Genomic DNA, 72,089 nt, shown 5'->3' with positions numbered 1-72,089 from the left:
TGATCTAATTATAGTAAATTATTAAATTATATCATTATAATTAATATAATTATTTATATTAATATACTATTTTATAATTAATATTATTAATTATTAATTAATTAATTAATAATATTAATTATATTTATTATATCCAAATATAATAATATTTAATATTAATTTACATTTTATTATATAATTAATAATATAATAACCTATTTTAAGCTAAAAACATAAGTAGCTGTAATCCTAGGTAAATAAATGTATTAAAATAATCATTTAATAATAATAAAATAACAATATAGGTATTTAAATTTAATTAAATGTAATATATTAATATAAATTATTTATTATATATAATATATATTCAAATTATCCGAACCGAGATAAATTAATTAGAAATAACCAAAATAATACATAAAGAAATTTAAAAAAAATTTTAATTTATATATTAATTTATATATTGAATATTAATGAAGTGCCTGATTAAAGGGTTACCTTGATAGGGTAAATCAAGTAAATGAAAATTACCTTCATTAAAAATTACATAAGACGGAATTAAACTACCTCCATTAGTATCAAAAACTAACGTGCATCATACACCTTAATGTAAAAAGGTAAGCTATACAAGCTAATGGGTTCATACCCCATTTATAGAGGTATCAATCCTCTCCTTTTTAATGACCAACAACTCTACAAAACTTCTCTTCCTATCAACATTAATGATAGGAACGATCCTGTCCATTTCATCAAACTCCTGATTTGGAGTTTGAATAGGACTTGAGATCAACTTACTTTCATTTATTCCACTCCTAACAAGAAATAAAAATATAATAATAAATGAGTCACCAATTAAATATTTTATTGTCCAAGCAATAGCATCGACAATACTATTATTTTCAATTTTGCTTATTCAAATAAAGTATCCATTAGGATGAGAAACAGAATTTATTCCATCAATAATAATTAGATCTAGATTATTATTAAAGATTGGGGCTGCACCCTTTCATTTCTGATTTCCAGAAGTAATACGAGCTTCGAGATGAAATAACTGTTTGACACTAATAACGTGACAAAAAATTGCCCCAATAATGGTATTATCTTATTGTATTCAACTAAGAACTTTCATTTGAACAATTATCATTCTAAGAATTATTATTGGGGCAATAGGTGGTTTAAATCAAACATCGCTATGACAACTTCTAGCATATTCCTCAATTAGACATTTAGGGTGAATAATTAGATCCCTAACAGTTAGAGAAAACATCTGAGAACTATACTTTATTATTTACTCACTATTAAGATTAATTATGGTCTTATTATTTAAGCAAATAAATCTATTTTTTATAAACTAAATTTATTCAGCCAGAAATATAAAAACTGAAATTAAATTCATAATATTTTTATCTGTCCTATCCCTAGGTGGTTTACCACCATTCCTTGGATTTCTACCAAAATGAATTGTAATACAATCACTAATAGAAAATAACATAACAACTATTATAACCATTATGGTTATATTAACTACAATTGCACTTTATTACAATATACATATTAGATTCTCAGCCCTAATTATGTCATACACAGAAAATTCGTGATCTATAAAAATAAAGTCTCAAAAATCAAGAATTATTATTCCTATAACAGTAATAATTTTTACAATAGGATTAATCTCAACATCAACCTTAATTTCATTATACTAAGGACTTAAGTTAATTAAACTAATAACCTTCAAAGTTATAATTAAAAGAATAATCTTTTATGCCTTAGTAAAATTTTACACCTCTAGAATTGCAGTCTAGAATCATAATTGAATATAAGGCCTAAAACATGGTAAGAGAGAAACATCTCATAAGTAGATTTACAGTCTACCACCTTAAATTCAGCCATCTTACCGCAAAAATGATTATTCTCAACAAACCATAAGGATATTGGTACTTTATACTTCTTATTTGGAGCATGAGCAGGAATAGTAGGAACATCAATAAGAATGCTTATTCGTGCTGAACTTGGTCAACCAGGATCTCTAATTGGAAATGACCAAATTTATAATGTTATTATTACAGCCCACGCATGTGTAATAATTTTTTTTATAGTATATGTACTCCACAGACCACTGCGATCAGTGGTACTTTGCACAGCATCACATGATAGGGATTCTCTCTGTTTCAGTCACATGGACTGCTGGAAGAGTAACTGGATAAGATTCTATATGCATGCTGTTATTACTCTAATGTTGTCCTCATAATTACTATGGGAATGGTGCACAGGTGGGTGGAAATTATGTCTGGAGTCCCAGTTATTACTTGTTTTGGAGTAGGCAGTGTCTGTCTTCAGATACCTGCCAATTCAACGTTCTCAGCGTTTATGTTACACTTCCCATGTGGCAAACAGACTGCGACTATATGCACCCCCTTGTTTGTATATGTTCAGTATCCCTAGATAGTTCTACTTGTCCTAGATAACAGTGAGTAATATTCTAAAAGACGATGCACGGTGATTTGTGCGGAATCTCCTATACACTGATATTACGATTCCATCTCCGTATGTATGGTCGGTGAGATAATTGGCGAGATCCATCGCTGTTTGTTGTGCTGAACTCTAAAGCTTTCACTGCCTGTCACATCGCATAATGGGCTAGGAGATACAATGCTTCCAGGATACTGTCAGTCACCTAAGTGCCTTAAAGGAACCAAAAGGTGAGCTGCCAACTACAGTGAACGTAGAACTCACGAAGAAAGGAATTAAAAAGAAAATGAACAAGGAATTCAATTTTCTTTTACGAAAACACTTTGGGGTAATATAGTTATCTACAAATAACACAGCTGGCAGTAATATTTCTCTTTGTGAAGTAGTCTTTTTCGTGTAACATTAAGTGGACCTCACAAACAGTCGTTATAGTTACTTTCTAGTTTTACTTTTCTCGTAGCGTTTTAAACTCTTCATGACAGATGCATTCTTTCCTACATCAATTTCGTAATAGTTTCAGTGAACGAAGACACCAATAAGAATTGAGATACTGCAGTCTTCATGTCACTCAGATCTCTTTGACATATTTACGCTGAAAAATCAAATAGAATTCCGTATGTTAGAAGACGGGAGGTAAATTATCGTCAGCTGTTAGTATTTAAGGTTTTTATAAAGTTTATCACACCAGATCGTGTCGAGAGATGTTTGGTGGGTCCTATACCACAAGACTTCCTGGAGCCACAATAAAAACACTTATTTGTTGATTGGACAGCCAAAAGGGATCATGTTATACACTATCTGTTACCAATCACGAGGGACAATAGTGCTCCACAATGTTTGGACAGGTCATGTGACGGATTTCGCACACTAGCTGATTCAGGCGGTAAAACGGCGACAACTGTTTGGTATGACGCATCACTGGTGGTTTTCTCAACAGTGAGGACATCGTTCTAATTTCCCTATGCAATGATTTTAAAACTTTAACTTTATGTTGCAATAAAACTATTAACGTAAATATAAAACAAGAATAAAACAGATTTAGAGTGCCAGAGCTGTGTGCTGAGTGAGTGCCACGACGGCGTCGAGCAGTGTTTGGCAGTTATTATCTGCCGAATGTCCAGAGGCGCCTATGATAGCAGTACTCCCATTTATTATTCATGCATACACAGTTGTCTTCCTTCATGGCTGGAAGCAGTAAGGCGAGCTGGAGGGCACTAGCCACACTGGAATACACTGACAGCTGTACGCGTCACATCTGAGGTGCTGTTGTGAGGAAGGCATAAGTTCAGCGCAGCGCCCCGCGATGTCACAGGCACGTCGGTTGCAATTCGACCAGTACTGTCCGCACTGGCACAGAAGGCAAACTACATCATTAGCAGCCTACCAGAGCGTTCCTGTTGATGTCTCGGACAGTGGTGCAAAATGGCACGCAACGCCTCTGCACAAGATGACCAGAGTCGTCAGGAGTTCCTTCATGGTCTCCTGGTGGGAGGATGGCCAGTTATGTCAGATTCTGCTGTTAGACACAAGTTGAGAAGTGGGAGCTACTCCGTTTCCCCAGGATGATGGAAATGCTGCAGCTTGCTAGGTATCAGCAGCTACACGTCCAGGAGTCTTGTGTAGAAGGCATCCCAATCTTCCCATTCGCAAATGAAAAGTCGAGATGGCAGCAACCAGTTGCTTCAGACCAAGCTGGATATTGCAACATGAGTGAAAAACGTATCAAGGCAAAAAGCATTGAAGAAGCATGAGTTAAAATGAAGTGTAGCCGTGTGACATCCCAAAGAGATCTTAAAATGTCTCCCAGTCAGCGGCCAAGAGCAAACCACAATCCATATAGTACCACCGCAGGAATCGCAACAGAACCAACACCAACAGAAAGCCTGCTACATCTAATTATGATAATTTAGAATTTAACTTACTTTTAAGTAGGCTAGAGAAAAAAGAGATACTGCAGACAGTACAGCGGATGCTACTTAGATTGTGTCATCAAAAGGGTGATTCGCTCTGTTTTCCTGCAACTGAGCAGACAGGTATAATCATCTGAAGGACAAGAATATTACTACATCAGCAGAGCCGTGCTTGACATCATGCTGCAAGTCTGCCTGCGCAAGTCAGAATCATTTGACTTGGACAAAATATATACACAACATGTAAGAGCATATGGACGAACATATTTCGATTACTCACAGACAGGCAGTAAATGCTTTGTACACGTAAAACACCCAGAACATACAGACAAAAAATGAATATTTTATAACATTACACAAAAAACAGTAGCATAGTTAGCACGGAAATCCCTAAAATAGCACAAGGCTTGCAGGTAGACATCATGCGCTTACAATAACCTTATAATAGAAATGGGCAACTAATGTGTCTACCAAAACATGGTACCACAACAGTAGACATCAATGACTGTAAGGCTGTAAAAGTAATTTTAAATAGAACTTATAATAATATAATTAAGGTAACAGCATGATGCAAGCAATGTAGTTAATGTAGAGATAACTAATGGGAACATTACATAGGTGACTGCATCCATATATGCCCAATACAACCATCAGATATAGCCATACGCAGACCACATCAGAGACCTAGTAATGTATCTCAGAGGCAAAAAATTTGTGATAAGTGCTAACATTAATTCTAGATCGGCTCTGTGGAACTCAGATATAACAGATGAGGAGGACGCATAATCACTGACCTAATACGAGAAACACCATACATTTAATGAACACAGAAGGACCTATACCAGCATATTCAGGGTTCGGTGGTACAAGCAGTAATATCAACTTTACGCTACCAAATAATGGAGAAATGGCATACGTAACAAATTGGGCTGTACACGACAATATAACCAGTAGTGACCGCAATGTCATATCATATACACTAATGTACACTCAGAACGCAACGACCATATCGCACACCAGACACTTATTGTTGCACAAAAACAGACTGAAACAAATGAACGGAAATTATGCAACAACACGATCTACAAACCATCAATGGAGATATCGATTACAGACCACACAAGCTAACACAACATGCACAAAACACATCAGTACCGACAGTAAAGATCACATAACACTTATCAGTACCATGGACCTACGAACTCACGAGACTCAAACAAGATGCCAGACGCAAACGAAATTTATATAAAAGGGCTATGCTTGATAGTAGAGACACTCATAAGACTTGAAGCATACAGGCATGCACAAGACCCTATACAACACGCGTAGAGAATGATGGGTACGATTTGTAGTAAGATAAATTGACGAAGATATATTGGGGGGAACCATACAAAAAACTGCCAAAGAAGTTCTGGGAACGCTAAGACAGGATGACGGCACAGTGATGAAGGGATGGAGGAATACAGCGGAGTTTCTGCTGTGTAAACTGCTTCCAGTCGGCGTCATCGATACAGACACACAGTGTCATACAACACTATGACAAAACCTCCACACACCATACAACACTGCAACAGTCAGCTGTCCTTCTGTGCAAGAAGGGGTTGCGCAAGCAATCTCAGAGCTCAAAAACAAGAAAGCACCTGGACCAGATGGTAGCCACTCGGAACCACTGAAAAAACGAACCGCAGACGACCCTGCTTTTAACAATGTTACTGAACGATACATAATAGCTGGGCAGGGTACCTACAGTATGGATAACCTCCAAGACAGTCATTATTAAAAAATCAGCAGACAGGGATCCTTCAGATCCAAAGACATAGGGGCCTATTTGCCTAATAAACACCCCAGAAAGGGTTCGGGAGAAGCTAGTGTGTAACCGCGTGGAAACACACAAAGCTCTCGGGGGTATGAGCCAACACCAATTCGGCTTCAGAACTGGCAAATCAATACATGAAGCCATCAACCAGGCCCTGCACATAGATAATACTACAACACAGAAATACGCCATGGCAATAACGATTGACATTGACAAGGCATTCTATAACCTGTGGTGGCCCACAATGTTTCAGAGGTTAAGACATCTGGAGGTACCGCAACCATTGTACAAGTTTACTAGACTACGTAAAGATCAAGTAGTCGAATGGCAGATAGACAGCCGGAAAGTAATGGAAAGAATTACCAAAGACTGTCCTCATTGTCGATCTGCAACCCCATCTTCTGGGACATAACAATCGAATTACTCCTAAAACTTCTGTATGAGGCTGACAAGTCAGACGGAATTGTCACCTATGCATATGACCTATTAAGCTGTAGTCATTGCAAACAACAGAGCCCTGTTAGAAGAGAAAGCCACTGCAATACTACAAAGAATTACGCAATGGTGTCAGAACAACAAACTCAGGATAGCCGAAAATAAAACAACCTACACATTACTGAAATGATTACCCCAAAGGAATTCTTCAATTATAATTGGGGACACAAACATCAAACAAGCACATGTTATGAGCTGTCTTGGAATACACGTAGATGAGAAATTGAATTTTCACGAACACACAAGGGTAACAATAGACAAAGCAGAAAAAACGACTACAAAAACTGGTGAGGCTAAATTCAAAACAGTACAGACCACCTCTACCAGTCCTGCGGGCATATCACTGTGTGCTCTACGAATCAGTACTCAGTTTCGCAGATAGCACGTGGGCACACAGATTAAACCTGTCACCAACAAAGCATCAGTCAGACAAAGGTAGAGAAGTGTCTTACTCTGGCTACCTGGAGCTTTCAGCACCACCTCATTGGATGCAATGTGTGTGTGGTGCCAAAGGTGAGTGGGACGTAAGTGAGTGGGGACATAGACTGTATGACTTCTTCCCTGAGAACGAGAATGAAACATATCGTTGAGGATGAAATATATCGACCCCCAACCTTGATACGGTACATTTCTTATCTGGACACAGACCTTATCCCACGCACTTAAACCGCATCAGTCTGAGACAGACATCTATGTGCACATACAGGGAAAAAGATTCCCCAGAACACACTGTCTTTTTCTGTGGGCGATACGCGAATAATAGACATACACTGCACTTAGACTACACAGAGACAGACACAGATATATACACAATAATAAGAGATGAAGAACAATGGACAGAACTAAATGTGTTGACAAACAATATTTTAAAAACCTGCAGACACCACATAACAGACATGCCTATATGCAACGTAACAACAATCTCCTGAGAGTCGACAGTGATACCCACAATGACAGTGCGAACAGTAACATTGAAGAGGTACGTGAGAAGGAAGACGAGATGTGACACTAAAATTAGGCATAGGGTGCTGGCGATCTAGCCAAAAGAATTGCCAAATTCTGTGTACTGAGGAGCACCTAAAGTTAATACACAGGATTAGCAATACATAGGATTAGCAATATTATTTCTCTACCACTAGCAATTTTTTTTTTTTTTGACTGGTGGTCAGCAACTCGAACAAACCACTCCAAGGTATTCACTATCAGTCACAATCGGTGATGGCGCTAACAAATCGCTCCTCTATCCTATCATCTTTTTATATTCTTCTTAAAAAGCAACAAAATTTTATTTATCTTTCAATCTTAAGTAGTTGTTTTCTTTAAAGTATTATTTTTTGTAAAATGTTGTAGATGAAAACAAAAGAAAAGAAAATTGCAAAAAAGATAAAAAACGAGAACTGTAAGATGTATGAACTGTTTTAAAATTTCAGGTAACAGGTCTATAATTTGGCGATTAGTAAATAAATAAATAATACGAGTTGCACATTGTTGCTTCATTGTGTATGGATGGCTGTGAATGACATTATGCTTCCTCCTTGGTGAGGTCATTCTGCTCAGTCAGCATCTTGATCATCCAACTCATGTGACGTGTGGCAATTAACTTGGTGGTGTGCCCATGCCACATGGAGTTTCTGTTGTTCTTCCTTCTTAGTATTCCATTCTACATACTGCATGGCAGCTTACCTTGGCTTCAGCTCCAGAGCTGGTACTGGCAAGTGAACACTTTCAAAATTTCTACATCTACGTGGAACCTTTGGAAAATTCGCTTGGAATCTTGCTTGGGAAGTTCTTGGAACAATCTCGTCATACATGCGTATTTTGGCTGCCTTCCTGCTGCCATGGAGCGGAACCACAAGACATGTTTTTGAACCTTAATCCTATGTTATGTTTCTACATTCACTCCCCTGAACTAAACCTTTTAACCCATATATTGTCTCCAATTCATCTCTATATGGTAGTACACATATAACCTCCGCTATTAAAAACACATAATTTATTATCTTAAGTCAGTGAAACAGTTGTAACCGCATTTAGGCATTTGCAATTATTGTAGGAACTTCGTGAGATATTTGACTGAAATTACAGATTCTTTGAACAGATTATTGATCAAAGAAAGGAATTTGCCAGACAGCGTCTGATGCCTTGAAACAGGCATTGATGTCAGTTGCGGTGTTAGTTGAAGCCCAGACAGGTTACTACGCAATACACAGGATGGAATACCAACAAGGAAGAACAACATACATTGCATGTAACGTGGGGACACAACCTGAACTGGGTGACCAAGGTGCCAATGCAGCAGAGTGACCTCACAGAGAGGGGAACTTGATGTCATTCTGCCAACCACACACAACGTGTATGTCGTATGCAAGAGTAACTTCCCAGCACACATGAACTGCGGAAATTCAAAACCGAAGCCTGAAAGGAGGAGGTGGACACCAAAGAGCAGTGCAGAGCACTGACAAGTGCTGAAAGCTAGATCACGTTCAGTCATGCTTGCGGCAAGATAACGTCACTGACATAGACCGACTGGTATAAATACACCCAAAGTTCATCTCCCATTTGAAACTAACCAGCCCCAAAGTGTGACCTGTAACATTTCATTTCCGCTCTACAATGGAACAGCCAGCCTGGCCTTCAGGACTTGGCTGCTGAGGGCTGCTGCCACATCGCCAGTACCTTCACTGATAGGGATGCTGGGGTGCCTTCTACCACGGAGACGCTGGAAGCCTAGCTGATGTCATCTGGAGTGCTGCTGAACTTCCATCAACCTGGGGGAACACTGTAGCTGCCACCTCCCGATTAGCGTCTATGAGCAAACACTGTCATCGCAGGCGATGCTCTCACTAGAGGCCATGTCAGAGCTGTTCACGACTCCAGCCACCTTGTGCAGATATGCTGGTGCCTTTCTGGAACACTGTCTATAAAATCAACGAGCGCCCTGGTAACCTGCTAACCATCCAGCTGCTGCTAGTGACACCACTGACAACTCTCGCCGAACTGAAACTAGTGAGGTGAGATATCGTAGGTCAGTGACTCCATGCCTGCCTCGCAAGATCAGCTGAGATGATTGGCGTGTGCAGCTGCCAGCTCTTTCTGTGTGGTTAGCAGCCCTCAGGCTGCTGTACTGGTGGTGCCAGCCATGAAAGAAGTCAATGATGTATACGTGAATACTAAATGACTATACTGTTAACCCTGCCTCATCAGCCCCTTTGATCGTTCCCCTGCCCATAGCTATATGCCATCCTATCAGTCATAGAGGACAGAGCTCTAGCACTCTGATGCTGTTTTATATTTATTTTACACTAATCTTTAACTTTTTAATAACAACACCAACCTAAAGTTTTAAAGTTATGGTAGTCAGTATGACATCTCTCTTGAGAAAACCACCAGTGATGCACCATACCAAACAGTTGTCAGCATTCTACTACCTGACAGAACTGGAGAGCGAAATCCGCACATCACCAGTCCAAACTATTGTCCCTAGTACTTCATAACAGAGGGTGTGAAGCAAGATCTCTTTTATATGTCCCAGCAACGAATACATGATGATTGTGTGAGTGGGGATAGGCTTATGCTGTAACACCCACATAACAACAGTCAAATTGATGTGGTCTGATAAAGGTTACGGAAACTTTAAGTGCTAACTGCTGATGAAAATATGCTTCGTGTCACCTGGTTCATAGTATTCTACGTGGTATAAGCATCTTTTCAGTCTAAATACGTCAGAAATGTGTGAAATTCTATGCTGAAATAAAGCTGTGTTTATTGTTCATTTTTTAAAAATTCCTTTCTTGTCAACTTCTACATTAAATTTAGTAGGAATGTCACCTTTCCGTTCCTGTAAGATACACTCGCTACACATAGGATTGACGGCATATCAGAAGCACCGTGCCTCCTAGGCAGTTATGCAGTGTAACAGACTGTGAAGCTTTGCAGTTCAGCATAACAGATGAATGAGGGATCTCACTAATGCTGTCACTGAATGCAGATACAGACATGGGATCGAAATACGGATGCTTTAACTTTACGCAGGGAATTGCTTACAAACCACAGGTGCAACACTTTTTAGAATGTTAATCACTACTGATGATGATGATGAAGTCACATGCTTTTTGACAGAGCATAGGGGAACGATGCAGGAGACCCGCACCGCCATACTAGGCAAGGTCCTAATGGAGGTGGTTTGCTGTTGCCTTCCTCCGACCATAATGGGGAGGAATGATAATAATGAAGAAGACACAACAACACCGAGTCATCTCGGGGGAGGCAAAAATCCCTGACTCCGCCAGGAATCGAACCCAGGACCCCGTGCTCCGGATGCGAGAATGCTACCGCGAGACAACAAGCTGCGCACTAATCAATATTATCTATGCCAATCAGAACTGTCAGGGGATATTCAATGTATACAAACAAGGGGGTATGTACAGTCACAGTTCCGATTGACCCATGGGGAGAGCAACATAAACTCTGAAAAACCTAAATTACCAGCATCGAAAAATAGACTCTAAAAATAGACACTTAAAATCTAGCAAAAGTCTTCTACATAGTCTCAGGACAAGATTAGAGTAATAACTGCATGCACAGAGGCAATTTTGCTGTTATTTTTCCTGTAGTCCAAGTGACTGGAAGGTAAAGAATAACTAGCCGTGGTGTGATGCTAACAAGGGAACCTCCCCATCGCACCCCCCTCAGATTTAGTTATAAGTTGGCACAGTGGATAGGCCTTGAAAAACTGATCACAGATCAATTGAGAAAACAGGAAGAAGTTGTGTGGAACTATGAAAAAATAAGCAAAATATACAACCTGAGTAGACTATGCCCAAGATAGGCAACAACATGGAAAAATCAACTGCAAGAGTGCCGTGGTCCCGTGGTTAGCGTGAACAGCTGCGGATTAAGAGGTCCTTCGTTCAAGCCATCCCTCAGTAAAAAAATTTAACTTTTTATTTTCAGTTTATGTGACAAACGCTTGTGTTTTCATCACTTTTTTGGGAGTGATTATCACATCCACAAGAAAACCTAAATCGGGCAAGGTAGAAGAATTTTTTTACCCATTCGCCAAGTGTACAAGTTAGGTGGGTCGACAACAGATTCCTGTCATGTGACGCATATGCCGTCACCAGTGTCGTATAGAATATATCAGACGTGTTTTCCTGTGGAGGAATCGGTTGACCTATGACCTTGCGATCAAATGTTTTCGGTTCCCATTGGAGAGGCACGTCCTTTCATCGACTAATCGCACGGTTTTGCGGTGCGGTCGCAAAACACAGGACACTAAGCTTATTACAGTGAAAAGAGACGTCAATGAACGAACGGACAGATCATAACTTTGCGAAAATGAAGAAGGAAAATTTTTGAGCCGAAGGAAGATTTGAACGGAGGACCTCTAATTCCGCAGCTACTCACGCTAACAACGAGACCACGGCGCTCCTAAGCATAATTTTACCTTGATGTTGCATATCTGGTACATGGACTACTCAGTTTGTATATTTTGCTTATTTTTTCATAGTTCCACACAACTTCTTCCTGTTTTCTCGATTGATGTGTGCTTAGTTTTTCAAGGCCTATCCAATGTGCCAACTTATAACTAAATCTGAGGGGGGTGCGATGAGGAGGTTCCCTTGTAAGTACCTCTCTACACAGTGGTTAATGGAGTGCGCATTCAGATGTAGATGCTGTTGAAATGCTATGTACACACTTTGTAGATATTTTTATGCACAAAAACACGTTAATGTTGGTGTTGTACTTTTATAATGAGTAGTTATAATAATCTTGCTTCGTTAATCTCCTTAATAATTCCTGATGATAATTGTTATGTTGTAAAATTAAAATTTTTCTTTCATGACTCTTCGATACATCGAAGGCCTCCCCTGCAATAATGCACGTAGATTTAGAAAATTTATTTTACTAGGAGAGCGCTAGACATGCAGTTGTTATAAGTTATTCTTTTCATTGCTTTTCGATCTTGACGTATTTAGTATCATTTTGCTACATGTACCAGAGTACTAAATACTGTAGATAATTAGATATTAAACAACAAATATAAATCGTCTTTTCATCACAGAAAAATATACAAAAAAGCAAAGTAATGGGGAAATTATACCGGCCGGCTGGTGTGGCTGAGCGGTTCTAGGCGCTTCAGTATGGAATCGCGAGAGCGCTACGGTCGCAGGTTCGAATCCTGCCTCGGCGTTGATGTGTGCGATGTCCTTCGGTTAGTTAGGTTTAAGTCGTTCTATGTTCTAGGGGACTGATGACCTCAGATGCTGTCCCATAGTGCTCAGAGCCATTTTCGAGATTATACCACAGCGCAGAATATATTATTTATAGTTTGTTCCTGAGGCAATTTCGAAAATTTGGGAACTGTTCCAACGTTTTCCGTTCTCAGTTATCATGTAATTGTTGCTAGAGGTTAGGTTTATAAGACGTTGAATAATAAAGACATATTTGCTGCAAATTGCAGTGCTTTATTTTTTCCACATGAGTGCAAGATACAGGACACTGTGAGTGACTCCAGCCTGCACATCCATGGTGTGGCGGCTCTCAGTAGCGGCGACTGCCCTCTGTGGGCGGCTCTGCGGGCAGACCCTGACCTGTCGTGAGGTCTGGCTGCAACTCCGGCTGCTGCTTGTCATCTGCCTGCCCGCACGCGCTAGGACTGACTTGCGCGGGCGTGAGCACCTGCTCATCAGTAAACAACAAACGTGACGTTCCAGTAATGCCTGATTAAATTGCCGTCTCAACAGAAAACTTCAATTGTCATAATAGCAACACGTCTTTACAGCTCCTTTACAGGTAAAAAGTATTCTTAAGAAGCGGATAAAACGTGAATGAAGCGGATAAAACATCTCAGGATCGCTGGTTTCACCTACAGTTCATTGTTGCATTGTATCCATTTCCACATAATGTGGGTAACTGTAATTTGGAATTTAGTCCATGGTGATGAGACATATACAGGGTGCGTCAAAAAAGTGTATACACACTTTGAAGCGTCATAGAAAATTTATTTCCTGTTCTACAACGTTAAATTTCTAGAAATGGAAAGCTTAAAGTCCAATTGGAAAAATAAATGTACTTTGCAAATGTAATTAATGTTCAAACTGATGGCCTTCAGCATCAATACATTTCTGAGTACGAGTCACCACTGATTCCGTACATCGTCCCAAAGTGTCCAATGAGATTTCTGCGCCCACCGCCTGAATCTCATTCCAAAGTGTGTCCAGGTTACGTGGTTTACTTTTGTAGACCTCATCTTTTACTGTTCCCCATAAGAAGAAATTCAGCGGCGTGAGGTCTGGAGAGCGCGCAGGAAAGTCGATTGGTTCTCTGCGTCCTATCCACTGGTCTGGCACATTGTGATCCAGGTATGCTCGTACGTGCGGCTGGGCGCCATCTTGTTGGAAATAAAACTCATCATTACCGTATAATGCACGAATGTCAGGGAATATGGAGTCAGCAAACATTGTTAAGTACGTTTCTCCAGTAACAGTACCTTCAAAGCGGAAAGGCCCACTGAGTCCCCTTGCAGACAAACCACACCACACATTTACAGCAATCAAATTCACAGCCTTTTCAACTGTAATGTGAGGATTATCTTCAGCCCAGTACACACAATCGTGCCTATTGACAGTTCCATTGAGTTTGAATTGGGCTTCTTCCGACCAAATTATACTACCCATAAATACCGGTTCACGTCTCACCATCTCCTGAACCCATTCACAAAATTTTAACCTTCGGTCTGGATCGTCGTCACTTAGCTGTTGCACCAGCCTTGGAATGTACACACGAAACTTGCCTTTCTTCAGAATGCGTAGCACACTACTAGCACTTACATTACTCTCATGTGCCGCTTGCCTTGAAGATTTTTGAGGCGAACGCTGAAACAGTTCCAAGACCGCAGTTGTGCAATCATCACTTGTAGCTGTACTAGGTCGCCCTGATCGACCTATATGCACATCACACACTGTTCCATGAATTTAGAATTTGTCTCGTAGACGTGTAATTGTTAACCTTGAAGGTGGTTCTGTACCATACTCACTCCTCCACTGTCTTCGAACCGCAGCTACATTCTCAAACTTCCAGTACCACTTAATTATCTGCTTCCACGCTTCAAAGCTCAAACGCACGTCCGCCATGTTCCAGTTACTTTCTTGCCACTGCTGCCACCTGTTGAAGAAACATAAAATTACTTTCTCACAGATATGTAACCTTGTAGAACGGGAAATAAATTGTCTATGACAGTTCAAAGTGTGTATATATTTTTTTGATTCGCCCTCTATTTACAGAGGTATTGACACAAAATAAAATGTAAACTTGGCTTTTATGATAATGTTGAAAATGTCATTTATCCTTTTTGTATGTTTGTAAGGCGTCGAAGAGAGTTACTTACATTGATGTCTCTGATGTCTAAAATTAAATTTTAGTGTTTACCTCACTTCACTATATCTGTTTCGTGATAGTACCTTTATTAACAGTAGTTCATATTCAGTCTGTCATTGCATGATATACTTTGTTGTATAGGTGATTAACATACAGACATATTGTGCTGCAGATTTACTCTGTCTGTGAGCCACAACTTTAATTCCTGTAACCTGCTTGTTAACACAGTTCCTGAGGCAAGTCAAATAATGTAAAAGAAGTGAAGCTAGAGGACTGATTGGAAGCACAATTGACGTAGCTCCATAACTTCAAAAGTTGTAATACACCTTTAACCCTATTCTAATGATCTTTCAATAACTATGCAAGAATTCTATCTTGTAGCTAGGCTTATTTTTTTGTTTTACCAGGGAGAGTGACTTCCACAATTATGTTACACTTCTAAGTATAAAATAAAAATACAGGTGACTAAACGACTAGTGGAAAAATATGTATAGTAGATAGCACAAATAAGGAAACCACCTATCTTATTAGAAAGCACTTAGAGTCATTACTGAGTAGTTACGAATGTATAGCCCATATTTAGAGCGTTACAGCAATGTGTTGCTAGTAGTTTCTTTGCGGTATTGTCATTTTTGTTACTTTTTTAAATTAGACACATGGTTATATCAGACCAAAAACACTACAACATAATTATAGATTTAACTCAAAGACTACTGTTAGTGTGTAGTGTCAATGACATTCTTCCTTAGACTTAGTGTAACACTAAGGCATATTTCATAAAAAACTGTCATTTATGTCTTTTTGCTGTAACATCGTCGAACCCAAATTTAGCCTGTTGAGCACTGTGCTAATGGTGTAACACTAATATTAACGAAACCTAATGACATGAATGCTGCACTTGAGCTGCCTGCAGAGAGACACAGTGTTCGGGGGACTGCCTCAGGGAGCCAGTAGTCCCACCGCATTAGTTAGAGCTATTAAATTTTAAGTAACGGAAAATTAATTTAGTGAACAGACCAAAAGTAGCTACAGTGCACGATTTCCTAGAAATTCCTGAGAGACAATGACCGCATTCATGTGTTGTGACATCAAGAAAGAAAGATAAGCTACTAGTTATATGGGAAAATAATGTCGCACACAATGTCATTGGTAATGGTGAGTGCAATAGTATTCTGTATTTAAGAGGCATATCGCAAGCTGTCTTGTCAGTTGTTGAGTGGACATTGAGTGACAGTCAGTGTTACTATAAATGCGATTAACTGTGTAGCATTATTGATTGTACAGTATCATTTTAAGTGCTACTTGCAACACATAGTTGCTTATTAAGGATTTTCAAAAACATGGGGTAATAGCAGCCACCGTGTGAACTTGTTATCGTTATCGACTGGCCATTCTTGTCACTGGATTTCATTGTCCAGTGACCATCGCTGTGCACTCAACACCACTGTCCACTGGCCATTTTTGTCCACTGACTGCCACTGTCAGCTATCACCAAGAACTGACCATAATTGATTTCTAACCATCATTGTCCACTGACGATCACTCACCCAGTTTTAACAGTTTTTGTGTTTCACACAGGTAGAAAATGGACGGCATAAAATGTAAAACACGCAAAAGAAAGTGCTGGAGGTTTATTGTTTAGGGAGACTGCTGAAAATTTTAAATTACCTCGTACCACACTGACACAGCGGTAAGCCCTACTTTGTGTCACAAAGCTGTTGAATAAGGCAATGTGGCGATCATCTTATAAACCAATCACATGTATTTTTATGTTTCAGATGGTTACAGAATGGAGTGCAGAAGATTTGAGTGTAGTCGCTATACCGTTAGTTCTTCAGCACTACAGGATGAAAATGGTAACGCTCTTTTAATATCGTTTGCGGCTGTATTTCCAAATGGAGTATTACAGTGAAAGCTGCCATGCTGCAGTTCACACCACAAACAGCTCAAACAATGTACAGCTTCTTGACTGGCCTTCCCTGCCTCCTGGCATGAATAAAGAATGCATAAGAAGACGACTACTTCCATATTAGAGGCCGTACAGTTGCTTTCATATACTAACACAGCATGTTTTTCAGGTGTTGCAAACAATTCCTCAAGATTGCGCTCAGGGGCTGTTTGTTTCATGCATCAATGTAGGCATTAGTGTCAATGAGAGTTACAATTCATAGTGATGTTGGTGGTGGGCGTCAGTTCTGGGTCTTAGGAGGAAAGAAATTTTTTTTTTTTTTTTAGTTGAATGTCATGCAGAATTTGATAAGTATCAGACTGGTGTGACATGGTGTAAGTGATTTTTCTAGCTTCACTCAACACGAAAATTGTGAATAGTAACCGAATCAGGCCCAAAGAATTGATTCTGGTAAGAGGGCTTGAATCCTGTTTAAGAGTTATCATTGTTCCTATTATTTATCACAGTGGATGAAGCACTGAGAAAAAGCTGAAAAAAAGTTCTTGATACAGAATGTAGTTACAGGGCAACAATCATCAGTACTGGGCTTCACAAGTCTATTGTTAGGTCATGGTTAATAGTAAGAGTCTATAGATTACTTGATACAAAGTTATAGCCACAGATTAACATAACAAAACAAAAATACTATTAATTGTTGCTAAAATGGGATAACGAATTATCATACAAATAATCAAAGAATGCAGTGAATAACACTGGATGATTTTAGTTAAATGTAGAGCATGATAATGCAAAGTAACAAGAAGAACAAGTAAATTAATAGTAAACGAATCAATTCTTTGTCGTTTTTAAATTAGTTCTTAAAACGAGTGATTACCCTTCTGTATTGTTGTTCTTACAATAGAAAGAGGTTTGTAATTCATGTCTGTAAACTTTAAGGTACATCAAATGTTTTTCTTGGTTCTCCTGTATTTAGCAGCTGTAGTGCTTACAATATTGTTATCGTCTTTTAGAACCTTGAGCCTCAAGTTTTACTACCACGTCCAGCAAGATATTTCTACCTTTAAGATAGAATAACGACAGGGCTAATCTCGTATTTTGAAGTACACTCTAAGTAGCTGTCCTTGCGTGCCACAGTATGAGCGATAAGTGTCCGACGCGCCGTATAAGAGGAGGCCGGTGTGCTCGCTTGTGGCACTTGTAGCAAGGCCCTCAACTTAGAAGCCACTACAGCCATGAAGGCGGCCCTCGTCCTGCTGATCTCTGGCGTGTTGCTTGTGGCGTACTGTACACCGCTGACTGCTGCAGACGATGGAGACGAGGTGTTCGAAGATAACGACGAGACTGACAGCTCAGCAGACGACGACGCCGACGACTGCAGTGATGAGGAGGGTCTAAGTGGAGAGAGCAGGCAGGCAGTCAAAGGTAAACAGCAATTCAAGTGGGCAGGCCGAACACAGCGCTAACCGCCCCTGTGCCGCTACTGGCGCTCTATCACTGTGTCTGTCTGCAGACAGCATTCATGGTATCATTCATGGTATCAGATTTTGATGTAGATTCCGAGCCTATCAAACCTTGGTGGGGCGTGACAATTTTGTCCGACGCTTTGGTTGGTCGGTTTGGGGGAGGAGACCATACTAACGTCAGCTGCATATTCTCCCACGCTCCGTGGACATAATGGCAATATGCCCTAAAACATCTGCCTAATTCAAGCACATAGCATTCCGGAAGGTTCCTTGACACATAACATACCAGAATATGAATCTCCTCTACACCGTTTCTTCTACAGGCCTTCATTTAAAGCCGGCCGTAGTGGCCAAGCGGTTCTAGGCGCTACAGTCTGGAACCGCGCGACCGCTACGGTCGCATGTTCGAATCCTGCCTCGATGTGTGTGATGTCCTTAGGTTAATTAGGTTTAAGTAGTTCTAAGTTCTAGGGGACTGATAACCTCAGAAGTTAAGTCCCATCGTGCTCATAGCCATTTTGAACCTTCATTTTAAACTTTAGATGCGAACTAAGGTTAATTGTCCGAGAGTTTAACTTTCGGTTTCCCTATCTTCACGAAATAATTGTCTCCCAAATTACTAAACACTGTTTCCGCTGTGGCTTAACGTAACGTAGAAATTTTCACAAAATCACCCTTTTTTATTTATTTTATGTTGGTAACATTTCCCTGCAAACAAGAACGCGGTCAGTTTTCACTATTCTTGCTCGAGAGCGATCTGCCAACAGCCGGCCGTCAGATCGAGGCCCGTCATGTACCACACGTTATTGAATTTTTGCTACACCTCGTCCAAACACTCGGGACAATTTGTCTCACGCTTTATAATCTTGTTACGATCGCGTGCATCTATCACAATCCTAATGCTATCATTTTTCTTGTTTACCAAAACGACCGGGTTATTATATTGGCCCATAGGTCGTTATGTTATGCTCCATTCCGCCATACGGTTTATCTCTTTTTGTACTACTTCTTCGCTAGTAAATGCCACGGTTCCCGCGGCTGCCCCCCCCCCCCCCCCACCCTCACCCCCCTGTCTGAGGTTCGAGTCCTCCCTCGGGCATGGGTGTGTGTGTTGTCCTTAGCGTAAGTTAGTTTAAGTTAGATTAAGTAGTGTGTAATCCTAGGGACCGATGACCTCAGCAGTTTGGTCCCGTAGAAACTTACCACCAAATTTTTCCTAGCTAACGTACCTGATAGACTGGTCCAAAAAATCGCTCATGGCGTATCATTTCAATTTTGTACTCAAGGTCATATAACCCGAAACGCTCTCCACTATCTTTGCAAATTCGTCGTCGAAAGGTGATATCGCGTTCCCGTTTCTGATTGATAAGCCGCGACTCTTTACTCAAGCCTTCACCCATAAGTAACGAAACTAAACTGAGCCCTCTAACATGATTTTCAATCGCCTGATTAATATCGCCAAAATTCTCTTCTAATTTACTGTCTACTACAGAACAAGTCATTAATATCTTCTCACAATGAAGAATCATGTTTCATCATCCAATCCATACCCAGTATAATTCGAGTACTTAACTGGTACACCATTAAAAATCATGCTCACATAAAATACCTTCAATACGAAATGGCAGCAAGACTCACTTCTTAATCGGTTTGCTACAGGCACCACTAGTGCCTATAACTTCCACTCCTATAACTGGAATCCCAACGATATATGCTACTGTTTTGGTATGCTCATAAAATTTTTGAGACGTGATTCTAATTTGACTACTGCTATCTATTAATACTGAGTTTCTTTTGTCTATACTTCGATAGGTACAATTTTGGTCACAACGCTGCAATTTATTACTTGTATCTTCCCACAAGTCTTGCTCCACTTCCAGATCTTTCCACAAAACAGGGACGGTAATTCCTAACATGAAATGTTCGCATTTAACGTTAAACGTTCTTTCAGCTAATTTATCTGGGGTGTTTTTCAGTCTTCCCCCATCCCTTTCCTCCTTTTTACACATGACATGTTTAACCATTGCTGTATCTAAGTAATCGGCACGTTCACTTTTATTGTCACTGTTTTCTGAACGTATCACACCACCCTTGGCTTCGTACACATTGGAACCATCTCCTTCACTTTCTTATTTCATTCGGTTGCCAGAAGCTACATACTCTTGCCATATATTACAGTTTCCGGATGTCTGATTAAATAGGTCGATTTCGATTGAATTGGGAATGGCATCTGCTAAATTCTTAATCACTTCCACTTAACGTGTTCCCTTGTACTCACCATGTTCATTAATGTCATCGACATTACTCATTATCCACTTGTTAATTTCATCTACATCACGCAACATCTCTCTCAGATTGCTCACCCCCTGTACTTCACACACTTCGTAATTGTCATTACTCTCAATTTTCTTCTCACTGAAACTTATTTCCTACTTCTCTTCCATTCTTTCAACTTCTAATATATTTTACTTAACCAATTTAGCCATTCGTTCTCCTTGCCCACTGATTCGACCTCGATACCAACGACAACACATTTCTTCGTGACCGTACACTGATTCATAATCGGCGCCGCCGTACTACACGTATGCGCCGCACCCGATGCCGCTCCGACAACACCTCTGATTTCATTCGCTACCACATTTCATTTACTTTGTTCGCGAAATTCATTATCCTTGCATTGATATTTATGCGTACTGCTTCTTACTTGAACCTGTTGGTGTTTACATGCTTGACTTTGTTGGTTACTGAGCACTCTATTGTTATCGCACAGTAACACTGTTTTTGAAGGCATGGCCGCTACTGATCTCCACACCAGCGGTCCCCATTACTGTTGCGGATCTCCGTTTTCCGAACAGTGACTTTCGCAAATTCATCCATTCTGATTCCTTCTACCACGACGGCTACCTCCTCTTCCTCCTCTCCTACCTCTTTCTACGTGAGCACACCGATCCTCGTAACCATTCTTATTATTATTGTTGTGGTTGAAGTTATTCCTAATTTGGTGATTGTAGTTGCTGTAGTACCGCTTTTCACTGTCTCGGTACCTAGCATGAATGTCACCAACTTTTTTCAGAAGAGATAGTTATCATTTTCGCTCATTAAGTAGCCCTTGACACTTCACGGTAATTTTCCGCGCAGCACCGTTAACACGTTCTGTTCTGACGTCTGGCCTTCTACGTACGTGACTTTTTTGATCAGTTTCTCGCAGTTAGATTTCATGTTTGTTTCTTTGCGTGACCGTCACGGAGCAGCTTGTATAAATTCCTGCAATACTTCGTCCTTGATATCTAAGGCCAGTATTCCTCTTCGAACCTTTTATTTGAAAGTCGTCTGAAGTCCGGCAACTATCCATAACATGGACTATCCAGCTAATCGCGTCCTCGATTAATTTTATTCTCCAATTGTAATTCGATCCTCTGCATGGGTTTTTATGCATGGGTCTATAAAAATAAATGGATGGACTCCGTTTCTTTGGTCGAACTTTTGAATTTCGAAATTTACGTAACTGGGGTAGCGTAAATTTTTCATATTCTCTATTTTTTCATTTGACTTCATTACTTTCAGGTTTCAGACTAACTATTATAAATTTTAAATTCCACCGTTTAGTGTTTCACTTTAACTTCAAACGTCCGAGTTTTTACCGGTACATGAGTGTTAATAGCAGACGCGGATTCTTGTAATTTGGTTTCTGTCTCGTTTTGAACTTTCATGATCCGCCCTTTTCAAGTTTTGAGAGACCGATCTAGTTCACTACGAATCTTTTCCTCCTCATCATTTACTGTTTTAATTTGATGGGCTACTTTCGTGCTTAATACCCACGCATAGCGGGAAGATCATCAGTTATTTTACTGCTAACTGCAACATACCGTTCTCCTCTTTGATTTCATCGTTTACCGGCTTCTTTAAAGTCTCATTTTTACAGTTAAACGTCTAGCTTAGTTATGTTTTCATTCACTGTATCGGCCATTTGTAGAATCAGACCTTTTATCTGCTTACCAATTTTGGTATCCAACGAACTCATTTAATTATTCAATGTCTGAACTGACGAAGACATATCATTTTTCAAACCATTATTCATCCATATCTACATCTACGTGATTACTCTGCTATTCACAATAATGTGTCTGATAGAGGGTTCAATGAACCACCTTCAAGCTGTCTCTCTACCGTTCCACTCTCGAACGGCACGCGAGAGAAACGAGCACTTAAATTTTTCTACGCAAACCCTGATTTCTCTTATTTTATCGTGATAATTGTTTCTCTCTATGTATGTGGGTTCCAGCAGAATGTTTTCACAGTCGGAGGAGAAAACTGTTGATTGGAATTTCATGAGAAGATCGCGTCGCAACGAAAATCGCCTTTGTTTTAGTGATTGACACTCCAATTCACGTATTATGCCTGTGACACTATCTCCCCTATTTCGCGACATTTATCGTTAATACCATCTGTTTCAATTAATTCAGAACTCCCAATTGCACATCGCCCACCTTATTCAGTACCAGTTTTATTTCTGTTTTCGTTTCGATCTCATCCGTACAACCCACGCCCTATAAGAACATCTCTGAGGTATTTTCCTGGTAAGAATCGTCGCTCTCCTGTTTTACTGTAACATTACTGAGATCTGCCGCGTCTATTTAGCTACCCATTCCACTGTCATTAGTCAGCTAGCCGTCAAATAATTTCGAGATCGGCTCACGTTTGTATTGCTGTCGATTTTAGCATTTTTTCTTTTTCTATTGTCTGATCGAAAATTCCACAACCTAATATTGATTTCACGACTAAAATTCTCGAAGTTCAGCCACTGGACTTTGGGAAAACTGAAATACCTGATGACACATGTTCCTAATATTCATGATGCCTGACATAAACGCATTGTTTCCGCAGAACAAATTAAATATAAAAAAAACGTAGATTCCATTATAACCGAATCGTTATTGCGCTATTACTTCTACGCAATAAGGATCGAAAGCTAAAAACTGCAAAGTAGTCTGCGAAATTTCAGACAATGAAGTCAAATATTTCTTAGTTTACATTGTAAGGGTTATAGAAAACGGTCGCCAGCTCATGGTGTGAGCGAATAATATTATATTGCTGTTAATCAATTTGGAAAAGTATTTATGTAATAGTTAAGGAATGACAGTCAGCTGGGAATGGGCAAAATAACAAGGACTAGAGCTCAGACTCAAACTCAGTTAGCAACATGAAATAAATCTAATCACGAATTCAGTAAAACAAATTGCACTAAGAGTATCCACTTGACTGCTAATTGTTTGGCACTCAGTTTGAGTAATAAATAGCTTCTCACAGTCCCCCGTAAAGCCTAATGTTAATATTTCTACTATGTAATTATTCTTAAACAAATATTTTTTTAAGCAAAATATGTCTTAGTAGCATGTAACTTTCAATAAATAACAACTGATTAACTTTTACAGAACACTACTGATGTCAAAAAAAAAAATTAAACTTCTGATCTGTACTAATCTTCCAAACTCACTGAAATTATCTTTTCGTAATCACTGAATATTAATACTCATTTTCAAGTGAAGATTACACTGAACATAAAGTCGATTGTCTTTAACTATATTGATTATTTATAAGTTTTGATACTTTTCGCTTGTTTAAACAAATTATCAAGATTAATTCATCAATTTTAGTTGTTTTGTCATCAACATTGACACTCGGTTTTAATTAATAATGAAAGAATAGGACCCTATGTGGTAATTGTTCAGGTCTGAGAACTTTCAACACAGTGTTAACATTAAGTTGGTAATAATTCACAAAATTTTACTACCATGCTAGCTACACTTCTAAATATTAAATTTGTTCTGGTCTTACTTCAGCGAGTGGCCTCTGGTGCTGTGTAAAGGAAATAATCGCCGACAGTGCATGGCAACAGGCTTGTCGTCGCTTTGCAATAAACAACTTTGGATCCATAAAGCTCGTCTTTCCTATTAACTCCTCTTGGTACTTTCTGCATTGTTCCCAATTATCTCTGGCCATCACATACATTTATTCCAGTTTGGTAGGCCCTACGTTACAATGTGCTGCACTACATGCCGCTAGCAAATACTACACCTGAGCGCCTCTGTCAGACACTACTGCACAAGAGCCTGGGCAAGGCTCTACTGCACTGTGAGCGTCCGCGCCCAGCGACAATGTTCACTAATTCAGATATATTCTTTGATTGTTCACAACAGCAAATTTCCCTATGTAGACAGGCGTGTTTACTACATGTTACTATCCAACTCTTCTTGAGGTATTGCATTTAAATTACATAATCGTATTCATTGACAGGAAAATATTTACAATATACTGAAAAAACATATTACAGAAAAATTTACTCTATTTTCAAAATCATAACATTAACAGTGCGAAAATATCTTACATTAGACACTATGGTGTTGTGTTTCTTTTTTAATTGGTAGGCTGTTTTGTGTTCCATACTTACAATTTTGATTTTGACAGGGCAAAGTTACCATACTAATTACTTGATTATAAATATAATAATTTCAAGAGCAAACATGTATGTGTCATCCACTTCTCAAATATAAAGACGCACATAAAATGCAAGCTTACTGTTTGCAGCAGCTGTAGACAGGTGTTGCTGTTATGAATACTCGAATTTTCTGGTGAGACACTTGATCGACAAGTCTGTCCTTTATTGTTGAGCAGGTGCTCATGCCCGGGCCGGCCACGCGAAACACGCTCGTGCAGGCAGCCGACACGCTGCGAGCAGAGCTGCAAACAGACCCCACGCCAGGTCAGGCGCCGCCCGCAGAGCCGCCCACAAGTTGTAGCCGCCGCCGCTGAGGGGGCGCCGCACCGTGGAGGCGCAGTCTGCGCTGCTCACACTGTCATGTACCATGCACTGACATGGCATAAATAAAGCACCACTGCACTTTGCAGCAAACATATGCGTTTATTATTCAATGCCTTGTAAATATAAGCTCTAGAACACACATGGGTGATAACTGCAAACAGGAAGATACTGAAAAAGTTCCAGAATTCTTTAAATTGCTTCAGTAATCGACTATAAATAATATACCGGATGCTGCAATGTAATACCACCTTTACTCTACTTTTTCTGAGTCCTTCTCTCCTGTAAATGGCAGTTTGTTTTTATGTTTTCTAAATGCTTATCTACAATATACAATACTGGGATTCATGCAGCAAAATGATACTGAGTGAGCTGTTAGAAAAGAAATGAAAAGAGGTATTTATAACAACTTCACACCTAATGCTTTTCTAGTTACCACAAAATTTCCAAAGCTAAATATATAATTGCAGTGGAGTCCTTTGATGTACCATGCAGAGATGAAAGGAAAATTTTAATTTTTGTCAATAATAGCTATCATCAGAAATAATTATTAAGAGATAATGAAGTAATTAGTGTGACAGCTGGTAGCAGGGCAGGGGACTGCTGAAGTGGAAGGGACAAACCGAGTTTAGGATACAGTATAACAATAATCTTTGTTTACCAAAATATAACTGCACGCAAGCATAGGCATCCTGATTCCAAAAGGCGGCACTGTCGTATATGTGCATTTTGAAATGGAACTGTAGCCCACCAGAGTACAGTGGGTGGAGACAGTGCCTGAAGCAACGCCTGACATGAAACAGTCAAATATGTCCCACTGCAAAACATATTAAAGAACAACAAACTGACAGCGAAGTATGATGGTACTTGTCAAGCCACCAAACTTTATCAACCATCAATATAAGACATTAAATGTTCCAATTAATCAATCAGAGAAAGAAAAGCTTTTCCCTTAATAAATCATAACACTTCTAGTTGTTAAACATAGCTGCTAAGGTTCAGTGACTGTGTCAGGATATGATCAATATAATTCCATCTTTAAACTGCCACAAAAGGAAGTGAAACTTAATGGAAAAACTATTCTACCTTTCCTATGTAACCACAATCAGAGCAGGCAGCCGAGTAATAATTAAACACATAAGAACAATTCACAAATGGACGAGGCGATTATGCAACTGTCTAGCCTAAGTATTACCAATTTGCTGTAAGATAAACCAAACAGCTTTGAAGTCTTACAGTAGTTGTAATACATATTTAAGTCAGTTTCAGAATTAATGACAAATTAATAGTAGTTAGAACTTCTACTGTCTTCATATAAGAACACTTCAGATACTGATTGCCTCCCCAAACGTTTGCCAAACCATTTGGAAGGCACAACTGTTAACACTGGCCTCATCGACAGGCACACCCAACTGGTGTAAGTTCATGTAGCACATAGAAGGTTCAGAACTCGGCCACTGGTGAATCAGAAGAGTAAGAGAGTGTAATTACAGCACAGTACAGTTTCCAGCAGGAAATGGGCCAACAACAGCTCAATAGCTCAGGGGACAGAACGTCTGGCAGCAAACAGCTCATCCACAAGAAATGGTGGAGTTGGAAGCAGTGAGGAGGCTGCACAATGCCACATGATACAACATGGTTGCAGCCAGACATAAAACCCCCACAGACAGCAACGACTTCCACTGCAGGCACTGACAACACCAGTTCCACTCAACAAGTGTGCCTTGTGCCATGCAGTTCCATTCAACTGTGCTGCCCCTCTGCATTGTGCCAAGCCAAAGGCGACACTGCAGTACTCCAGTGCTGACTGCAAACCCTGTCTGTAATAGCCTCACCATTATTGGCACACTGGTGTACTGCGCTATCCCAGTCGTTCCAACAACTCTCTGTCAAACCTCGCTGGAAATCAACTGACCTCGTGACTAGTGTAGCCTGCTCCATTAAAGCTTTACACAGCCAGTCACACTACAGCAAAGGGAAGCCAAACGGAAGAGTCAACAACAGCCAGCACAACATCTCAAACTCTCACATAAAGGCAGAACTGGGGTAGGTAACCGGAATCTCCTTTCTCTAAATACTTGGGCTTGTTGTCTGTCCATCACCCATTTCTTGCATCCCTCAACACGAAGGGAACAGCAGTGTGAGCCTTTCACCTACTACATAAGGTCTGACAAACTTGGGCAACATTTTCTGCTGATGCCTTGAATGCATTGGCTTTGTCCTCAAAAAGTTTTGAGAAACGCTTCATCCCCTACTTTAACTGAAGCGATTTGCTTCCCATTCTCCTACCAAGCTTTCTCCTGAGAATCTCCCATTTTATTTTATTTCTTTCAGATCCGCCTATTCCAGTAGTAGATCCTTGAGCGGCCATAAAATGGTCACTGAAGAATTTAATGAGAATGTTTAGCATGGCAGGAGTGGTCTGATGGGCTTCATGGTGGGCGGTATTGAAGGAAAAACATAGACAATTTGGCAACATGTTCCATCACATCTGGGACCTTGAATGGTAAACAGTGAGGGGATGATTTCAAGTTATGGCTTATTTTTTCAGTAGAATATGACCTTAGATACTAAGATATCTTGGTAATACGTATTATTCCTTGTCAAAACAGAACCACTTGAACTCTTTAGAAGTGAAGGCTGATACTCACTAACTAAAGTTTTAAGGGTCCAAAACCGACGAAAATTTTCTCAAGATGCTGAATATTAATAGCTGTAGGGATCAACGAGACATACTTAGTGAAAGTGTCGATTATGACCAAGGCAAAAAGGTTTCTGCTTTGGGAATGAGGCAAAGGCCCCAGGTAATCAATACATGATTTATCGATTGGTTGAAACTCGTACTCAGCGACCAGTTTCTGAATGTCCCAGTCCAGATGAAACTACAGGTGACCTCCACACGAAGACTGAACAGAGTACACATAACTTGGATTCCTCATCCTCCCTGGAACAGAAAGACAAGAAATCCTTGAGCTGTGCGTGGCTCATCTTCCCGCCATCATGTATTTTACACTCTGTTATTAACGTACTTCCATCTCACTACGTTAATTTAAATTAAGACTGTCACTGAGTTGCTGCTTTGCCCGACCGTGAGCGGCGTTAGCAGAGTGTATCGATATATCCCCTCTCGTAGTATCTTTGCTTGACTGCTATTACTTCCCGGTCGTTGTCTGTCGTAGCTCGTCAGTCCGAGTTAGGAGTTCTTTGGGAGTACAGGCTGCCAGTCTGTTGGAACGCATCTGGAGCCCAGTCCGGACCTGCCAGTCGGGGAGTTGCAATGCGGCACTAGTGTAGTTGGGTTGGAGCAGCGAGGTCTGCGCAGACATGGCTCGCTGACCATTGTCACCACGCATCACTTGAGCCAGGCCACGGTCTTGGTGGATCGTCGGTTGGTCCTCCTACCGGACGGCGCGTTTTGGCTCGCCGAAAGTTCATGAGTCGGCTGTGTGTGCTTCGACTCCCGATTTGTCTTCATGCATGCTTAATTGCTGTTGTATCGTTCAGGTCTTAGTGCAAGTGTTTGTCAGATTGTGCGTTAGTTGGCTTTGTTCCCACTGACGATTATTTTAAATGTTCTTGGCGTAGTGGCTCTGAGAGGTTGGTCGTCTCATCAGGCGACGTGTAACCGGTTCTCTGAGCGCTTCTGGGCCCCTTCAATTACCATCTTGTGGAACTTGGGTCAGTCCTTCCCTGGTGCATGGATGTCGTTTAGCCAGTGAATGTGTTTCCTCTGCATGGTTGGGTCCGAGCCAGTATTTCCGCCGTCGTGTGCCTGGAAGTGAGTGGCAGACGCACCAGCAGTGTAGTCGCAACGGAGCAGCAGTAGCTGACGGACAAGCAGGCAGTCGGACGGTTGCTGCGTACCAAGGAAGATATCTCCTCGCAGTGCAGTCGCTGGGTCCGCTGCCGCTCCCTGCACAGTGTCGGAGCGTGTGTGGAGCTGTCTGAACGGTACGAGCTTCGTGCCCTGGCCACTGAAGTAATTTCAGGCAGCGTACTTTCCTCACCTGTTTGGGCTGTCCAACGTAGTGCGTGGTTTTGATAGCTTAATACATATTTCCTTGAGGATACTGACGTTCGTGACATTTGGGGTTTAAGTTCTCATGTACCGATTGGTGGGGAGCAAGTTGTTTTGTCGGTCGGTCCATGGCTGTGCCTTGGTTGGGTTTCTGACGGATCAAGTGTAATTGGTCTTACCACCTGTCTCGCCTACGTGAACGAGGGCAAACCGACTTCCCTGGAGGCTTCTGAGTGCCACCGGTGTTTAATTATCTGTTTTCAGCTACTTAAAATATAAGGCTTATGGTTATTTTCCTTTTTTCCTTAAAAAATTTGCAAATTTAACATGCGATATGTTTTTTATTTTATTTGCCTCTTTAATTGCATCTTAATGTTGTCGATGTTTTTGGCTTTCAGCAATTTGTATTGCACCTTGCATATGTTCGTTCTATCTACCTTGCTGTGTGTTGTTTTTTTTTAAATTACTTTATTGCATTCTGAACTGGATTTTTATCTTGTTGATTTGTTAAGATTTCTTGTTTCGAGGCCTTCAGCCGTGAAAGAGTTGCATTCGGTAAAGGTTCGTCTACGTGCCACTTTGGTTGCAAAAGTGTTATTAAATTACAATAAATTACAATTAGAAGGTGAAACTGACCCCAAACTCTTTGGCGCTTTCCAAAATCGTAATTACCAGTTCTGCACAGCGAGTTAAGCGCGCGTCAATCCTTCTGCAGGGAATGTTGGGACTCCTGTGTTGCTGCGTATTAACCTGGGCACTTCACTCACATCACCCACTTGAAACAATTGGCTCAACGCATTGGCAGTTTGGTTTTGCTCCACTTTAATATGACAAACATCGAACTAGAACTTAGAGGTCATTACTGCCCACTGTGTTATTTGGCTTGTGTATCGTGTCTTAACGAACATCCAGCTCTGCGCCTGGGTATCTATTTCCAGTCGACAGCGACGATGTTCCAAATAAAAGTTATATTTCTCTCGTGTGAACATAGCGGCCAGTGATTATAATTTGCACACTGAGTATCTGGTTTCAACATGTGACAACGCCCATGATGTGAACACAAGAGGCCTTTCGTCTCCACCCTGCTCTCGTAATAGGACAACTGCATCCCAAACATGGGAAGTGTTGGTTTGAACAATAAACGGGCAAATAAAATCAGGGATCCCTGACACTAGTGCTAGTTTTGGACTCATTTTAATGCTTCAAAGGCAACTTATTGTGGGTTCACCCCATACAACTGTTCTACTCATGGTACGTAATGACATAATAGGAGCTGCTATCTGCGTGAAATTCATCATGAATTCAGATTGAAAATCACTGTTCCAACAAAACAGATGGTACCTGTCTTGTCTTTTGCGACTGGAATGAATGAACTGGTTCCAACCGTTGTCGAGGGATCCCAGTTTTCATATTTCGTCCCAGGTGAAGGTTACTTTGTTTGATTTAACAGTCAGACCCGCTTCTTTGATGTGGCAGTACACATGGCGGATGTGGTGTACCCGCTCTGCAGAACTGGCTCTGTAAACAGACATGAACTTAAAGTCCTCCAGACGTAATCCAATGGACGCCATCAGACCGCCGCTCCTCTGGCTAGTCCAAATATTACCCTATTAAACGCAGTAAGGTTGTAGGCGGTATACAAAGACGTTAAAGACTTAGACTCTCCTGGTAAAAGCATCTGATAGTAGGCCTATAATGATTTATCTCCTGGTAATAAGCTATAGGTCTAAACCCCTTCCCATGAGGCTTAGAAACCAGAAATATAGTGTAAGGTGAGGCGAAGGATAGATGACACCATCAGAAAATTAATATTCGATTATATGCAAATGTTGCAATTCAGGAGTTGACCAGTAGGGAGCCTGATGGACTCAGATGAGCTGGTTCCGGTATCCAACTTTAGTAGTTACTCGCAATCTATTAATCAACACATCCGGAAATTTGCCCACCACTCGCAGATTGACCTCTGGGTAAGTGGGTAACATCAACCCTCGCGTGCTCTACACTCACTCTACATAACTTCGTGCCAATGCTATGGGTACAAAACTTAATACTCTCCTGTGACCTAAATTTATATACGACGACGACCCACATAATCAACCAAACACTGGGTCAATTACAAAAAAATCACAACCCATAAGTCTTCAGAGCCAAATTTTTACCAACGAAGCACACAAATGGCCACTAGAGACCCTGGAATCTCAGTCTGATACAAGACTGAGCAACGACACTAAGTGCTTGTCCTTCCACCACATGACTCATCCAACTCATCACATTTAGCTCTGGGAACAAGGTCAGTTGTTTATAACGCGTGTACCAGGCATACTCCAGGAGGGGACATTACTCCATAATCCAGAAGAGCACACACATGTTCGGGTCCTAAAAATGCATGCACACAAAGCAGTCGCCCACCTTTGATGGTGCATGAATGGGAGCATTCTGCATAATGCAGAATGTGCCCCTTGCTTCTGGCATCAGCTGTTCATCCACCTACCCTTAGGTATCATAGATTGCCTGACAAAAAGGTCAGGCATCTTGAAAAATAGCATACAGTGCTAGTAACATAATGTGACTGACCAGCTCTGACTTCATACATGTTATTCACAATGCCCAGGTTATTGCTCAGATTTAGTTCCCCCATTCATGGTCACTATAAAGAATGTTCACGAATTCCAGCCAAAAGTTTGTCTATATTGACATTGCTCACTGGTTTTTCACTAAACAATTTTCTGGACCTGTCCTCTGCTCCCATACCCTCCAAGATAATGCCATCGCCAGTTCTTCGGAGATCGCAACACATAATACCAAAATGCAAAGATGCATTTCATTAACACAATGAGGAAAATTGTTATCCTTGCCTTGTACGTAAAAAAAAAAAAAGGTTCAAATGGCTCTGAGCACTATGGGACTTAACTTCTGAGGTCATCAGTCCCCTAGAACTTAGAACTACTTAAACCTAACTAACCTAAGGACATCACACACACCCATGCCTAAGGCAGGATTCGAACCTGCGACCGTAGCGGTCGCGCGGTTCTAGACTGTAGCGCTTAGAACCGCTCGGCCACTCCGGCCGGCCCTTGTACGCAGTATACATGTTGGTCTAGCAAATCTTTCCTCTTACAAGCACCCACGCATTTATTTAACAGCAACTTTCAGAAGTCTCACAACGTATCTGCACCTTCGAATGCTCCCACAATTATCTTCTGCAAGCAGCCTATGGTCAATGGATGAACCTGGATAAACTACTCCATGATTATCCTGTAAAACATTAGCCTGTTGATGTTACCCAACAAACAACCACAACAACTCAGTTAACTGATCGGTACTCTCTACTGAGAAACGTGACACTCTTTCAAGAGTAGACATCATAGGCTTCGGCTACTCTCAAAATAGGGTGTCTATCTTCTTTACAAACAGGCTGCTAATTCTTTGATCATATCTACCCTCACTAATATTAACATCAACATCCAGCTCCTCATCCCACCAACGTAGGACAAACATTTACTGTTTCCAGGCCACAACCTCGTCCTGCAAACATTTTCCTCTGGATCTTTTTTGACAAAGGTGTGCCATTCAACCGGTCTTTCCAAATCACGTACTTTTTCAGGCGTGGCATCTTTTACAAGAGAGGCTATGTTCAACAGCCACAACCAATAAATGTGGGCAAGGGAAAATCTGCACGCAACCATTGTTGATGACCGAGACTGCTTCGCTGCCAACATCTGGGCCACATTGGCAGGCGATAATCTGGTCTGTTCACACATGTTTTCCTAGCGACTGAACTCAGAGAGATACTTAACCTTTTTACGAGATACACTGCCAAAATTGTTGAAACATGTTGCACTCAGCATGAGACGGGGAATGAGGTACCAACACAATAGTGCATGTGTACGCTTTGCACATGCAATGCAAATGCATCTGGACGAAACCTTTGGTCACAAATGGATAGGGCGCGGTGGGCCAGTGGCATGGTCTGTATGTTCTCCCGATTTGATGTTCACTGATTTTTTCTTCTGGCGCCACCTAAAATCTTTTGTCTTTCAGAAACCCACTGAGACTGATGAAGAATTGATAGCACGTATTATGGCAGCTTCCAATTCTTTGCCAGGAGAGTTTGAAAGAGTGCGACATTCACTCCAAGGTCTTCACAAGGAGTGCATTCAGGCAGGAGGGCGTAATGTCGACAACTTTTTGTAACTGTTTTCAAATAAAGATTATAAAACTTCACACAGACGTCTCATTTACCCTGGTTCCACAAACACATTGAAATCGTTGCCCAACAGACCTCCTACCATGACAGCTCGGATGGCATGTGTTTCTAGCCTCTTGGCAGTGCACAAAACTGTTCAACCATGCCTAACACCATCTCCTGACTAATGCAGTCATGGATTGATATGTGAAATATGTTTGATATGTACCACTCTGCCAAACCTCTCATTTTCTACTTCATTTCAGATACAGGCTGCATGTATCACTCAATTGAAGACACGTTAGTAATCATAACAAGACCTTTCAATACTAACTGAGAGTCACCACAAGTAGAATAATATTTCAAAACGAAAAATGTAATTTGAGTCCAATTACAATAATTTCATGTATCATAAACAGAATAAGCATCAAAGGTTCAACCAACCCCCTGAAAAGGGGAACTTTAAGCAAAATAAAATTTTTAAGAATATTAATGAATCAAAACCCCTTTGGAGAAATTGTTTTAGGTGACAGTTTAATTTATCAAACTTCTAGCCCAATGGGCTCGTTAGAATCAAAACTCCTTAACTCTGTTAACTTAAAATACTATAACAAGCATACTATAATTTTAAGAGAAAACCTTTTTTTAACAACGTTGAAACACATCAATTATTGTGCCAATCCTGTATGGCACTCTTCAGAGGCCATAAGCCCTCCTGACTGCACTTCACGGTGACCAAGTCTGATGCAACACAGACAAAATAAGGCGCACTCTACAATACATGAGCGAATAATAAATTAATGGCCAAGTGTGATAGTACTTTTCAAGGCACCAACATTTATCAACCACCAATGTAAAGCAAACAAATTCGTATTAATCAAGCGGTGGAGGTAAGGAATTTTTTTTAAAATAATTCTAAACACTGGTAGCTGTCGCAGTTCATGTGACCAATTTGATTCTATCCTTAAAGTGCCACATAAGAAAGTGAAAATTAATGGAACAACTATTCCGCTTTTCTTATGTAACCAGAATCAGAGCAGGCAGCGGATTAGTACTTAATCCCATAATAATAATTCTCGGAAGCACTAGCGAATTAAGAAACCGACTAAGAATAAACGTCAGAGTTACTGGTTATTAGAACGTCTACTTTAAACAGTACGTGGCTCCTACAAATAACAGTCAACTCTCTTGTAAGGCACAACAGCTAACACTGGCCTCATAAGCAGTAACAAGAAACCAGTTTAAATATACGTAGCACTATAGAAGAGACAGAATTGGGAGAATGTTGAATCAGAACAGAAAGACAATGCAATCACAGCACAGTACGGTTTCTAACTGGAAAAGTGGTTACAACAACTTAATAGCTCAGAGTATAAAACCACAACTCTGTGGATGATCATATATTTTATATGTGTTTTAAGAAGTTTGTTTTATTAGTTGTGCCGAATATTATTATTGTAAATATGCTGTCAAGCTACAAATGCTATTTGTTATTTAAGGAAGAGAATGCACATGGAACGTTAACATTTTGTAAGTAGATACGCTGGCCTAGTCAGGGAAAAGCTATTATCAAAGAGTATAATAAACTGTAAGAGCATTATCGCTGGGCGTGCGAGCAGTTATGAGTCGTGAGGAGCCGGTTGTTGTCGTTGGTTGTGTGAATTTGCCGGCGTGACTATGCAAAAGTGCGGAGTTAAAAAGTCTATTTAGAAAATGCAGAGCAGTGAAAATTGAAATGGTTGTTTTGGCAAATGTTTAATATGGGCAAGGTATGTGTATGGCATTTAGTGCGCCCAGTACAAATGCAACAAGAGTAATCACATAAGATCAAGAGTGCTGTGGGCCCTTGTTACTGGCTATGGTATGGCAGGATCCACCTGTGCCCTATTTTACCACTACATGAAGCCGCGCGACAAACCAACGACATCATAAAGTTAAGGAAGATCTAGGCGTTTTATAACGAGAAGTGTAATAGGCTGACCAACGGAGTTGGAAATTCATTACTTAAATAACATTGTTTTCATGCATATTGTCACGTAAATAATTTTCCTAAGTCGTTATCCAAGTAGTATCCATCCCACCCCTTTGTACGAACCGAGATAAGCAGAAAATGAAGTGAACATTAAGTTATTAGTTTATCAAAACATAATTTTTCGAACTTTTGGACAATTACGTAATAATGAAAACTTTGGATGTAGTATGAATAATGTCAGAAACACAATGATGCAAAAGTCAGTATTAATTCATTTGCTAAGAATAGAGTAACTTTCATGATAAAAAATTGGTAATAAAACTTTACGTAACTTGGACACTGAATTTCACTGTCAAAGCACAGTTTCTAATTTATAGCTTGTGGCATAATTTATAACTTTTACTACAAAGAAATATCAGCGTAACTGCTATGTAAATGACAGTCCTTAGCAATGAGCAAATTCAATCTTTCTGCTTGCTACAATTACGGTGAGTAACGTAACCAAAAGTTTCTGTCCACAGCCAGTAAACAATCTTACTTTAATTGATCTATGAAAATTAATATAATATGTTGTATGTGTTTGCTATTTGTTTATTATCTGACTACTGTGACATGTGTGGTGTAAAAAACTTGAAAGTGTGCGTTAGGTACTGTTTCTACGTCATGATGCCAATAACTATTCTTACGTAAAACTGCTCACCAGTATAAAGTTCAGTTCAAATTTAATTATTTTAGCTCCTGTGAGGAAGTGGTGACCATTGGTTGTTTTCATTAATGACATACTTTGAAAACCTTTTTTCCAAATTTTCCACTAACTACTGTTAATTAAAAATTAGTTTACGCATTAAAAATATGTAAAGGTAACCAAACTTTGTTTCTAATCGTCATTGCTAAAGTACTGAGCAGTAGCGAATCGGTTATAACTTCATCTATTTCTCTCGGTTTTGCATTATTCTTCGGAGTAGATGCCTTTTCCCCACAGATTAGGGTCTTTAGGTATACAGTCATATAGAAAAGCCTAATTAGTCAGAGAGGTAGGAGGCTTATAAGAGGACAGTACGTCTAGCAAGAAACATCTCACTCACAAGAAAGGAAGCAGTCAGCAGCAGCAGCTAGAAGGCTGAAGACGTCGCGTGAGTCTATGGGACGGGACATGGAAGCATCCATGCGTAAACCACCCACAGACAGCAATGGATTCCACTGTGGGCGCTGCCAACCCAGTTACCATACGGTAAGAAGCCCCTGTATAGTCCCACGCAGCTGTGCCACCCCTCTGCGTGGCGCCAAGCCAGCATCGAACCTAGACTGCTTCGGCGTTGGCTTCCAGCCCCGAACACAACAGCCTCACCACCATTGGCGCACGGTATACTGCCCTCTCCTGGTCGCCCTGTAACTCTGTGTCAAACCTCGCTGGAAATCGACCAATCTAATGACCGTCCTAGCCAACACCATTAAAGCTCCATGCAGCCAATCACGGTACAGCAACGTTAAGTCAAATGAAAGAACCGACACACAGAATATATATGGAAGGCGCTATGGCTCTTGATCAAAGCAGTAAATCCCGTGCAAGAAAGAATACGATTGTAATCATTTATTATAAAACTAAAAGAGGAAGATTAACATTAAAATGTTTATAAAATACGCATACAGATTTTCAATAGATCTGCATCTGCACACATACTCAACAGAACATGTGAGAAGTTGTAGTTAACATGGCGCTACATGTTAGGGATTCTTTCCGTTCCAGTCACGTTATGACTGCAGGAAGAATAAATACAGAAGTACATCTGTTCATATTATTATTACTCTAATCTTATCCTCCCAGTTCCTATAGAAATGATACCTAGGTGGATGACAAATGCCTCTGGAGTCTCAATTAATAGCTGGCCGTTGTGGCCGAGCGGTTCTAGGCACTTCAGTCCGGAACCAACCGGCAGCTACGGTCGCAGGTTCAAATCCTGCCTCGGGTATGGATGTTTGTGATGTCCTTAGGTTAGCTAGGTTTAAATGAGGTCTGATGACCTCAGATGTTAAGTCCCATAGTGCTCAGAGCCATTTGAACCATCTCAATTAATACTTGTTTTGCTGGACAGTTACTATCTACCTATAGGCTCCTGCATATTGATCTATTTGACCATTTATGTTGCAGTCCCCACTGGTCAATCGAACTTGTGAAGTATATGTCCCCTTATTTGTATACATTTAATATTCCCAGGTAATTCCGTTTCGCATAAGTACTATAACACTTAGAAGCAAAACAGTTATCTACAACCGTCACAGCCAGTAATGCAAACTCTCTTGGTGAAGTACACTTTTCAAGACAACATGAAGCAGACCTCATAAATTGGTGTTCTAATTACTTTCCAGTTTTATTTTCCTCACAGTGTTTTGAGTTTTTGGTGAAAGGTACTGTACATTTTTTTCTACATCAGTTTTATAATAATTTCACTGGTGAACACAGAACTAAGAATTAGGATGCTGCAGTTTACACACATTACTCAGACATTTCTGACATATTTAGACTTGAAAGGTAGTTACATCGCATTTAATAGCCTGATTTGGATGACGGGAGGCGGGTTATAGTCAGCAGCATACTAGAAAGAGTCGACAAATTATGCTGGGTTCTACACCAATTAGATTACATAATGGTCAGACAGAGATTCCGAAATAATATTCTGGATTGTAAGGCGTACCTAGGAGCAGATATAGACTCAGATCACAATATAGTAGTGATGAAGAGTAGGCTGAAGTTTAAGACTAGTCAGGAAGAATCAATACACTAAGAAGTGGGATACAGGAACTTTGCCTTACACGGGCAAGTGCTCTACCAACTGAGCTACCCAAGCACGACTCACGCCCCGTCCTCGCAGCCTTACTTCTGCCAGTACCTCGTCTCCTACCTTCCAAACTTTACAGAAGCTCTCCTGCGAACCTTGCAGAACTAGCACTACTGAAAGAAAGGATATTGCGGAGACATGGCTTAGCCACAGCCTGGGGGATGTTTCCAGAATGAGATTTTCACTCTGCAGCGGAGTGGACGCTGATATGAAACTTCCTGGCAGATTAAAAATGTGTGCAGGACTGAGACGCGAACACGGGACCTTTGCCTATTACGGGAAAGTACTCTACCAACTGAGCTACCCAAGCACGACTCAAGACCCGTCCTCACAGCCGTCCTTCTGCCAGTACCTCGTATCCTACCTTCCAAACTTTACAGAAGCTCTCCTGCGAACCTTGCAGGACTAGCACTCCTGAAAGAAAGGATATTGCGGATACATGGCTTAGCCACAGCCTAGGGGATGTTTCCAGAATGAGATTTTCAATCTGCAGCAGAGTGTGCAATGATATGAAACTTTCTGGCAGACTAAAACTGTGTGCAGGATCGAGACTCGAACTCGGGACCTTTGCCTTTCGCGGGCAAGTGCTCTACCAACTGAGCTACCCAAGCACGACACACGCTCTGCACACCGTTGCTTTATTTTGCGTGGTTGACAGAATCACGTTATGCTCCTTTCCGTGTGAGGTCACTCTGCTGCATCGGCACCTTGGTCGTCCAGTTCAGGTGGCATGTGGCAATTTAGCTCCGTGGAGTGCCCTCCCTACACGCCATTTCTGTTGTTCTTCCTGGTTTGTATTCCATTCTACTGGGTAAAAAATATTGAACTGTATGAGAAAACTAAATTAGTTTCAAACTACAGTGTGGACACACTTTATTCAGCATGTAACTGTCGCTATGGAGATTCGGATTTAGAACAATTTTAAGAAACATTTTTGGAACAGCACTCAAAAAGTTTTAAAAAAAATTTTTGTTTTTAAAATTCAGTCTTGAACGCACCACGTATGCTACATGAACATAGGTGACATATTTTGGTCGAATCACATGACCATCATCAGACCTGTAATTTAATTTAGAAAGTAATAGAAACCTTACTAAATTGACAATAAAATATGACCAAATGCTTATGAGGATAAAATACAATAAGACTTGTTATACCCATGGCATCCTTCGAAGATGGTAGGTGGAGCGCTCTTCCCAGCTGCTGTCATGTGAACTGGTGCCAGCAAGTGACGGGCATACGCTTAAATACGAAGATGCTCCACCTACCTCTTCTCCCTCTACCTCACGTCAACCAATCAGTATAAAACGGGTTCACATAATCGTCAAAACGTAAAAAAACAAAGTACAATAATAACATAAAAGTAGTTATGTATAAAATATATCTCTACAACCATGGAACTACTTACATATTGTATATTGTATCTTTTATACAATATTTAAGTAGTTCCACGGTTGTAAAGAGATATTTTATACATAACTATTTTTATTTTATTATTGTACTTTGTTTTTTTTAACGTTTTGACATGTGAACCCGTTTTACACTGATTGATTGACGTGAGGTCGTATTTAAGCGTATGCCCGTCACTTGCTGGCACCAGTTGACATCACAGCAGCTGAGAAGAGTGCTCCACCTACCATCTTCGAAGGATGTCATGGGTATAACAAGTCTTATGGTATTTTGTCCATATAAGCCTTTTTGTCATATTTTATTGTCAGTTAGTAAGGTTTATATTACTTTCTAAATTAAATTAAAGGTCTGATGATGGTCATGTGATATGACCGAAACCGGTCACCTATTCTTGTAGCATACGTGGTGCGATCAAGACTGAATTTTAAAAAGAAAGATTCGGATTTAGGTTATGACACGTTCGATATGCCTGTCATCGTTGGTGATAGTATGCTACAGACGAATACCGAAATTCTCTATGACCCTCTGAAGTGTCGGAACATCGATGCTGTCAATGATGTCCTGAATGGCTGTTTTCATTACAGCAGCGGTTTTAGGGTTATTCCAGAACTGTCTCTTACCGTCCGGTAGTCACTCTGCTATCAACGAATATCGCATTGATTATTCCGTGACCGGACATTACACACCGCACAGTCAGGCCCGTTGAAGGTGAAGAGACGTATAGATCACGAAATGGGGGTTCTCAGTCCCCAAAATGTTCCAATTTCGCTTATTGATGAACCCATCTAAATGAAGGTGGGCTTCGTCGCTAAACCAAATCATATACGCCAACTGATTCCGCTCATGCCACTGGGCCAACTGTGGAGTTTAAATGTCCTAACGCAAACTGTTCAGAAGATGTAACGATTCTATTTCATGTAGTTCAATAATTGTCATCCTGTATGTATTGTATAGTAGTCTGAATTGGTTTCACCTCTGATACCGACCAGGGAACACTTTAACAATTGCTTCATCGGCCTGCAATATTATCCTGTGGCGTAACAGACCCCTTTCCTTTAGAAAGTTCGTGTGGAATTTTGTTTTTGATGTTCTTGGAACAAATATCACGATTTGTGGCTTTGACCAAAATACCTTACACACAGCGTCACTGTCTATGCTCTCTGCCATTCAGGAACGCTATTACCCAGTGCCAAAAACTCTGTCTTAATCTACTGTTGTTACTATTCTTCTTCATTGGTTGGCTAATTTGTGCAGTATCTTGCAATCGGATTCACTCTACTTTAATGCCCATTGTGTCCACCAACTGAACTGATCTGTCAGTCCCAACGAACGCTTTTAGTGCGGCATGATCCAACACTACTTTGAACATTTGTTTATAGAGAAAACAATGTATGTTACAAATACCATACATAAGTGCTAACATGTCCATCTACAGTGTGGAATAATTCCACTCTGCTTTAATCAAATGTCTGGATGCGTATCGCACTGGATGTTCCTTATTGTCGGTCCATCTGAATGCAAAATTACTCATATTACAGGATAAAATCAAATCGTATTCGAAGTTGGAAAATAATAACATTGCACCTGAAGACAGTGCCTGTTTCAAGGCGTGAAACGCAGTCTGACAAGCGGCAGATCACTCAATAGTTTTTCTTTCGTCAATAATATGTTCAAGGGCTCTGTAATTTCAGTAAATATCTGATAAAGGTCCTACAATAATTTCAAAGAATTGTATGTTATTAGAGCAGTTTCAGTGAGTTAAGATAATAAATTATGTTTTAAATTAGTAGATGAGATTATAAATTCATGGAATGTTGTACAACCATGTACGAGATGAACCCGAGACAATATATATAATATAAATAAATAAAACTAATATACCACCAAGAAATGTTAAGAATAAAATGTATGATAGACAATAACTCTCCATTATTGTTCCTGTTATTAACCCAACCAGGAAAATCTGGAGAATAATGAAAAGTATTATTGATATTAAGGGGATACGTTCAGAGGATTGAATCTGGTAACATAATGTTATAGCTTTGAGAGGTTAAACTTTGAGAGGTTAAATCATATGCATTGAGGCTGAGATTCATAGCATCAGGAAGACCAACAAAATTCGCAACGTTTGACGAGATTGTTCCTAGAACATCCGGAGCAATATTCCTGCCGGTTTATTCTAATGGAAGGTGCAGTGTTACGCCATTAAATGAAATTAGAGGTGGATGTAGAAACTTTTAAAGTGTTTCCCAGAAGCTACAAGACGAGAGTTGAAACCAAGGCTAGCTACTATGTAATATATACAATACAACACCAACAGAGAGGAACAACAGAAATGAAATTTAGCATAGGCACTTCATCGATTTAATATTGCAACATGCCACCTGAATTAGATGACCAAAGTGCCAATGCAGCAGGCTGACCTCACAGGGAATTGCACATCATGTCATCCTGCCAACCACATACAACGAAGTAACAATGTGTAAGTCATATGCAAGCAGACAGCTGCTTTCATAAATTTACACAGCGCGTTTTTAGGCATCAGAAGCAGTTTCTCAAGATTAGGCTCAAGGGCTGTTTGTTTCATACCACAATGTATGCATTAGTGTCCATGAAAGACAAAACCAATACTGATGTTGATGGTGGGCGTCGGTTCTAGGTGGTAGGTGAAGAGAAAGTTTTATTTTTATACCTGTCAGGAGGACGAAATGATATGATTCTCTTAGCATCACTCTATATACGAAAATCTTGAATAGTAATGAAGTAAATCTGAAAGAATGGCTCCTGCTAATAATTATGCGAATCCTTGTTAGAAGCTACCACTGTTGTTGGTATTTGTCACAGTGGATGAAGCACTGAGAAAAAAAGTGAAAGAAAGTTCTTAATATGGAATGTAGTTATAGGGCACCAAACATCAGTACCGGGGTTCACAAGCACATTGTCAGGTCGTAGAGTCAATAGATTACATAATACAAATTTATAGCTCACAATTAATGGAACAAAACAAAAAATACTATTAAGTCTTCCTAAAATGGGATAACGAATTATCACATAAATAATCAGAGAATGCAGTGAATAACATTGGACAATTTCAGTTAAATGTAGAACATGACAATGCAAAGTAACAGCAACAAGAAATACGTTAATAGTAAATGAGTCAATTCTTTGTCTTTTTTAAATTAGTTATTAAAACGATTGATTACTCATTTATATCCTTGTTCCTACAAAAGAAAGAGGATTGTAATTCATGTCTATACACTTTAAGATACATCAAATGTTTTTCTTGGTTCTACTGCATTTATCAGCTGTAGAGATTACAATTTTGCTAGCGTCTTTTAGATCCTTGAGCTTCAAGTTTTACTACCGTGTCCACGAAGATACTTTTGCCGTTAAAATAGCACAACGATACGGCTAATCACATATTTCGAAGTATGTCCCGAGTAGCTGTCCTTGCGTGCCACAGTATGAGCGATAAGTGTCCGACGCGCCGTATAAGAGGAGGCCGGTGTGCTCGCTTGTGGCACTTCTAGCAAGGCCCTCAACTTAGAAGCCACTACAGCCATGAAGGCAGCCCTCGTCCTGCTGATCTCTGGTGTGTTGCTTGTGGCGTACTGCACGCCGCTGGCTGCTGCAGACGATGGAGACGAAGTGTTCGAGGATGACGACGAGAATGACAGCTCAGCAGACGACGACTCCAACGGCTGCGGTGATGAGGAGGGTCTAAGTGGAGAGAGCAGGCGGGCAGTCAAAGGTAAGCAGCAGCTCAAGTGGGCAGGCGGTGCACAGGTCTAGCCATCATGACGGCACTATTGGCTTCCCCAGGCAGGCGTTCTGACATTGTGAATGTCTGCAGGCAGCATTCACGTTGTCAGGTTGTGGTGATATTGCAGTTATACGACTAGCACGGTTCTCAATAGGCTAAATATGCTGCTACATTCAGTTACATTTCCCTTTAATATGGATATTATGGCCCATTAAAATAGTTACGCTTGCTAAATATGGACCCATGTTGAAAGGGCATTAGGCTTACATTTGTGTCGTACTGAGGGGCTATCTACTGATCACTATGATACCTCACTTCCATGTAGCTCAACAGCATATCATTTAGAGGCAAGTAACACATAAGCACTAGTCGTCTATGTATCTTGGTACTAAATTTGCGCAACAGATTTCTATGACAATTTGTTGCTGAACATGTACCGATACTAACAAAAATCCACATACCATAAGCAATGCGAAATTATGATGCTGTCTTCAGCCAAGCAAGTACGACATTAATAATAAACTAACAAGCATGTTCTCAATGTTGAGTGCTGAGACATACACTGAACACTTATCACGTATCTGTCCTTTTGGATAATTTGAATAATTGATGGGACATGTTCCTAATATCCGTATTGACTGGGAAAGAGCATCTATTCTGAACAAGAAATGAAATAAAAAAATGTAGGATCTGTTATAACCGAAATGTTATTGCTCTACTGCTTCAATACAATAATGGTTGAGGGAATTTTGACAGGTACTAAATACAGCAAAGTGGTTAGCGAAATTTCAGGTACTGAAGTAACACATTTTTTAGTTTAGATTGTAATGCTTAATGTAAATGGTTGCCAGTTCATGGTGTGAGCGAAAAATGTTGTATAGTTGTTATTAACTTGGAAAAGTATTTACACAATAGTTACTGCAAGCCAGTCAGGTGGGAATGGGCCCAACACTTACTTGAGCTCAGACGCAAACTCGCAGTTAGCAACATGAACTAAATCTAATCATGAAATCAGTAAGACAAATTGCATTAAGCAATGCACTCGACTCCCAATTGTTTGGCACTCAGTTTTCAAAATAAATAGCTTCGCACAGCCTGCCATAGCGCCTACTGTTAATATTTCTACAATTATAATCGTTCGTAAATATTTTCTGTTAAGCAAAGTATGTCTTTTCAGCATATATCTTTCATTAAATAACCACTGATTAATTTTGCATAACACTGTTATGTATTTTGGAAATGAGAGCAGAAATTGTTGATTACTCAAGGAATTTAAATTTTCTCATTTACAATAATGGAATTACTTTTTCGTTGTCACTGAATATTAATAGTGGTTTTTAAGTGATGATTTCGCTGATATTTAACGATCAGATTTAATTATTTTTAAATTTTTATAATTTTCAGTTTTTTAAACAAATTATTAAAATTAAATTAGGTCAGCAGTTTTTGTCTTTTTGTCTTCAATAGTGGCTCTCAGTTTTAATTAATAGTGACAGATAGGACCCTAGTTGATAACTGTTCAGGTGTTAGCTCTTGTACCACAGTGTTAACTTTAAGTTGGTAATTATTCACAAAATGAAACTACTACATTGGCTAGCCTTGACATACTTCTAAATGTTAAAGTTGTTCTGGCCTTAATTTAGTGAGTGGTTGCTGGTGCTGCATAAAATAATAAACGCCCACAATGCATGGCAACAGGCTTGTCTTGTCCCTTTGCAATACACAGTTTATGGCCCACAGCGCTCTTCTTTCACATTAATTCCAATTCATGCTTTTTGCACTGTTCCCAGTTAACACCATAATTATGCCTGGCCATAACACAAATTTCTTCCAGTTTGGTACCCAACAATGTGCAGCGCTACGTGCTGCTGGCAGCCACTATGCCTGAGCACATCTGTCAGACTCTACTGCACTGTGAGCATCTGTGCCCAGTGGCAATGATCCCTAACTCAAATACATTCTTTGACAGCTCACTGTAGGAAACGGCCCTGACTGGACTAGAGTATTTGCTACGTGTTAGCACATAATTCCTTTCTAGATATTGCATTTAAATTGCATAATCATATTAATTGATAAGAAAATAGTTAGAAAATAGTGTCAAAATGCGTTACATAAAAATTTACTCCAGTTCTCAAAATTACAACATTAATACTGCGAAACTCTCTTGTGTGTTAGACATAGTGTTGGTGTGTTACACACTGTATTCACGTATGTTCCTCTTTGCATTGGTAGACTGTTTTGAGTTCCATGCCTACAGTTTTGTTTTCCATAGAGCTCAGCTACCGTGTGAGTTACATGATTACAAATATAATTGCCAGAGTTTCACTAATGAAAGAAAAGTAAACATTTACGTGTCAATCACTTCTTAAATACGAGTATAAAAAATGCACATAAAATTCAAGCTTAGTGTTTCCACCAGCTGTAGGCAGGTGTTGCTGTAATGACTACTGGAATTTGCTGATGAGACACTTGATCATCAAGTCTGTCCTTTGTTGTTTAGCAGGTGCTCACGCCCGGGCCGGCCACGCGAAACACGCTCGTGCAGGCAGCCGACACGCTGCGAGCAGAGCTGCAAACAGACCCCACGCCAGGTCAGGCGCCGCCCGGAAAGCCGCACACAGCGTGTAGCCGCCGCTGCTGAGGAGGCGCCACACCATGGAGGTGCAGTCTGGAGCTGCTCACATTGTCCTGTACTCTACACTGACACGGCAGAAATAAAGCACTACTGCACTTTGCAGCAAACATATGTGTTTATAAGTTTCCTTTAATTTAGATCTATGGTCGCAAGCTTTTTGTTAACAGATTACCGGTTTCGGTCTCTAATGACCATCGTCAGACCTGCAGCAGAAATGGAAAAAGCATTAATACACTCTCAAACTGTCTACAGCTTAAGAACAATACATAGACCATAATGAAAAGTAGTACTGACAAAATATACATTTGTGCACTTTTAATATGAATAGGCATACCTGTTTCATAAAAACATTGTCCTAATGTACTGCAGCCATAGTGGCATCATCAAATGTTAAATGGAGAATCAGCACCAGCATCATCAAATACATATAAATAACATCACATGCACTGGTCATGTTGTCAGTAGTACTACTGTTTAAAACAAGCTGCCATACAATAGCCACAACTTGTTTGTGTTGTAAGATCACCAGATGTCGCTAATGTAGCCATACGCTAGTTTTCAATAATTAATTCAAAAAAGGAAACCAAAGGGGATACAATAGTTGAAGGGGCAAATCGAGTTCAGAATAGAGTATAGCAATATTATTTGTTTAGCAAAATATAACTGCAGGCATTCATAGGTGTCCTGAATCAAACAGGTGGCACTGTTGTGTATATGCATTCTGCAATTGAACTGTGGCCCACCACACTACAGTGGGTGGAGACAGTGCCTGAGGCAACGCCTGACATGAAAGAGTCAGATACATCTCACTGCACAACACACTAAAGAACAACAAACTGACAATCAAGTATGATGGTACTTATGAAGCCACTAACCTTTATGAACCATCAATATAAGACATTAAATGTTCCAATTAATTAACCCAAGAAGGAAAAGCTTTTTCCTCAATAAATCGCAACACTTCAAATTGTTGCGGTTTATATGATCAACATAATTCCATCTTTAAACTGCCACAAAAGAAAGTGAAAACTAATGGAAAAACTATCCCACACTTATTATGTAACGACAATCAGAGCAGTAATAATTAAACACATAAGAGCAATTCACAGATGAACCAGGTGACTAAGGAACCGACAAGCGTAAATAATACCAATTTGCTGTAAGGTGAAGCAGACAGCTTTGAAGTCTTACAGTCGTCATAATATATATTAAAGCCAGTTTAAGAATTAATGACAAATTACTAGTAGTTAGAACTTCTACTGTCATCATATAAGAACACTTCAAATACAACTTGCCTTGCAGAACGATTTCCAAACCATTTGGAAGGCACAACTGTTAACACTGGCCTCATCGACAGGCACACTCAACTGGTGTAAGTTCATGTAGCACATAGAGGAGCCAGAACTCGGTCACTGGTGAACCAGAAGAGTAAGAGAGTGTAATCATAGTGCAGTACAGTTTCCAACAGGTAATGGGCCAACAACAACTCAATATCTTAGACGACACAACGTCTGGCAGCAAACAGCTCTTCCACAAGAAATGGTGGAGTTGGCAGCAGTGAGGAGGCTGCACAATGCCACATGATACAACATGGCTGCAGCCAGGCATAAACTTCCCACAGACAGCAACGAATTCCACTGCAGGCACTGGCAACACCAATTCCACTCAATAAGTGTGCCTTCTGCCACGCAGTTCCATTCAACTGTGCTGCCCCTCTGCATTGTGCCAAGTCAAAGGCGACACTGCAGTACTCCAGTGCTGACTGCAAACCCTGTCTGTAATAGCCTCACCATTATTGGCACACTGGTGTACTGCGCTATCCCAGTCGTTCCAACAACTCTCTGTCAAACCTCGTTGGAAATCAACTGACCTCGTGACTAGTGTAGCCTGCTCCATTAAAGCTTTACACAGCCAGTCACACTACAGCAAAGGCAAGCCAAACGGAAGAGTCAACAACAGCCAGCACAACATCTCAAACTCTCACATAAAGGCAGAACTGGGGTAGGTAACCGGAATCTCCTTTCTCTAAATACTTGGGCTTGTTGTCTGTCCATCACCCATTTCTTGCATCCCTCAACACGAAGGGAACAGCAGTGTGAGCCTTTCACCTACTACATAAGGTCTGACAAACTTGGGCAACATTTTCTGCTGATGCCTTGAATGCATTGGCTTTGTCCTCAAAAAGTTTTGAGAAACACTTCATCCCCTACTTTAACTGAAGCGATTTGCTTCCCATTCTCCTACCAAGCTTTCTCCTGAGAATCTCCCATTTTATTTTATTTCTTCCAGATCCCCCTATTCCAGTAGTAGATTCTTGAGCGGCCATAAAATGGTCACTGAAGAATTTAATGAGAATGTTTAGCATGGCAGGAGTGGTCTGATGGGCTTCATGGTGGGCGGTATTGAAGGAAAATCATAGACAATTTGGCAACATGTTCCATCACATCTGGGACCTTGAATGGTAAACAGTGAGGGGATGATTTCAAGTTATGGCTTATTTTTTCAGTAGAATGTGGCCTTAGATACTAAGATATCTTGGTAATACGTATTATTCCTTGTCAAAACAGAACCACTTGAACTCTTTAGAAGTGAAGGCTGATACTCACAAACTAAAGTTTTAAAGGTCCAAAACCGACGAAAATTTTCTCAAGATGCTGAATATTAATAGATGTAGGGATCAACAAGACATACTTAGTGAAAGTGTCGATTATGACCAAGGCAAAAAGGTTTCTGCTTTGGGAATGAGGCAAAGGCCCCAGGTAATCAATACATGATTTATCGATTGGTTGAAACTCGTACTCAGCGACCAGTTTCTGAATGTCCCAGTCCAGATGAAACTACATGTGACCTCCACTCGAAGACTGATCTCCAGAGAACACATACTTGGATCCTTCGTCCCCCCTGGAACAGAAGCACAAGAAATCCTTGCAGGGAACGATGGGACTCTTGTGTTGCTGCTTGTCATCCTGGGACACCTCACTCACATCACCCACTTGAAACATTTGGCTCAACGCATTGGCAGTTAGGTTTCGCCCCACTTTAATAAGGCGAACATTGAACTATAACATAGAGGTCACTACTGCCCACTGTGTTATTTGGCCTGTGTATCGTGTCTTAACGAACATCCAGCTCTGCACCTGGTTATCGTTTTCCAGTCGACAGCGACGATGTTCCAAATAAAAGTTATATTTCTCTCGTGTGAACATAGCGGCCAGTGATTATAATTTGTACACTGAGTATCTGGTTTCAACTTGTGACAACGCCCGTGATGTGAACACAAGAGGCCTTCCCTCTCCACCCTGCTCTCGTAATAGGCAAACTGCACCTAAAACATCGTAAGTGTTGCTTTGAAAGATAAACGGGCAATCAAAATAAGGAATCCCTGACACTAGTGCTATACTTGGACTCATTTTATTGCTTCAAAGGCAACTTATTGAGTTTCACTCCATACAAATGTTCTACTCATGGTACGTAATGACCTAATAGGAGCTGATATCTGCGTGAACCCCCCCATGAACCATGGACCTTGCAGTTGGTGGGGAGGCTTGCGTGCCTCAGCAATACAGATGGCCGTACCGTAGGTGCAACCACAATGGAGGGGTATCTGTTGAGAGGCCAGACAAACATGTGGTTCCTGAAGAGGGGCAGTAGCCTTTTCAGTAGTTGCAGGGGCAACAGTCTGGATGATTGACTGATCTGGCTGTGTAACATTAACCAAAAAGGCCATGCTGTGCTGGTACTGCAAACGGCTGAAAGCAAGGGGAAACTACAGCCGTAATTTTTCCCGAGGACATGCAGCTGCACTGTATGATTAAATGATGATGGCGTCCTCTTGGGTAAAATATTCCGGAGGTAAAATAGTCCCTCATTCGGATCTCCGGGCGGGGACTACTCAAGAGGACGTCGTTATCAGGAGAAAGAAAACTGGCGTTCTACGGATCAGAGCGTGGAATGTCAGATCCCTTAATCGGGCAGGTAGGTTAGAAAATTTAAAAAGGGAAATGGATAGGTTGAAGTTAGATATAGTGGGAATTAGTGAAGTTCGGTGGCAGGAGGAACAAGACTTTTGGTCAGGTGATTACAGGGTCATAAATACAAAATCAAATAGAGGTAATGCAGGAGTAGGTTTAATAATGAATAAAAAAATAGGAGTGCGGGTTAGCTACTACAAACAGCATAGTGAACGCATTATTGTGGCCGAGATAGACACAAAGCCCAAGCCTACTACAGTAGTACAAGTTTATATGCCAACTAGCTCTGCAGATGATGAAGAAATTGATGAAATGTATGACGAGATAAAAGAAATTATTCAGGTAGTGAAGGGAGACGAAAATTTAATAGTCATGGGTGACTGGAATTCGTCAGTAGGAAAAGGGAGAGAAGGAAACATAGTAGGTGAATATGGATTGGGGGAAGAAATGAAAGAGGAAGCCGCCTTGTAGAATTTTGCACAGAGCATAACTTAATCATAGCTAACACTTGGTTCAAGAATCATAAAAGAGGGTTGTATACCTGGAAGAATCCTGGAGATACAAAAAGGTATCAGATAGATTATATAACGGTTAGACAGAGATTTAGGAACCAGGTATTAAATTGTAAGACATTTTCAGGGGCAGATGTGGATTCTGACCACAATCTCTTGGTTATGAACTGCAGTTTGAAACTGAAGAAACTGAAAAAAGGTGGGAATTTAAGGAGATGGGACCTGGATAAACAAAGAACGAGAGGTTGTAGAGAGTTTCAGGGAGAGCATAAGGGAACAATTGATAGGAATGGGGGAAAGAAATACAGTAGAAGGAGAATGGGTAGCTCTGAGGGATGAAGTAGTGAAAGCAGCAGACAATCAAGTACGTAAAAAGACGAGGGCTAATAGAAATCCTTGGGTAACAGAAGAAATATTGAATTTAATTGATGAAAGAAGAAAATATAAAAATGCAGTAAATGAAGCAGGCAAAAAGGAATACAAACGTCTCAAAAATGAGATCGACAGGAAGTGCAAAATGGCTAAGCAGGGATGGCTAGAGGACAAATGTAAGGATGTAGAGGCTTGTCTCACTAGGGGTAAGATAGATACTGCCTACAGGAAAATTAGAGAGACCTTTGGAGAGAAGAGAAGCACTTGTAAGAATAACAAGAGCTCAGATGGCAACCCAGTTCTAAGCAAAGAAGGGAAGGCAGATAGGTGGAAGGAGTATATAGAGGGTTTATACAAGGGCGATGTACTTGAGGACAATATTATGGAAATGGAAGAGGATGTAGATGAAGATGAAATGGGAGATACGATACTGCGTGAAGAGCTTGACAGAGCACTGAAAGGCCTGAGTCGAAACAAGGCCCCGGGAGTAGACAACATTCCATTAGAACTACTAACGGCCTTGGGAGAGCCAGTCCTGACAAAACTCTACCATCTGGTGAGCAAAATGTATGAGACAGGTGAAATACCCTCAGGCTTCAAGAAGAATATAATAATTCCAATCCCAAAGAAAGCAGGTGTTGACAGATGTGAAAATTACCGAACTATCAGTTTAATAAGTCACAGCTGCAAAATACTAACGCGAATTCTTTACAGACGAATGGAAAAACTGGTAGAAGCGGACCTCGGGGAAGATCAGTTGGGATTCCGTAGAAATGTTGGAACACGTGAGGCAATACTAACCTTACGACTTATCTTAGAAGAAAGATTAAGAAAAGGCAAACCTACGTTTCTAGCATTTGTAGACTTGGAGAAAGCTTTTGACAATGTTGACTGGAATACTCTCTTTCACATTCTAAAGGTGGCAGGGGTAAAATACAGGAAGCGAAAGGCTATTTACAATTTGTACAGAAACCAGATGGCAGTTATAAGAGTCGAGGGGCATGGAAGGGAAGCAGTGGTTGGGAAAGGAGTGAGACAGGGTTGTAGCCTCTCCCTGATGTTATTCAATCTGTATATTGAGCAAGCAGTGAAGGAAACAAAGGAAAAATTCGGAGTAGGCATTAAAATTCATGGAGAAGAAGTAAAAACTTTGAGGTTCGCCGATGACATTGTAATTCTGTCAGAGACAGCAAAGGACTTGGAAGAGCAGTTGAACGGAATGGACAGTGTCTTGAAAGGAGGATATAAGATGAACATCAACAGAAGCAAAATGAGGATAATGGAATGTAGTCAAATTAAGTCGGGTGATGCTGAGGGAATTAGATTAGGAAATGAGACACTTAAAGTAGTAAAGGAGGTTTGCTATTTAGAGAGTAAAATAACTGATGATGGTCGAAGTAGAGAGGATATAAAATGTAGACTGGCAATGGCAAGGAAATCGTTTCTGAAGAAGAGAAATTTGTTAACATCGAGTATAGATTTAAGTGTCAGGAAGTCGTTTCTGAAAGTATTTGTATGGAGTGTAGCCATGTATGGAAGTGAAACATGGACGATAACTAGTATGGACAAGAAGAGAATAGAAGCTTTCGAAATGTGGTGCTACAGAAGAATGCTGAAGATAAGGTGGGTAGATCACGTAACTAATGAGGAGGTATTGAATAGGATTGGGGAGAGGAGAAGTTTGTGGCAAAACTTGACTAGAAGAAGGGATCGATTGGTAGGACACGTTCTGAGGCATCAAGGGATCACAAATTTAGCATTGGAGGGCAGCGTGGAGGGTAAAAATCGTAGAGGGAGACCAAGAGATGAATACACTAAGCAGATTCAGAAGGATGTAGGTTGCAGTAGGTACTGGGAGATGAAGAAGCTTGCACAGGGTAGAGTAGCATGTAGAGCTGCATCAAACCAGTCTCAGGACTGAAGACCACAACAACAACAACATCTGCGTGAAATTCAGCATGAAATTCAGAAGGAAATTCACTTTTACAACAAAGCAGATGGTAGCCATCTTGTCTTTTGGGACTGGAATGAATGAACTGGTTCCAGCCGTTATCGAGGGGTCCCAACTTTCATACTTCATCCCAGGTGAACGTTATTGTGTTAAATTTAGCAGTCAGACCCGCTTCCTTCAGGTGGCTGTAAACCTGGCGGATGTGGTCTAGACGCTCTGCAGAACTGACGCTGTAAACAGACGTGAACTTAAAGACCTCCAGACAGAATCCAATAGACGCCATCAAACTGCCGGTCCTCTGGCCGGTCCAAAGATGACCCTATTAAACTCAAATAGGTTGTAGGTGGTACATAACGCCGTTGGAGGCTTAGACTCTTCTGGTAGTAGGCCTAGTGTAAATCCTGAACTGTAAAAGGTTTATAATGGCGTAGGCTTCCGCGGCCAGAGTCAGTCGACATAAAAGTTTTCTGGGTTTGGTACCGCGTCATAATGTAGAAACTACTGCTGCTATAGAAAAGTCAACGTTTCGGCCACGATTGTAGGTTTGTCACCCGGAAATCGCGTAAAGCAGTTGCGTTATTCCGTAGGTGGGATAGACTCGAGCACAACATTCTGGTAATAAGCTATGGGTCGAAAACCCTTCCTATGAGTGTTAGAAACCAGAAATATAGGGTCAGTGTAAGGTGAGACAAAGGATAGATGACACCACCAGCATATAAATATTCGATGGAATGGAAATGAAGTCCCATGCTTCTTTATAGAGCGTAGGGGAACGATGCGGGAGACCCGCACCGCCTTACTAGGCAAGGTCCTAATGGAGGTGGTTTGCCGTTGCCTTCCTCCGACCGTAATGGGGATGAATGATGATGATGAAGACGACACAACAACACCCAGTCATCTCGAGGCAGGAAAAATCCCTGACCCCGCCGGGAATCGAACCCGGGACCCCGTGCTCGGGAAGCGAGAACGCTACCGCGAGACCACGAGGGCGGACTAAATATTCGATGACTGTATGAAAATGTTGCATTTCACGAGTTGACAACCAGTAGGAAAACTGATGCATTGAGAGCTTATCCGTGAGCTGGTTCTAGTATTAAACTTTAGTAGTTACTCGCAATGTATTAAACAACACGTCCGGAAATTTTCCCACCGCTCGCAGATTGACCTCTGGGTAAGTGGGTAACATCAACTCTTGCCTGCTCTGCACTCACTCGACATACCTTTGTGCCAATGCTATGGGTACAAAACTTAATACTCTCCTCTGACCTAAATTTAATATACGACCACGACCAACATAATCTACCAAACACTGGGTCAATTGCAAAAAATCACAACACAGAATGAGCTTCAGAGCCAAATTTTTAAAAACCAAGCACACAAGTGCCCACAAGAACCCCTGGAATCTCTTATTCAAGCCTGACCAACGACAATACGAGGTTGTCCTTCCACCACATGACTCATCCATCACACTTAGCTCTGAGAAGATGGTCAATTGTTTATGACGTGTATACCAGATGCAGTCCAGGAGGGGGACGTTCCTCCATAATCCAGCAGAGCACATACATGTTCAGTTCCTAAAAATGTATGCACACAGAGCAGTCACCCAACTTTGATGGTGCACGAGTGGAAGCATTCTGCATAATGCAGAATGTGCCCCTTGCTTCTGGCATCAGCTGTTCATCCACCTACCTTTAGGTATCGTAGATTGCCTGACAAAACGGCCAGGCTTCTTGCAAAAATAACATACAGTGCTAGTAACAGGATGTGACTGACCAGCTCTGACTTCACACATGTTTTTTAGAATGCCCAGGTTATTGCTCAGATTTAGTTCCCCCATTCATGGCCACTATAAAGAATATTTACGAATTCCAGCCAAACGTTTGTCTATATCGACGTTGCTCACTGGTTTATCACTAAACAATTTTCTGGACCTGTCCTCTGCTCCCATACCCTACAAGATAATGCCATCGCCAGTTCTTCGTAGATCGTAACACACAATACTAAAATGCAAAGATGCATTTCATTAACACAATGAGGCAAATGGTTATCCTTGCCTTGTACGCAGTATACATGTTGGTCTAGCAAATCTTTCCTCTTACAAGCACCCACGCATTTATTTAACAGCAACTTTCAGAAGTCTCACAACGTATCTGCACCTTCCATTGCTCCCGCAATTATCTTTTGCTAATGGCCTATGGTCAATGGATAAACCTGTTGTAAGACTACTCTTTGATTATCCTGTAACACATTAGCCTGTTGATGTAACCCAACAAACAGCCACAACAACTCAGTTAACTGATCGGTACTATCTACTGAGAAACGTGACACTCTTTCAATAGTAGACATCAGAGGGTTCGGCTACTCTCAAAACAAGCTATCTACTTCCCAAACAGGCTGCAAATTCTTTGTTCATATCTGCCCTCACTAATATTAACTTCAACACCCAGCTCCTCGTCCCACCAACGTAGGACTAACATTTGTTGCTTTCAGGCCACAACCTGGACAGCAGATCTTTACTGACACGGCATATGTCTCGAATTCTACTAGCTAGGAGGCCCAGAAGGGCCTACACTCGGCAAATCTGCCTTCGAGATGGGAAGCAAGTTTCAAACCTGTTACAGCTCGTTGAAGATCACCCAGTAAACTTACACAGATTTCGGAAGCTTGATTTACCTCGCCCATTGACTCGGCGAAAATGTTTACTGGGTCAGTCAAGACAGCACACAGGCTTTGACAAAGTTCAGGTACGCTGCCCTCGACATTTACTTTATGAATGCGTAGCCCGTATTGCAGGCACGATTTTGTGAGGCTACCCACGTTGATGATGTTCGTTGCTGCCAGGGAACTGCACCTGAAGCACACAACAAACACAATAGGACGGTATCCACACGAAAATTAAAAAAAAAATAATATAAATAGTGTAAATATACTACCACCAGTGTGCAATTTTATCCTTACCCAGTGAAATCACAGCCATGATCTGTTACCATTGATAGCTGATAGCAGGGCACAGGGCTGCTAAGTAGAAGGACTGAATTCAACTGAGGATAGAATATTAAGATATTCTTAAATTACCACAAAATAACAGCATTACAAAGCATATCAAGTATCCGAAAATGAGAGTGCTGCTAGAGTGGGTCACGACGAGCTTATTTCACTTAGGAACATATGTCTTTGACACCTAAGTGTATGGCGCTAGGGATCATTGATCAGCGTCGCTGCTGACAAGAGGGTAGGCACACATCATGCCATGTAAGGCGTCTTGGTGGGAGAACTGCAGGGAAAGGACTTCAATGTATTTGTGTCACCAAGGAAAAACGTCAGATTGAAGTTTTTGACCTTTGTTGGCAAATTGTATACTCAACATAGTTGCGGATATTGGTAGGACACACTACAGGTGTACCACCTATTACCGAGACGTGGATGCATTGCTTTTGGTTGTGCAAATGCCTTTCTGATAGGTGTTGCATAGCGGGCAGCACCTGTGCTCACTGGGGAGTCTGGTTCGCCCTGCAAAAGTTTGTCATCAAATGGGCACTGTCTTGTGTTTGTTACTGTGTGGAGCAGACACTGAGTGGAGCGTTATTCTTTGGAGTAAAGGGATGCATATGGGGTTTGGATGAAAATACTCACTGTCACCAATGTGTGTATGTTCGGCGCTTCCCCAGTCCATGCATATTTACCGCCATCCACAGGCCCCTACGGCAGACAGGTTCACTTGGGGTATGATTTTCCTGGCACATTCTCGTGATGGCACAGATGCATTTAAGGTCCATTTCGGAACCCAGTGTATTCACTTTGTGTTACAGGTGCGAAGGCCAAATTGACGAGGTCATCAGTGTTCAGTGCTTAAACTAGGACCTAATGAAGATGCTTTAGTATTCCTGGAAAACACACCCTCAACAAGCTCACAGTATGTTGCATAGGATATGAGTGTAAGCTATTCCACAATTTGACATGTGTTACATAAAGATGATATGCACCCCTACCGATTTCAGAAGGTTCACGCCCTTAACCCAAACGATTTCCCACATCGAACTGCTATTGGTTTTTGCAAAGGTGTGCCATTCAACTGGACTTTCCAAATCGCATACTTTTTCAGGTGTAGCATCTTTTACAAGACAGGCTATGTTCCACAGCCACAACCAACACGTATGGGGATGGGGAAATCTGCCCACACGTAAGATCTAGGCTTTTTATAACTAGAAGTGTAGTAGGCTGACCAGCGGAGTTAGAAAGTCATTGCTTAAATAACATTTTTTTCGTGCATATTGTCAAGTAAGTAATTTTCTTAAATCGGTATCCAAGTAGTATCCATTCCATCCATTTGTACGAACCGAGATAATCAGAAAATGAAATGAAAATGAAGTGAACATTAAGTAAATAGTTTATCAAAACATAATTTTTCCAACTTTTGAACAATTACGTAATAATGGAAACTTTCGATGTAGTATGAATAATATCAGAAACAGAATTACGCAAAAGCCAGTATTCATTCATTTGCTAAGAATAGAGTAACTTTCATAATAAAAAATTGGTAATAAAACTTTACGTAACTTCGACACTGAATTTCACTGTCAAGGCACAGTTTCTAATTTATAGCTTGTGGCATAAGTTATAACTTTTAGTGCAAAGAAATATCAGAGTAACTGCTACGTAAATGACAGTCTTTCGGAATGTGTAAATACAAATCATTGTGTTTGCTACAATTACGGTGAGTAACGTAACAAAAAGTTTTTGTCCACAGCCAGTAAACAATCTTACTTTAATTTATCTATGAAATTTGATATAATATGTTGTATGTGTTCGCTATTTGATTATTATCTGACTACTGTGGCATGTGTGGTGTGAAAAACTTGAAAGTGTGCGTTAGGTACTGTTCCTACATCATGACGCCAATAACTATTCTTACGTAAGACTGCTCACCAGTATAAAGTTCAGTTCCAATTTAATCGTTCTTGTTCCCATGAGAAACTGGTGACCATTGGTTTTTTCATTAATGACATACTTTGAAAACCTTTTTTCCAAATTTTCCACTAGCTACTGTTAATTAAAAATTCGTTTACGAAATAAAAATATGTAAAGTAAACCGCGCTTTGTTTCTAATCGTCATTGCTAAAGTACTGAGCAGTGGCGATTCGGTTATAACTTCATCTATTTCTCTCGGTTTTGCGTTATTCTTCGGAGCAGATACCTTTTCCCCACAGATTAGGGTCTTTAGGTATACAGTCATATAGAAAAGCCTAATTAGTAAGAGAGGTAGGAGGCTTATAAGAGGACAGCACTTCTAGCAACAAACATCTCACCCACAAGAAAGGAAGCAGTCAGCAGCAGCAGCGAGAACGCTGAAGACGTCACATGACGCTACGGGACGGGACATGGCCGCACCTAGGCATAAACCACCCGCAGACAGCAATGGTTTCCACTGTGGGCGCTGCCAACCCCAGTTACCCTATGGTAAGAAGACCCTGTGTAGTCCCACTCAACTCAGCCACCCCTTTGCGTCGCGCCAAGCCAACAGCGAAACTGGACTGCTCCGGCGTCGGCTCCCAGCCCCGACCACAACAGCCTCACCATCATTGACGTACGGTATACTGCCCTCTCCTGGTCGCCCTGTAACTCTGTGTCAAACCTCGCCGGAAACCGACCAATATCATGACCACCATAGCCAACACCATTAAAGCTCTATGCAACCAAGTCACGGTACACCAAAGCCAAATGAAAGAACTGACACACGGCCAGCAATAAAAATACAGGAAAGGCGCTATGGCTCCTGATCAAAGACATAATTCCCGTACAAGAAAGAAGACGATTATAATCATTTATTATAAAACAAAACAGCAAGATTAACATTAAAATGATTATAAAATATGCATACAGATTGTCAATAGCATCTACATGTGCACACATATTCGAAAGAACATGTGAGAAGCTGTAGATAGCATGGCACTACATGTTAGGTATTCTGTCCGTTACAGTCACGTTTTGACTGCAGGAAGAACAAATGCACTCATGCATCTGTTCATACTATTATTGCTGTATTCTTATCCTCCCAGTTCCTATGGAAATGATACTTAGGTGGATGGCGAATGTCTCTGGACTCTCAATCAATACTTGTTCCTGATACTTTGTATTAGGGTTTTCCTTGACAATTACTATCTACCTATAGGCGCCTACATATTGATCTATTTCATCATTTATGTTGCACTCCCCACGGGTCAATCGAACTTGTGAAGTACGTATCCATATATTTGTGTACATTTACCATTCCCAGGTAATTCCGTTGCGCATGAGTACTATAACACTTAGAAGCAAAACAGTTATCTCCAACCGTCACAGCCAGCAATGCCAACTCTCTTTGTGAAGTTCACTTTTTAGGACAACATGAATCAGACCTCGTAAATTAGTGTTCTAATTACTATCGAGTTTTATTTTTCTCAGAGTGTTTTGTGTTCTTGGTGAGGGATACAATTTTGTCTACATCAGTTTGTAAGCGTATTGTGATATTAGTTGTAGAGTATGTTTGCGGGCAGCTGCATCTGTTGAGTCGCGCACGGGACACGGAACTGTTATGTTGTGTTGTGGGTAGCTCTGCATGTGAGAGGCATTGTTAGTGTGGAAGTTGAAGTGTTGCTACAAGTGCTATTACAGTAAAGTGATGAAATATGGAAGTGATTCAGAGGAAAGTGCGTCAAGATGTAATTAAAAATGAGCAGCGCCGCCAATAACATATTTGTGTGTCCTCTCGTTGCGTGGCGCACTGCATCAATCATCCGCGCCGTGTTCGGTCTCCCAGAATCATGTGAATCAGTAAAAATTAGTTACCATAAAAGAGTGCAGTCAAGTGCCAGTGTCTTGTAGCGAGCGCGAGGACGTGCGTTCGGTCATCGCGTTTTCGCATTATCAACAAACAGCCGCGCCGCGATGGTCACACGCACGCTCGTACAAGTGCGAACAGAGAACTGAAAAATAAACTTTAAGAACAGTTTTATATCATTACTAGTGTCAAGGAGGTCTGGTACCAAATAAAATCTGTGTATGCGTGGAGAGCGTAAGAACTTTCGTTCGATTATTCGGCTTTCGCATCATCAACAATCATCCGCGTCGTGTTCGGTTACGCATACGCTCGTCCACGTGATATTGTGGACAGATAATAATACCAGACGTGGCATCAAAACTTATGAATTAGAAAGTAAACAGTGCAACCTGCTATTTTCTTTTATCGTCTCCGAAAATAGCTGTTCATACCAGACGTAGAAGAGTGCTGTGTTTTAACGTTGAGTGGCTCCCCTAAGCCCGCTTGCGTATTTCGATAGATAATTTCAGGCAAGCCAGCTGCAGTGTGGAGCAGAGCACTACGACCGCGGCGGTATTATCAGGTATGTGGTGTGGACAGGGCGCACGGTCACGAAACGACAACTAGTTTAAGGTACCCCACCCATTCGCACTCCCGGGTGTGTTACAAGTTTTGTAATAATTTCACTGAACGAAGACAGAACTAAGAATTGGGATGCTGCAGTTTACACATTAGTCAGACTTTTCTGACATATTTAGACTGGAATGGTACTTACATCGCATGGAATAGCCTGATTTGGATGACGGGAGGCAGATTATCGTCAGCAGCATACAAGAAAGAGTCGACAAATTTTTTGTGGGTGCTACACCAGTTAGATTACATCATGGTCAGACAGAGTTTACGAAATCAGTTACTGGATTGTAAGGCTTACCCAGGAGTAGATATAGGCTCTGATCACAATAAGTAGTGATGAAGAGTAGGCTGAAGTTCAAGACGTTAGTCAGGATCAATCAATACGCAAAGAAGTGGGATACGGAGGTACTAAGGAATGATGAAATACTGCTGAAGTACTCTAAGGCTATGGATACAGCAACAAGGAATAACTCAGTAGGCAGTACAGTTGAAGAGGAATGGACATCTCTAAAAAGTACCATCACAGAAGTTCGGAAGGGAAACATAGATACAAAGAAGGTAACTACGACGAAACAATGGATAACAGAAGAAATAATTAATTTGATCGATGAAATGAGTAAGTACAAAAATATTCCGGGAAACAGGAATAGAGAAATACGTGTCCCTAAGGAATGAAATAAATAGGAAATGCAGGGAAGCTAAGACGAAATGGCTGCAGCAAAAAGAAATGATTGTAGGAAGGACAGACTCAACATACAGGAAAGTCAAAACAACCTTCGATGCCATTAAAAGCAAGCGTGATAACATTAAGAGTTCAACGGCAATTCCACTGTTAAAAGTAGAGGAGAGAGCGGATAGGTGGAAAGGATACATTGAAAGACTCTATGAGGGGCATGATTTGACTGATGTGGCAGAAGAAGAAACAGGAGTCGATTTAGAAGACATAGGGGATCCAGTAATAGAATCAGAATTGAACAGAGCTTTGGAGTACTGAAGATCAAATAAAGCAGTAGGGATAGATAACATTCCATCAGAATTTCTCAAATCTATTCACGTTGGTGTGTAGAATGTATGATTCTGGTGACATACCGTCTGACGTTCGGTAAAATATCATCCACACAGTTCCGATGAGGGCAAGAGCTGACAAGGGGGAGAATTACATCATAATCAGCTTAGCAGCTCACGCATCCAAGTTGCTGACAAGAATAATATCCAGAAGAATGGAAAAAAAATTGAGGATGCGCTAGTTCGCCGTTAGGAAAGGTGAAGGCACGAGAAAGACAATTCTGACTTTGCGGTTAATAATGAAAGCAAGACTAAAGAAAAATCAAGACACGTCCATAGGATGTGTCGACCCGGAAAAAGATGTTCGAACTTCTGAGAAAAGTAAGGGTAAGCTATAAGGAGATACGGGTCATATACAATATGTACAACAGCCAAGAGGGAATAATAAGAGTGGGCGACCAAGATTGAAGTGCTCGTATGGAAAAGGATGTAAGAAGGATGTAGCCTTTCGCCACTACTGTTCAATATGTACATCGAGGAAACAATGATGTAAATAAAATAAAAGTTCAGGAATTGAACTAAAATTCAAGGTGAAAGGATATCAATGATACGATATGCTGATGACATTACTACCTTGAGTGAAACTGGAGAAGAATTACATGATCTGCTGAACGGAATGAACAGTCTAATGAGTAGAGAGTACTGGTTGGGAGTAAATCGAAGAAAGACGAAGGTAATGAGAAGTAATATAAATGAGAACAGCGAGAAACATAACATCAGGATTGATCGTCACGAAGTAGATGAAGTTAAGGATTTCTGCTACATTGGCATTAAAATAACCAATGACGGACAGAGCAAGGAAGACATCAAAAGCAGAATAGCAATGGCAAAAAGGGCATTCCTTGCCAAGAGGAGTCTACTAAAATAAAAAAATCGGCCTTAAATTGAGAAAGAAATTTCTGAGAATGTACGTCTGGAGTACAGCATTGTATGGTAGTGGAACATGGACTGAGGAAAAACCGGAACAGAAGAGAATCGAAGCATTTGAGATGTGGTGATACAGACGAACATTGAAAATTAGGTGAACCGATGAAGTAAGGAATGAGGAGGTTCTGCGCAGAATCGGAGAGGGAAGGAATATATGGAAAACACTGATAAGGAGAAGGGACAGGATGATAGGACATCTGTTAAGACATGAGAGAATGACTTCCATGGTACTAGAGGGAGCTGTAGAGGGCAAAAACTGTAGAGGAAGACAAAGATTAGAATACATCCAGCAAATAACTGAGGACGTAGGTTGCAAGTGCTACTCTGAGATGAAGTGGTTAGCACAGGAGAGGAATTCATGGCGGGCCACATCAAACCAGCCAGAAGAGTGATGACCAGAAAAAGAAAAAAAAAGAGAACACCAGAATACCTGCGCCGGCCGGGGTGGCCGAGCGGTTCTAGGCGCTACAATCTGGAACCGCGAGACCGCTAATGTCGCAGGTTCGAATCCTGCCTCGGGCATGGATGTGTGTGATGACCTTAGGTTAGTTAGGTTTAAGTAGTTCTAAGTTCTAGGGGACTGATGACCCCAGCAGGTAAGTCCCATAGTGCTCAGAGCCATTAGAATACCTGTCGAACGCACACTAACAACATTTATGACTTATTTTTTGATAGGACAACAAGAGGGATCCTGCTTTACAACGTCTATTACGAAGCGCTAGGGCCCACAGTGCTCTCCAATGTTGCCTGGTCGTCGTGGGACGGATTTCGCCCACTGGCTCATTCAGGCGGTAGAATTGCGACATGTATTTGGTATTGCACATCATTGTTAGTTTCCTTGGGAGTGAAGATATCATTATAATTGCTGTTTCCACTGGTTTTAACGATTAATGTTGCCACTGCGATTAAAATCTTGATGTAAATCAGATGTATTCCACCTATAGATGGCAAGAACTGCAGCCAATATGTTTGCCATGATGGCGTGGAATTGAGTGCCGCAGTATGGATCTGTCGGATGGCCAACTGCACTATTGAGACGTTCATGACAATATTCACAATTGTACAGCTGTCTTCCTTCATGGCTGCTACAAGTAGTGGGAGCAGCTAGTTGTTACCCACGCTGGAATGTGCTGACGGCGCCACGTTGTTTCGGCCGATGTTGCAAGGAAGGCACGAGCTCAACGACCCACATCACTCTTCACTAGTAGCAGTCTGGTCGGTGTTGTCCGTTCTGCCACTGGAGGGAAGCTGCATGGCTAGTACGTTAATAGGGCGATCTCTATGATGTCATATACGGTGTTCCCAAAAGCTGTGTATAAGGTGACCAGAGTCATGAAGTGTCCCATTATGGCCTTTTTGCGAGATGATAGCCAGCGATGTCAGTGTCTGCCAGGAGAAACAGATCGGCAGGAGGCAGATACTGCGCTCCCAGTGCTGATGGAAGTTTGGCAGCTCACTATGTATCATCAACTAGGGGTACAGGGGCCCTATGGCAGAAGTACCCTAACATTCACTTCCGTGAAGGGATAGGCGAGGTGGCAGCAGCCCTCAGCGGCCTTCAGACCAGGCAAGCTGTTGCATCGTGGGTAGAAGTTATCTACGTGGGCTGCAGACACTATCACAGGTCCCACTATGGGGCTCTTAGATCCATACTGGTATCTGAACTGTGGAAGTATGGGTATTTCTATCATTCAGTTTATGGCCTGTACGTTGTCATTTGAGAAGACTGCTTGTGCTCTGTTTTTCTAGAACCATCAGAGCTCTGTACTGCGCCGTGGCGTCCGAGCTCATCTCTTCAGGCTTCAGTTTGGAGTTTTCACAGTGACTGTCTGCTGGAAAGCCACTCTTGCATACGACCTATACATTGTTGCTTTATTTTGCGTGGTTGACAGAATCTCGTTATGCTCCCTTCCCTGTGAGGTCACTGCTGCGTCGGCACCTTGGTCGTCCAGTTCAGGTCGCATGTGGCAATATTAGGTCGGTGGAGTGCCCTCCCTACATGCCATTTCTGTTGTTCTTCCTGGTTTGTATTGCATTCTAGAGGGTAACAATTACTGAACTATATGAAAAAAACTAAATCTGTTACAAACTACAATGTGGACACTATTTATTCAATATATAAACGTCGCTACGGACATTCGGATTTAGAATAATTATAATAAACATGTTTTGAACGGCGATCAAAAAATTTTTAAAAAATTTATCTTTTTCAAATTCAGTCTTGATCGCACCACGTATGCTGCAAGAACATAGGTGACCGGGTTCGGTCACATCACATGACCATCATCAGACCTGTCTTACTAGATTGACAATAAAATACGACAAAATGCTTATAAGGATAAAATACAATGAGACTTGTTATACGCATGGCATCATTCGAAGATGGTAGATGGAGCACTCTTCTCAGCTGCTGTGATGTCAGCTGGTGCCAGCAAGTGATGGGTATACGCTTAAATACCTACCTATTCTCCCTCACGTCAACCAATCAGTGTAAAACGGGTTCCCATAATCGTCAAAAAGTAACAAAAACAAAGTACAATAATAACACAAAAATAGTAATGTATAAAATATCTCTCTACAACCATGGATCTACTTATATATTGTATATTATATATTTCATACAATATTTAGGTATTTTCATGGCTGTAAAGAGATATTTTACACAATTATTTTTATGTAATTATTGTACTTTGTTTTTTTTTTTTACGTTTTACGTTTTGGGATTATTGCAAAACCTTCTCTTACCGTTCGGTAGTCGCTCTGCTATCAACGAATATCGCATTGATTATTCCGTGACCGGACATTACACGCCACACAGTCAGGCCCGTTGAAGGTGAAGAGACTTATAGATCACAAAATGGGGATTCTCAGTCCCCAAAATGCTCCAATTTCGCTTATTGACGAACCCATCTAAATGAAGGTGGGCTTCGTCGCTAAACCAAATCATATTCGCATACTAATTCCCATCATGCCACTGGGCCAACTGTGCAGTTTAAATGTCCTAACGCAAGCTGTTCAGAAGCTGTGACGATTCTATTTCATGTAGTTCAATAATTGTCATCCTGTATGTATTGTATAGTAGTCTGAATTGGTTTCAGCTCTGATACCGACCAGGGAACACTTTAACAATTGCTTCATCAGCCTGCAACATTATCCTGTGGCGTAACAGTCCCCTTTCCTTTAGAAAGTTCGCGTGGAATTTTGCTTTTGATGTTCTTGGAACAAATATCACGATTTGTGGCTTCGGCCAAAATACCTTACACACAGCGTCACTGTCTATGCTCTTTATCCATTCAGGAATGCTATTACCCAGTGCTAAAAACTCTGTCTTAATCTACTGTTGTTACTATGCTTCTTCCTTGGTTGGTTGGTTTGTGCAGTATCTTGCAATCGAATTCACTCTACTTTAATGCCCACTGTGTCCACCAACTGAACTGATCTGTCAGTCCCAACGAACGCTTTTAGTGCGGCATGATCCATCACTACTTTGAACATTTGTCTATAGAGAAAACAATGTATGTTGCAAATACCATAGATAAGTGCTAACATGTCCATCTACATTGTGGAATAATTCCACTCCGCTTTAATCAAATGTCTGGATGCGTATCGCATTGGGTGTTCCTTATTGTCTGTCCATCTGAATGCAAAACTGCTCACGATACAGGATAAAATCAAATCGTATTCGAAGTTGGTGAATAATAACATTGTATCTGATGTCAGTGTCTGTTTCAAGGCGTGAAACACAGTCTGACAATCGGCAGATCACTCAATAGTTTTTATTTCGTTAGTAATACGTTCAAGGGCTCTGTAATTTCAATAAATATCTGATAAAGGTCCTACAATAATTTCAAAGAATTGTATGTTATTAGAGTAGTTTCACTGAGTTAAGATAATAAATTATGTTTTAAATTAGTAGATGAGACTATAAATTCATGGAATGTTGTAAACCATGTACGAGATGAATTCGAGACAATATATATATAATATAAATAAATAGAACCAATATACCACCAAGAAACGTTAAGAATAAAATGTATGATAGTCAATAAATTTCCATTATTGTTCCTGTTATTAACCCAACCTGTGAAGTTTGGAGAATAATGAAAAGTATTACTGATATTAAGGGGACACGTTCAATGGATTGAATCTGCTAACATAATGTTATAGCTTTGAGAGGTTAAATCATATGCTTTGAGGCTGAGATCCATAGGAGCAGGAAGACCAGCAAAATTCGCAGCGTTTGACGAGATTGTTCCAAGAACATCCGGAGCAATATTCCCGCCGGATTATTCTAAAGGAAGGTGCAGTGTTACGCCACTAAATGAAATTAGAGGTGGATGTAGAAACTTTTAAAGTGTTTCCTGGATGCTACAAGCACGAGAGTTGAAACCAATGCAGGCTGCTATGTAATATATACAATGCAACACCAACAGAGAAGAAGAACAGAAATGAAATTTAGCATAGGCACTTCACCGATTTAATATTGCAACATGCCACCTGAATTAGATGACCAAGGTGCCAATGCAGCAGGCTGACCTCACAGCGAAGTGAACATCATGTCATTCTGCCAACCACATACAACGAAGTAACAATGTGTAAGTCCTATGCGAGCAGACAGCTGCTTTCATAAATTTACACAGCGCGTTTTTAGGCATCACAAGCAGTTTCTCAAGATTAGATTCAAGGGCTGGTTGTTTCATACAACTATGCATTAGTGTCCATGAAAGTCACAACCAATACTGATGTTGATGGTGGGCGTCGGTTCTGGGTGGTAGGTGAAGAGAAAGTTTTATTTTTATACCTGTCAGGAGGACGATATATATGATTCTTTTAGCGTCACTCTATACACGAAAATCGTGAATAATAATGCAATAAATCTGAAAGAATAGCTCCTGCTAATACGTAGGCGAATCCTTGTTAGAAGCTACCACTGTTGTTGGTATTTGTCACAGTGGATGAAGCACAGAGGAAAAAAGTGAAAGAAAGTTCTTAATATGGAATGTAGTTATAGGGCACCGAACATCGGTACTAGGGTTCACAAGCCCATTCTCAGGTCGTAGCTAATAGGAAGAGTCTATAGATTACATAATACAAATTTATAGCTCACAATTAATGGAACAAAACAAAAAATACTATTAAGTGTTCCTAAGATGGGATAACGAATTGTCACATAAATAATCAGAGAATGCAGTGAATAACATTGGACAATTTCAGTTAAATGTAGGATATGACAATGCAAAGTAACAGCAACAAGAAATACGTTAATGGTAAATGAATCAATTCTTTGTCTTTTTTAAATTAGTTATTAAAACGATTGATTACTCATTTATATCCTTGTTCCTACAAAAGAAAGAGCATTGTAATTCATGTCTATAAACTTTACGATACATCAAATGTTTTTCTTGGTTCTACTGCATTTATCAGCTGTAGAGATTACAATTTTGCTAGCGTCTTTTAGATCCTTGAGCTTCAAGTTTTACTACCGTGTCCACGAAGATATTTTTGCCGTTAAGATAGCACAACGATACGGCTAATCACATATTTCGAAGTATGTCCCGAGTAGCTGTCCTTGCGTGGCACAGTATGAGCGATAAGTGTCCGACGCGCCGTATAAGAGGAGGCCGGTGTGCTCGCTTGTGGCACTTCTAGCAAGGCCCTCAACTTAGAAGCCACTACAGCCATGAAGGCAGCCCTCGTCCTGCTGATCTCTGGCGTGTTGCTTGTAGCGTACTGCACGCCGCTGGCTGCTGCAGACGATGGAGACGAAGTGTTCGAGGATGACGACGAGACTGACAGCTCAGCAGACGACGACTCCAACGGCTGCGGTGATGAGGAGGGTCTAAGTGGAGAGAGCAGGCGGGCAGTCAAAGGTAAGCAGCAGCTCAAGTGGGCAGGCGGTGCACAGGTCTAGCCATCATGACGGCACTATTGGCTTCCCCAGGCAGGCGTTCTGACATTGTGAATGTCTGCAGGCAGCATTCACGTTGTCAGGTTGTGGTGATATTGCAGTTATACGACTAGCACGGTTCTCAATAGGCTAAATATGCTGCTACATTCAGTTACATTTCCCTTTAATATGGATATTATGGCCCATTAAAATAGTTACGCTTGCTAAATATGGACCCATGTTGAAAGGGCATTAGGCTTACATTTGTGTCGTACTGAGGGGCTATCTACTGATCACTATGATACCTCACTTCCATGTAGCTCAACAGCATATCATTTAGAGGCAAGTAACACATAAGCACTAGTCGTCTATGTATCTTGGTACTAAATTTGCGCAACAGATTTCTATGACAATTTGTTGCTGAACATGTACCGATACTAACAAAAATCCACATACCATAAGCAATGCGAAATTATGATGCTGTCTTCAGCCAAGCAAGTACGACATTAATAATAAACTAACAAGCATGTTCTCAATGTTGAGTTCTGAGACATACACTGAACACTTATCACGTATCTGTCCTTTTGGATAATTTGAATAATTGATGGGACATGTTCCTAATATCCGTATTGACTGGGAAAAAGCATCTATTCCGAACAACAAATGAAATAAAAAAATGTAGGATCTGTTATAACCGAAATGTTATTGCTCTACTGCTTCAATACAATAATGGTTGAGAGAATTTTGACAGATACTAAATACAGCAAAGTGGTTAGCGAAATTTCAGGTAATGAAGTAACACATTTTTTAGTTTAGATTGTAATGCTTAATGTAAATGGTTGCCAGTTCATGGTGTGAGCGAAAAATGTTGTATAGTTGTTATTAACTTGGAAAAGTATTTACACAATAGTTACTGCAAGCCAGTCAGGTGGGAATGGGCCCAACACTTACTTGAGCTCAGACGCAAACTCGCAGTTAGCAACATGAACTAAATCTAATCATGAAATCAGTAAGACAAATTGCATTAAGCAATGCACTCGACTCCCAATTGTTTGGCACTCAGTTTTCAAAATAAATAGCTTTGCACAGCCTGCCATAGCGCCTACTGTTCATATTTCTACAATTATAATCGTTCGTAAATATTTTCTGTTAAGCAAAGTATGTCTTTTCAGCATATATCTTTCATTAAATAACCACTGATTAATTTTGCATAACACTGTTATGTATTTTGGAAATGAGAGCAGAAATTGTTGATTACTCAAGGAATTTAAATTTTCTCATTTACAATAATGGAATTACTTTTTCGTTGTCACTGAATATTAATAGTGGTTATTAAGTGATGATTTCGCTGATATTTAACGATCAGATTTAATTATTTTTAAATTTTTATAATTTTCAGTTTTTTAAACAAATTATTAAAATTAAATTAGGTCAGCAGTTTTTGTCTTTTTGTCTTCAATAGTGGCTCTCAGTTTTAATTAATAGTGGCAGATAGGACCCTAGTTGATAACTGTTCAGGCTGTAGCGCTTGTACCACAGTGTTAACTTTAAGTTGGTAATTATTCACAAAATGAAACTACTACATTGGCTAGCCTTGACGTACTTCTAAATATTAAAGTTGTTCTGGCCTTAATTTAGTGAGTGGTTGCTGGTGCTGCATAAAATAATAAACGCCCACAATGCATGGCAACAGGCTTGTCTTGTCCCTTTGCAATACACAGTTTATGGCCCACAGCGCTCTTCTTTCATATTAATTCCAATTCATGCTTTTTGCACTGTTCCCAGTTAACACCATAATTCTGCCTGGCCATAACACATATTTCTTCCAGTTTGGTACCTAACAATGTGCAGCGCTACGTGGTGCTGGCAGCCACTATGCCTGAGCACATCTGTCAGATTCTGCTGCACTGTGAGCATCTGTGCCCAGTGGCAATGATCCCTAACTCAAATACATTCTTTGACAGCTCACTATAGGAAACGGCCCTGACTGGACTAGAGTATTTGCTACGTGTTAGCACATAATTCCTTTCTAGATATTGCATTTGAATTGCATAATCATATTAATTGATAAGAAAATAGTTAGAAAATAGTGTCAAAATGCGTTACATAAAAATTTACTCCAGTTCTCAAAATTACAACATTAATACTGCGAAACTCTCTTGTGTGTTAGACATAGTGTTGGTGTGTTACACACTGTATTCACGTATGTTCCTCTTTGCATTGGTAGATTGTTTTGTGTTCCATGCCTACAGTTCTGTTTCCCACAGAGCTCAGCTACCGTGTGAGTTACATGATTACAAATATAATTGCCAGAGTTTCACTAATGAAAGAAAAGTAAACATTTATGTGTCAATCACTTCTTAAATACGAGTATAAAAAATGCACATAAAATTCAAGCTTAGTGTTTCCACCAGCTGTAGGCAGGTGTTGCTGTAATGACTACTGGAATTTGCTGATGAGACACTTGATCATCAAGTCTGTCCTTTGTTGTTTAGCAGGTGCTCACGCCCGGGCCGGCCACGCGAACCACGCTCGTGCAGGCAGCCGACACGCTGCGAGCAGAGCTGCAAACAGACCCCACGCCAGGTCAGGCGCCGCCCGGAAAGCCGCACACAGCGTGTAGCCGCCGCTGCTGAGGAGGCGCCACACCATGGAGGTGCAGTCTGGAGCTTCTCACTGGCCTGTACTCTACACTGACACGGCAGAAATAAAGCACCACTGCACTTTGCAGCAAACATATGTGTTTATAAGTTTCCTTTAATTTAGATCTATGGTCGCAAGCTTTTTTGTTTACAGATTACCGGTTTCGGTCTTTAATGACCATCGTCAGACCTGCAGCAGAAATGGAAAAAACATTAATACACTCTCAAACTGTCTACAGCTTAAGAACAATACATAGACCATAATGAAAAGTAGTACTGACAAAATATACATTTGTGCACTTTAAATATGAAGAGGCATAACTGTTTCATAAAAACATTGTCCTAATGTACTGCAGCCATAGTGGCATCGTCAAATGTTAAATGGAGAATCAGCACCAGCATCATCAAATACATATAAATAACATCACATGCACTGGTCATGTTGTCAGTAGTACTACTGTTTAAAACAAGCTGCCATACAGTAGCCACAACTTGTTTGTGTTGTAAGATCACCAGATGTCGCTAATGTAGCCATACACTAGTTTTCAATAATTAATTGAAAAAAAGAAAATCAAAGGGGATACAATAGTTGAAGGGGCAAATCGAGTTTAGAATAGAGTATAGCAATATTATTTCTTTAGCAAAATTTAACTGCACGCATTCATAGGCGTCCTGAATCAAACAGGTGGCACTGTTGTGTATATGCATTCTGCAATTGAACTGTGGCCCACCAGACTACAGTGAGTGGAGACTGTGTCTGAGGCAACGCCTGACATGAAAGAGTCAGATACATCCCACTGCACAACACATTAAAGAACAACAAACTGACAATCAAGTATGATGGTACTTATGAAGCCACTAACCTTTATGAACCATCAATATAAGACATTAAATGTTCCAATTAATTAACCCAAGAAGGAAAAGCTTTTTCCTCAATAAATCGCAACACTTCAAATTGTTGCGGTTCATATGATCAATATAATTCCATCTTTAAACTGCCACAAAAGAAAGTGAAAACTAATGGAAAAACTATCCCACACTTATTATGTAACGACAATCAGAGCAGTAATAATTAAACACATAAGAACAATTCACAGATGAACCAGGTGACTAAGGAACCGACAAGCGTAAAAATTACCAATTTGCTGTAAGGTGAAGCAGACAGCTTTGAAGTCTTACAGTCGTCATAATATATATTAAAGCCAGTTTAAGAATTAATGACAAATTACTAGTAGTTAGAACTTCTACTGTCATCATATAAGAACACTTCAAATA

General features: G+C 40.6%; 3 protein-coding genes across 4 annotated transcripts; all 3 read left to right on the top strand.

Annotated features, from left to right (window-relative positions):
- The first annotated feature begins 18,146 nt into the window (after positions 1-18,146).
- LOC124805193 lies at positions 18,147-25,330 on the top strand. The gene is made up of 2 exons (XM_047265690.1): positions 18,147-18,379; positions 25,093-25,330. Exons 1-2 carry the CDS (start codon positions 18,190-18,192, stop codon positions 25,215-25,217), a joined length of 315 nt encoding a protein of 104 aa, XP_047121646.1. The 5' UTR covers positions 18,147-18,189; the 3' UTR covers positions 25,218-25,330.
- Positions 25,331-43,189: 17,859 nt separating this feature from the next.
- Positions 43,190-46,165, top strand: LOC124805192. Its single transcript, XM_047265689.1, has 2 exons — positions 43,190-43,411; positions 45,924-46,165. Exons 1-2 carry the CDS (start codon positions 43,222-43,224, stop codon positions 46,049-46,051), a joined length of 318 nt encoding a protein of 105 aa, XP_047121645.1. The 5' UTR covers positions 43,190-43,221; the 3' UTR covers positions 46,052-46,165.
- A 21,749-nt stretch (positions 46,166-67,914) lies between these two features.
- On the top strand, positions 67,915-70,907 carry LOC124805339. 2 transcript variants are annotated; one of them, XM_047265858.1, is made up of 2 exons: positions 67,915-68,155; positions 70,671-70,907. In XM_047265858.1, the coding sequence occupies exons 1-2, from the start codon at positions 67,966-67,968 to the stop codon at positions 70,793-70,795; spliced, it is 315 nt and encodes a 104-aa protein (XP_047121814.1). In that variant the 5' UTR covers positions 67,915-67,965; the 3' UTR covers positions 70,796-70,907. The 2 variants fall into 2 exon arrangements, with proteins under 2 accessions (XP_047121814.1, XP_047121813.1); XM_047265857.1 differs by having other exon boundaries at positions 70,668-70,907.
- The last annotated feature ends 1,182 nt before the right edge of the window (positions 70,908-72,089 follow it).

The sequence above is a fragment of the Schistocerca piceifrons genome, chromosome 7 (genome assembly GCF_021461385.2).
Source record: "Schistocerca piceifrons isolate TAMUIC-IGC-003096 chromosome 7, iqSchPice1.1, whole genome shotgun sequence".
Lineage (NCBI taxonomy): Eukaryota > Metazoa > Arthropoda > Insecta > Orthoptera > Acrididae > Schistocerca > Schistocerca piceifrons.
The sequence above is the reverse complement of the archived record's forward strand: the minus strand, read 5'-3'. Positions and strand labels throughout refer to the sequence as shown.

Bases quoted from the DNA above. Each gene is read 5' to 3' on its own strand.
- LOC124805192 (XM_047265689.1), top strand. From the start codon at position 43,222: ATGAAGGCAGCCCTCGTCCTGCTGATCTCTGGTGTGTTGCTTGTGGCG. The intron at 43,412-45,923 runs GTAAGCAGCAGC...TTTGTTGTTTAG, and splicing joins GAGCAGGCGGGCAGTCAAAG to CAGGTGCTCACGCCCGGGCC.
- LOC124805193 (XM_047265690.1), top strand. From the start codon at position 18,190: ATGAAGGCGGCCCTCGTCCTGCTGATCTCTGGCGTGTTGCTTGTGGCG. The intron at 18,380-25,092 runs GTAAACAGCAAT...ATTGTTGAGCAG, and splicing joins GAGCAGGCAGGCAGTCAAAG to GTGCTCATGCCCGGGCCGGC.
- LOC124805339 (XM_047265857.1), top strand. From the start codon at position 67,966: ATGAAGGCAGCCCTCGTCCTGCTGATCTCTGGCGTGTTGCTTGTAGCG. The intron at 68,156-70,667 runs GTAAGCAGCAGC...TTTGTTGTTTAG, and splicing joins GAGCAGGCGGGCAGTCAAAG to CAGGTGCTCACGCCCGGGCC.